The sequence below is a fragment of the Pyrgilauda ruficollis genome, unplaced genomic scaffold, assembly GCF_017590135.1.
Source record: "Pyrgilauda ruficollis isolate IOZ18807 unplaced genomic scaffold, ASM1759013v1 scaffold53, whole genome shotgun sequence".
In the NCBI taxonomy this organism is placed as follows: domain Eukaryota; kingdom Metazoa; phylum Chordata; class Aves; order Passeriformes; family Passeridae; genus Pyrgilauda; species Pyrgilauda ruficollis.
In genome coordinates this window covers 1,378,709-1,450,797 of record NW_024526933.1, presented here as the reverse complement: position 1 = coordinate 1,450,797, position 72,089 = coordinate 1,378,709, and the positions used below count along the sequence as shown (strand labels likewise).

The following is a 72,089-nucleotide window of genomic DNA, read 5'->3' as shown; positions in this document are numbered from 1 at the left end:
AGTAAAAATATGTACTGTCCTGTAGATAAGACAGATTGTTCTTTACAAGGATGGTGAGAGAAGTACCCCAGAGAAGTTGTGGACTCCTTGTCTCTGATAGTATTCAAAGCCAAGCTGAATGGATCTTGGAGCAGCCTTGTGCAGAGGAAGGTTCCCTACCCATGGCAGGGGGCAAAACTGGATGATCTTTAAAGTCCCTTCTAACTCTAACTATTTTATGATTCTATGATAAGAGGCTTTTTCCTTTACATCTGCCTTTCATTGTTGCCTTAGTGTCACAATATCCTGGAGGTATGATAGAATAGCATCATGGAGTGATTCTTCCAACCAGCAAGGACAATACCCTTTTCCTGACCCAGAGATGGGGCAACTGAGAGGCATTTTAAAAACTTTTATTCCAATTACTGTCCAGCAAGGACAGTAATTTGCACCTTGAAAGTAATTTTGCAAGAGGTGGGTTCATCTCCAGTTTCACTACCTGCTCTGTGTTCTCATCCTGATGTTATTTCTCATTAGTTTTGCTTCCTGTTTTGTGTTCTGTAGTTGTTTGTTTGTTTGTTGGTTGGTTGGTTGGTTGGTTTTGTGTGTGTGGTTTTTTGTTTGGTTTGGTTTGTACTTTTGTGTATTTGTTTATTGAGGGGAGATTGGCTATTTGATTTTTTTTCCCTGAAGGGGGAGTTATTACCGTTTCAAATCTTGTCTGAGTTTTGCTTCTTGTCTCCATTTAAAAGTTCAAGATTATTTACCAGACTAAAGGACATCGTAAGTCTGGCTTCAGTATCAGAGTATCAGTCTGTGACTAACTGTTGTTTCAGAACACAGATAATGGAAATGTAATTTAAAATCTACTCAAATAGTTCAGGGATTATAATGACATATGGAGAGAAAATACTTTTCCTGTTAAATCTGATATAGTTAGTTTTGTAAAGCAAACCCTACTGAGACAGCAGTAGTACAAATTTTACTACACAACAAAATAACAGTATTTAGTGAAACATGCACATTTTATTTAATATAGCCTCAAGGCACAAAGAGAACTTTTAATGCATTTCCTAAGAACTCTCTGAATTTGATCTATTTCTGCTTTGCTGCTACCTACTCTTTGTGCTGCAAATGAGAAACAGAGATGACCATCTATGAGTCAAGCATGGTAAATTATTGTGAAGATGCTGTTTATTTAAGTGCCACTGGTTTGAATATTTTTTAAAACAACTGAGAGGTAGCAAAATACTATTGAAATAGATGAGACATGGTCAAAAAGTGAATAAAAGATATGCTACAATCCAGACAGGCCAAACAGAATTGTCTTGTATCTTGTTAGCAATAAGACTCTTAGAAAGTAAGTTAATTATCATTAGTGTAAACCAGATAAGAAGATTAAAAAATAAAGAATGTGAAAAAAAGCAGAGGTGATTTCATAGAGTGTCCAGAGAGAATTAAGCCTTACTTAAGACTGGTGTCTTGTAAGGTAAACAGAAACGTATTGAAAACTTTAGATACTATTCCTTTTTTAACTTCTCCCCTTCTTCCCCCAACCCCCCCCAGTTCATTTTTTGCTTATATGGAAAAGCATGTTGTGAGAAGGTTGTAGTTCCCAGCTACTATTTCTATTTTCTATGTTCATAGAGAGTTAGATGCATGCTTAGCAGTAGGTTCAGTTCAAATGGCTCTTTTGTTTATGACAACATTGATATTTAGCTACAGTTAGGAATTTCCTTCTTGAGACCAGTGGAAAGTATAAAATTTTCGCTGGAGGCTAATAGCTTGTGCTAATTATAGCACACTCTTGAAACAGATCTCATTTATTTCTTGGTATATAATTAAGAGTAGCATCACTTTAGCATCAGACATATCTCTTGAGCCTCTTTGCTAGAGGGATCAATTAGAAACCCAGGCCAGTTCTTATAAAGAGGTAGATTTGATTTTTTCACAAGCTTGCCTGACTGTATCCTAAGGACTACAAATCCATGACCCATGTTCACTCTTCTGCCTTTCAAAATGGCTAAAAATTGTTACCTCTCTTAATATTGACTGACTGAGATGATGTATGTGCCAAACGCTGATGAAGTAAGCCACAGTTTTCATTTAGTGGGTACTTTCTTAAGAAACTATTTAAATTAAGAAAAGGAGTGCGAAGATAAAGTGTCTAATGCCCATGTGAACCCTTAATCAGTAGCTTTAGACATTACAGCTTTCCAGCTGGCTCTCCTAGGAGGGCCTTTAAAATCCTCTCCAGTGGAAATAATGTGTTTGGTTTGTTAACAATGAAAGCTTCTACTACAGCTGGTAAAATTCATGCTGGAGCTGAGGTGGAGGGCCTAGCCCTGAAAGCTTTTTCGGTCTGGTGTTCATGTGGATGCTGGTGTGGATCCTGCGTTTTGCACTTTGAGAGATGATCATTGGCTTAAGGCTCAAAAGTACGGCCCCTTCTGAATCTTCAGTGTTTAAACAAGAAAGCTGGTTTTCCTTCCATTGTTTGCACCGTAATTATGTTACATACTTCAACAAAGATGCCAATCTGCTTCAGATTTTTCTTTCTTAATGAAGCTATTTATTCTTTCCCTATTTTCAATTCCTATTTTCAATTATCTTTTTAATATATTTTTAATACAGTCATTCGTTTATGCACAATGCTAGCAGTAAAAGTGAAGATCAGAATAAAAAGGCAAATATAGATACATGGAAGGTACTTTAGTTGGAGACAATCATAAATTAATATATATTAACATACCAGCTAAACCACAAATTCTTTAACTAAAATGTCTGTAAATGTAAAACAAGTGTATCTTTCTTTGCATATTGGTGAAAGGTCATTTAAATTAATTCAAATTTATGTACTGATGTTTCATTACATCATCATCTTTCATGTTGTAAGTTAGAATGTGCAGTGTCCTTCTGTCTGCAACCTAAGATTTCACATGTAAAAGCTGAAGAATAAAGTGCACAAACCCAAAATCTGTTAAAAAAAAGGAAGAAAATAATGGGAAAGGAATGAAAATTCCCTCTAAGCTCTATTTTTTTTTTTTTATTTTCCTCATTGTTCCTCAATAAAATGTTTGCAACAATTTTACCTTTGTTTTCTTGATGCTGATGTTTATGCATCAATCATTTGTTAAATGCAGCTACTGCCATTTCTGCATAATACATGAGTCAAGTTTTTTTCAAACTGAATTGACTCGTGTTCTCTCCAGAGAATGATCAACAACCCCTGTTTAAAAATTCTCATTAGGCACTGTAGCATTCAAGCTGTGGCCCTGCCATGGTTTCCAATGTCTTGAAAGAGAACCGTAGTGCTATCAGTATCAGTTTGATCATACAAATATATTAGCTAGGTGTCATAACAATCCGTCTGCAAAACATACATGTTTCTGTGCTGCTATCATTAATTCTATGAAGGGAAATCCTTTAAAGAAGTACTAGTTGTTGTTTGAAAATATCAGAAGAGAGAAAATATCTGGCTTACAGTCCAAATGGGATCAACACAACTATGTCTGGAATTGCTGCACCAGCAGGAATTTGTTCTTGCTAATGTAATTTGTTCTTGCTAATGTAATTTACTACCTTTCTGGGTAGTAATTGCTGTGTTGTTTTTATTAAATGAAAAGCCCTTATGACAGAAAAGATTGAATCAGAATTGAAGAATTCTTATTCCTTTCTACTGCTTAGTGGACTGTTAATTGCTAAAGCAGGCGAGTCTAGGCAGGGATTGTTTGTATTAATTTATTTATTTATTTAAACAAATTTGTAACACAAATTTTTATTGTCTTAGTCTATGGAAATATTTATCTTACTCAAAAAATGACTTCAGGAGGTATGGTCCACTTGAAAATACATGTATGACTGTTCTTTTTCTCCATTATACATTTTTCACATGTGTGTGTATCTGCTTTGGAATGCTGCTTCTGTGCAATGCTGCTTCTGTGGCCTGTCCTCTGCCTGTGTCTTGTGGCAGTGACTTTTGCATAAAAGCTTTGATAAAGTACTATGAAAATCATAGTTTTTAGTTATTTTTGCTTGTATATATGTGTAGCTGTATTCTAAACAGGTCATTGTAATTCAGCCTCTGCTTCGGAAGATGTAATAAGGAGATTATTCACACTTGAAAGTTAATTCTGACTAAAGTAGACGTAAATTTAATTTCTGTAGCTATTGCTGGATAAGTCCACTTGTAGTTGTGCTTATTTGAACTCTGTTTATCTGAAATAACTTTCAAATAATGAGACTAAATCAGAATAAGGAATAATTCTCTAGGAAAAGACATGTAAATACATGAGAGTGTTCAGAAGACCTGTAACTCATATTGTAGACAAGCTGTGAGAAGTCTTCAGTGGGACATGCTTGTAGCTTTGTCTGGGAACTTCAGGTGATAAAGTGTCTTGAAGTATCTTTGTTGTTATCTCTGATGTTACTTAGATAAAAGAATTTTTATCTAATTTGAAATTTACCTAAGGATTCTGCTTTTATTGAAGGAAACAAGTGACAATCTTCTGGTGACAAGAGCAAATTATTTACTAGATTCCAGTTCCAGAGAAAAAGAGCATTAAGAACAGGGAGTCAACAGCTGGCTTGACCAGTCTTTACACAAAAAGGTTGACACAGTATGTCTGCAGTTTTCCACACAAATTTAAATAATTTATGTAATCCAAGAAAGATTTCATGCCTTCCTCAAGTTCTTAGAAAGAGGTGTCACACATGAAGTGGAAGAGCTATCTGCTGTGGGTATGAAAATTCCATTTTCCAGGATGCAGTATCTGCTTCTGCACATTTTTGAGACTCTTGTGGGGTCGGAACAGTGGTTTGCTTTTAAGTATAGCATGCCTCAGCACATGCACTGGAAGGCTTGTAGAAGATGTAGGGGATGGGAAAATAGTGTGTCATGCGTGCAGAAATCTCTGTTACTAGTTCTCTTGACTACATCAGAAACACGTCAACATGGAATCACAAGCTTTCATTAGAAAGTTGCTGGTTCTGCTTCTGTAACAAGCAGAAGCTTGAAAATAATGACCATGAATGTAAAAATCCAAATTCTACTTAGAAAGAATCAGCAGTGTGACCTTTGCAGAATCACCTTTGAAAAAATTCTGCATCAAAAGTGACCTTTATTTAAAACTGACAATACTGAAGTAACCACTGGCTACAACTTCTTAATGCTTTCTGTAAATGCTGCAATTTTTGGCCTGTCCCACTTCAAATTAACAGTGCATGACTTATACTTCTAGGGGGAAATGTAGTTGTACCACTCTTCTCAATTCCGAGTGAAATAAAAGCACTTTTCTTATTGAAGCTGTGGCGTGACCTTGTCAAGCACTTCTTGACATATGGGGTTCTAAAAGTGTGCACAACTACATCACAGAAGTTGGCGATAAGAGGCAAAGCAGTGTAGAGTATTTAAACAAAAATGCAGTGGAAAATTTAGTTTGACAGAATGCAATTGCAAAAATGTGATTTAGTCAGAACTCCAGGGAAAACCTTGTTCACAGTGCAGAGGAGTTCTCTGAGGACCATAAATACTTCAGATATAAGTTTAATATTGCTTCTAAAAGACAGTGAAGCCAATAATTCAGCCTGACACCATGCTGGCATATTATTTAATACTACATCATAGAGGTGAGGATACTACCTATGAAGTCATTAGTGTTAATGCTTGCTATCTAACTTAGTAACAGGTACTATTTGACAGTTACTCATTACCTTAAAAAGAAGTCATGCAGGATATATTTCGTGTGACTTGCACATAATAATCTTTCAGATTTAGTAGTCTTTCAGAAGATTAGAGTATATAGTAGCACTTGGGGGAAACAAATATTTGTGAAACTCTTAATTCTAGACCTGAAACAAACCTATTATCTCTGAGTGTGCAGAAAGAGCCAGTGGGGGATCCACCTTTCATGTACCTCTCAAATGATCTCTTCTAAGATTATCTTGAACTGGTGGGGCTCCATTCAGGGACCATTCATAAGCAAAACAGTCACAATCTGGGGAGCTGGAGTTGGGGTTTTACACCTAGTGTTTTCTTTCTGCCAATATTTTCCTCTTGCATTCCTCTGCCCCAGTGTGGTTTATGCATGGTTAGCCATTTCTTTGGGAAGTTTCTGCCCTGGCATGTGTTCTCTGTGAGTCATAGTCCCTTTGGAAATGCCTTGCTACTGGTAGTGATTAGGTATGGCCTGTAGCTCTTCAGGGGTGACCCTGCTCTAGTGTGTGTCACTAGTGGGCCACGGTCCCTTCTGGGCATCCTTACTGTGGGCTGCAGTCCCTTCAGAGCAGCTCCTCTGCGTATGGAGAGCCTCTGAAGAGCACATCTGCATCCATGCCATCAACAATATCCCCTTCATATGCCTTCTCTGTTCATCCTTTACTGGCAGCTGTCACATTTTATAAACATGTCTGAACAGAGGCACCATGCGTTGGTTGAAATTTTGGTGTGGGACATGGGGTGCACAGTGGTTGCAGAGCCAGCTTGAAACAGCTGTGACTACACAGCACAGATGTTGCATTCCTCCCTGCAGGGCACACTTGCAGCTCCTGGGTACAGAAACCCGCACATTTAAGCCCAAAACCAGCTGAGTAGGTCTCTCAGCATAGCATGCTGTACCCCTGCAAGACAAACTTTTACTGAGGGGATTCCACAGACATCTCAGGGTGGTTCAGGTTCTACCTAAATAGTAAATTGTGTTTTCTTTTATTTATTCTGTAGTTGCATCTTGTTACTTGATATCTATGAAATACTTAATACTGTAATAGAAATCACTTTCATTTCTTGTTTGTTAGTAGAAATGTCTCATTGAAAATGGCTCCTCCTTGAGGATGTTAAGTGTCCACTGGACATAACAGTTGAAAACAGGACAAAAATTAAAATAAATGTAATTGGAAGTGAGTCTATTCAGAAATTATATAAGATAATGATATATTCTTGACATTGACTTTCTTTGAAGAAAGAAAGTGCCTTCAATTACCAAAGATGAGTCTTGCAAAGCAGTGGGTTAATATGAAGACTGAGGAAATGCTGATCATCACTGGAGTAAAGCTGTTGTAATGATTTATATCTGAAACTGCCAGTTTTATCTGGTGCAAATGCTGCAGTTAATTTCCTTTTCATAAACAAATACACTACCAGAAGTTGCTGTGTTTTGCATGATTCTACATAGTCTCTTATTTGACTTCTATTATCCATTCAAGAGACTTTAATATTTTAATTTTTTTACATTTACATCTTGATGCAAAAGATCAAGATGTAAATGCTGTAGTTAAAAAGCTCAGGGCAGATGAGAAAGGTTCTTCAATGAAGTCACCTGACTGGGACTTCAAGCTAATGGATGAAAGCTAATGCATGAAATAAACATGAATTTAAGGTGAAATTTGCAATTCTTGCCTGTTAGGAAAATCTTTCTTTGTGTGTATGTTACTGCTGACAGAATTATAATAGAAAGGTTAAAAATTAAAGAAATTAACAAGACGATGAGAATTTGAATATGCTTGATTTAAATGTCCACTGGAGATGCAAGGATTTCAGGGTCCATTGTGAAGCATTCATTGAATGACCTAAAGATTTGAAAATGCATAAGAGCTGTGATGATGGCTGCATTACATGAAGCAGAAATAAACATAATTGTACTCATTTTAATTGTTAATTAGACATAAACATTTCAAAGGAAAGTGGATTTTTTTTTTTCCTGAATGGTGATCATAGTTAATAAGAGCAGTTTTTTTACAGCTGAGAGAGTCTAAACACATCTGGGTCTCAGTAATCATTAAATTTGGGGCACAAATGGTCTCAAAATGATGATCATGCTGTCAATTTATTTTGCAATTCTTCTTGGCTGATTTTTTTTGTTTTCTGGCTTGCTTATCTAATATCAGTATGGGAGGAGTCAAGTCTGTTACATGTTAGGCTTGGGTTTGACTTCTGTTGGGGCTTTTTTGTTGCTGTGAATTAGTTTTTATAATTGTAAGTGTTTCATTTCACAGAATGTGCATATGGTTCCTCTTAGGATCTTTCAAAATGCTTAATCTGACTTCTGAATTGAAAACAATATTGAGTATAAATGAAAGAAAATTAATTTGAAATATAAAGGGCTGGAGTGAAATGAAAATAAAGTTTAGGTGGCATAATGTGGCTCTTTTATGAAAGACCATCCTAGGACGTGTAATACAGCCGAGAGTGGGCTGAGGACCACTGGATTTGAAAACACCTTTTAATACAAGCTTCCTTTGAACAGCTCTTTGAGGGCTGTTCAGTCATTCATGAGAATGCACCTCTACAGATGAACCACATGGTGTCAGGAAAGCACAGCCCAGCACTGCTCAGGTGTTGAAATTTCAGTCAGACTGGATGTGGCTGATGTTGTGTAATCTTATTTTTGTTATGTGGCTTCAGTAAAAGACTGGCTCTTCTGCTTCCTTAGTCTTACTTTTCTTTCTTTCTTGTTTTTCAGTCTTTAGGTTTTCTTGACCCCTCCCCCCCACGCTCCTACAGTCTTTATCTTGCCCTTTAGCTGCATAATTTTTTTGCTAAAATACTTGTATAATGAAGTCCTGCTGGTAAAATAAAATCCTGCTGGAATACATTTGGCAGGAGCTGTGTGCAGGCAACAGAAGCCTTTCCTGGTTTATTTTCTTTGCTCAGAATTTTTTCCCAGAATTGCAGCTTGAAAGAATGAGTCTGGCTGTCTGGCTTTAAAATTATTTGTACAGGGTAGTAAAAAAGCAGGTTATGCATCTGCTCAAAAATTAACAAAAATCCCCATTATTTTAATTAGGGAAGAAGATGATATAAATTGAGTAAACATCAAGGAGAGCTAGGTAACAACCTGATTTACTTAAATTATTTCGATTAGTTGGCTCTCCTTTTCCTCCCTTCCCCAATACTCTGTTTCTAACCTTTGCATATGCATTCAGCATTCTTCCACTCCACGGACATTTTGAAAAGCCGAAGCAGCAACAGTTTTAAAATCACTGCGCTGGAAAAATCACCGTTCTTGTTGCAGCCAGTTTACCTGCCACTGTGCTTCTTTGAGCATGTAAGGATGACAAAGAAAGAAATGAATGGGTCTGATAAGTCAAGATGAGAAAGTCGTATAGAAATGTGAACACATTTCTAGCCAAGAACTTCCTCTCTACAAATATAGTGTGCTGTATTTAATGTATCTCAAATTAAAACATAGAGCCATGTCTAACACCAGGGTGTGAAGGTGTTTTAGAGTATCTAAAATCTAGCTGTGTCCCTAGGTTTAACATCTTGTGTTCGTGTGTGTGTTGGAAAAGTATGTCTTCTTAGAAGCTCTTGCTTCTCCTTCAGACAGAGCAGAACTTACTCTGACATCAAGTAGGTTCTTCTGGGTACTTGGTAGTTGCCAGGTGTGCATGTTTTTGTGTCAATACATTTGGTAAAGAATTCACAGTTCAATTTTGTGCAAGTGCCTGCTATGACAAAAAAAAAGAAATTTAGGTTGTGACTGCCTTTTCAAGGAAGCATTTATCAGAAGATATATTTGTCCAATTATGAGTTAATTTTAGATTGGGCTTTACTGGAGTGGTGATTCGGGGAAGGTGCCCACTAAGAGAATAGAGGCATAAAGCCAGGATGGAGTAGATTCGATTAACTCTAGTTTGCCACAGCCTAAAATGAAGACTGTCTGAATGCTGGTTCTTTCAAGCCACAAGAAACCCTGTCAGAAAAAAAAATCTAACAACTAGAAAGGACAATAATGCACTTTTGAGTTAATAAATGGAAGCTGTAGTGAACTCCAGAAAAAGAAGTCCTCAGACTCTACTTCTGATTGATGTATTAGCTGGGTTATTTTTCAGAACATGGAAAGAAAAAGTGATATATGCTAATGCAGATTGCATATCATGAATGCAGTCTTTCTAGTTATGTAAGCAATTGGATATTTACATCACTTTGCTTCCTATTGCCCAGCTAAAACTTCACTTTGGTGCTGAAATTCTTTGAAATCCTGCAAAGAGATTTAGAGCACAAGTATGAGGTTGCAAAACATTGTGGCTTACATGGAATTTCCATATACCACACTTTTAATGAAGCTTCCTATCCCTTCGCTTTATGATTCAATTGATCTCCCCAGACTTTGACATGGTATTCTAGTACATAGCAGCTTTTCCTTTTTCCTGAATCAAAATTGGCCTATGGATATATCTTAACCATTTTGATGTGGAAACCTCATTTTCTGTCCCCCAAGGCTATCAAAAATAGCCTTTCTTTCAAATTCAGAACGAAAAAGTCCTCATGAAATAAAGAAGGAAAATGAATATATAATGCTGCAGTACAATTTGCACTTATAATATGCTGTATCCCTGTCACTGCCTTGATTATTTACACATCCACTCTGAATTAGTTTAAATAGTCATTAACATTCCACAAAGCGCAGTGTATAATAGAGATTGTGACGGTGATTCTGGGGAGTGGCAGTGTGAACTTCAGGGGATTGTTTAATGTTCATTGTACACACTTTGTAAAAAGTCAGAACAAGTTTTTCAACTTCATTGCATATCTGTGCATTGCTGCGTGTGTACTGCAAGCCCTAGTGGCCACTGAATAAGCTGGGCCAAATTTGTGTTTAGTTATAATGTTAAAAATCTGGATAAATTATAATCTTTTAAAAACAGAGATAATCTCCTTACACCACAGTTGTGCAGGCAGATCAGAGGCCTATTGCTTGTTTTTGGCTGCTGTGATCTGTTGATGGTCTGTGTTTAATGATATTACAGGCCTACAGTGCCAATTCAATTTGTTGTTTTTGAAGACTTATCTGATATTCTCCTTAGGAAGAAAATTTAAAAAAAAAAAAAACAAAAAAACAAAACAAAACAAAAAAAAAACCCAAAAAAAAAAAAAAAAAAACAGAAAAAAAAAAAAAAAAAAAGAATGCCAACATCTTCTGCTTTCAAAAAGAATCTTTTGGCAGAGCCTCCTGGTCTCTATCTTCTATGAGCACCTATTTCCTCCAGGAGCTTTTCTTGTCCTCCAGGTCAAAGCCTTAGATACTCTCAGATGTTCTTGGCTGTAATGCTGGGCTCTAGGTAAAGGTTTTGTATGGTTGTGTATCAATGTACTTTGTCTTAGAAATTACAAGATCACCTCTTACTGTGTATATTCTGCTGTGTATCCTTGCTGAGTGCTAGAAATCAAACCTAGTTCTCAGGTAACAGGACATACCACTGCATACAAATGTGTGACAGGTATGGTTATGTAGTTCTGAGTTATGTAGTTCTGCTTGGTTTTTTTCTAATTTGCTTAGTCTAAGTTGCACAGCAACAACGTGATTGTTCTTGTAGCTATGGAAGTTTCAGTGTTAACTTTATACTGAGCTATATTCAAAGGAAACTGTGATGCACAAGAATGTTACTGGGATGAATTATTTTTGTTTGTTCCTGTATGTCTACTGTCAGCAGAAATTATGCTAGTAAATCATATATGAGGTAAAATTCTCTACTTCATGTTCCATAGTATTTAGAATCGGAGCATTTGTGAACTAGCTGTAATTAGGGAGAAAATTTTAGTGCCAGCTGTCATTGTTAACTAGTTCACTGTATGAGTATAATGCATGGTGGTTGCCAGAGGTGCGTTGTGAATGTGCTGAAGACATATTCTTTTTAGTTACAGCTTTCGGAATTAGGGGAATATAATGAATCACCTTTATACAGTGACTGGGAAAATAACCCAAGATGTTTTTCTAACATTTGCCACCACAGCTTGCAAGAATTGACATTTAAAACACTTCATTCTGAATCACTGACATTATGTGACAGTATATTTATTCTTTCAATGATGCTGGTAACAAAAATACTCAGTTCATAATGTAGGTTGTTGATTGATTCTATCTGCCAACCCAGTCTGTGAGTGGAATTCTGAACATTTTTTCCTAATTTCATTGGGCCCATCCTGCTTGGTAGTAACAATTATTTTAAAGAAGGTGTATAAGGAAAAAACAATTACATGATTTCCTCCTTGGAGCAAAAATTGAGAAAAAAACACTGCAATAAAAATTGGAGTGTAAAGCACTAAATTCATAGAAGTATATAATGCAAGATGTAGTTGATCTGTATGGAACTGCAATCAGTGGGTGTAGTTTTGCCTAGAAGTTTGCTGAAATTTAAATATGCTTGATATATCAAGTACATGTAACTACTAGCATGTTCTTCTGGCATCTCTGTTTATGGTTCCTCTCCTTTCTGCTTATGAAAGCAACTGAATAAACACTCAGTAAGAACTTATTGATTGTAGGTGGTATTAAATGTAGTTTGCAAACTCTTCTTCACAGCCATTGCTCAAGTTCAACTTCATGTCAGTCCAAATCTGTGCTCATTCTGCTTAGTGAACAGTGATATTAATGTTGTTGTTTTTACCAGTATACTGCTGTACACACCTGTAACATCTCTTCCTGACACATCTGATGATATCACCTTGCAGCAAAGAATGACTGTTTTTATTCTTTTCACTGATGGTATCTACAAAAAAGACCACAGCTACCAATTAATCTGTTTAATCTCTAGTCTGAGCAGTGCATACTCTGTGTTGCATTGATTAAAAGTGGGTGTCTTCATCTTTGCCTAAGCTTGAAGGTATCACTGAGTCACCCCAAAGCTATCTTTTGAGGTGCAGTGGATTTATCTTTGCTCCTTTCTTTTCACACTGCAGCCACATCTTCTCGCTCAGCCAAACCATGTTATCTGCCTGGGAATCCATTTGTCTGATTTCCATGTGGGGGATGATATTTGTCCTACCTCACATCCTAGTGTTGACAATAGAGTGGCTGTCCATCATTGTCATTGTTTTTGGGGTTCAGTTTTCATCTGTCTCGATGTGTTTGGGGGTCCTAGGACGAGGGAAGAGATGAATTTGACTCCAAAATTTTTTAGAAGGCTGATATATTATGATATGATATGATATGATATTATAGAAAGCTGTACTAAAGCTATATTAAAAAGAATAGAGAAAGAAATACATCGCAAGCCTAGGAAAGGAATGAATAATAAAAACCCGTGACCGACACAGCTGGACTGGGACTGGTCATTTTAAGTAAAAACAATTTACATTAAACCAATCAAAGGAGCACCTGCCACATTCCAAAGCAGCAGATAATTATTGTTTACATTTCTTTTCTGAAGCTTCTCAGGAGAAAAAATCCTGATGAAGGGATTTTTCATAAAATATCACAGTGACAATCAGCTTTTCTGCAAATTGTTGATCTAAGTATTATGAAACTTCTGTGAGGATAGCCTTTGTCAAAAACAAAGTACAGAAGAATTTCTTGCAATCTCTTGCACTGTTCCTGTCTTTGGCACAGCTGTAGTCTACTGGCTGTCCCAGTTGATACATTTAATAGTAATATTGCTAGAGGGTGTTCTGTGCTTTGTTACTTCACAATAAAAAGGCTTTAGAGCTAACACTAGTTGACTCAGGAGAAAAGAAATTGGGAGTTTGCAGTTTGGAGGTTGTTTAATACTGTATCAGGAGGACAAAAACATTTCTTTATCTCTGAGTTGACTCTATAGGAAAAAAACCCAAAGAAACTAAAATTGAAGTGCAATAGCTGGAAATTACTCTTAATGATGAGAATAAACAGAGACAAAGCAAATAAAAGGCCACCAAAGGAGTAAGAGCCAGAAGAACTATATTTTTTATTTCCTCTGTGTTATGGTAATAGGACTCATATTTCTGTGGATTGCTTTATTTGATATAGATTGATCACTCCACAAAGAACTCCCTGACTCATCTGAGCTTGTTGCTAAATATCTCATTTTTTGAAAGAAGTGTCATGTCTGGAAACTCATCAAGCTGACAAAATTGTATGTCTGTGTCTACAAATTGCTAGTTTTTAACTAGGAGGGCTTTAGATTTTTCCCCATTGTCCCACTGTTCTTCTCCAAACCTGCCCTAAAGGTCTCTGAACACAATAAATGTTCAGTCCCTTTGCTTGTTGAGTGTGGTCTTAAATGTGAAACAGAGCACTTTAGCAGTTATATACTTCTTGTAAAATGGAAGAGACAAGTGTATTTATTTGATTTACTTCTGATTTGAAGCAGTGCTTTAAGAGTGAAAGGTTTTTTGTCTTACTTCCCAACAGAGATTCAGCAGGCCTGAACTGCAGCATTCTGTCTGGCAACACACTCTGTGTATGACTATCTGCTGCTTATGCATCTTAGAAAACTCTTTTATGTTAAACCTCCAGTACTAGCTCCAAACGGAGTGGTTCTCGCGTAAAGCAAACCTTCAGGTTTCTGCAGCATGCTCTGTCAGGGAGAGATCCACAAGATGGCAATGTGTATCCAGAATCTGTTTCCATCTGCTTTAGATACAGAGATCTTCCACATGCATCAGCAGATTTTGCTGGTGGAATAAAATATTTAAAAGTTCCATAAGACAAAACCTCGATTTAATTAAATAGTTTTGATTATTTTGCTTAAATTAAAATCATTGTGCTTTGTTTTAGTGTTGCTGGATTAATGTGCAAAAATAGAATTTCTTTGTGAAATATATGTTTTCTTTCCCTGAGACACTCCATATAATAAAATGTATCTTTGATCAGACAGTATTATTTTATTGAGGTAGATTACTCTATATACAAAATACAAGTAACTATGTCCATCCATAATTCAAATAATACCCTTTTTTAGAGATGAAGTCATTGCAAATTAATTGTCCCTGTCTTTGTATCACTTTCTCTGCTCAACTTAGTTGAAGATTGCTTTTGAGAGTATCCTGACTCATACACATAAATTATGAATGACCAATCAGCCCCTTACAGATTAGGAGTGTCTTTGTGGGGCAGACAAGTGAGCAGGGAGGAAGTTCTCTTGTCAAATGAGGTAGGGAGAGAATACTTTCCTAGTGACGAAAGACAGAGAAAACTCCCTTTCAGCCTGCACGGAAGGTAATCCTTGCTCCTTTATTACTGCTGGGCTCTAGTGCCTTCGTTCTTTGCATGAAGTAATGGATAAGCAGAGGCTGTTCGTCCCAGGGGCTGGGTGCAGTAATGCATGGGGAACAGAAGGGCTCAGAGGCTGCATTTCACCACAGAAGCAAAGTGGAATAGGAGTGACAAGCATGGAGGCTGTTTTAGAAGACTTTTAACAGTTTATCACAGATGCACAAAGAATGAAGCTCATTTTTGAGACAATGAAAGAAGAGCAGCACTGTGAAAGAGAGAGGGAGAGAAAAACAGTTCCTCCAGAAACTACAATGGTATTAAGACCTGGTTCTCAGTGGATGACTGTGCCTTATGGGGTCTAATAGGTATGAGCTCCAATCTAATCTTGGCTGGCAGTTCAAATATTCAGAGACTGCTGGGGAACACCAAGTTTCTCTTTCTGGGGGTATCTCAGGTGATTAATAATGCCAGAATGCATGCCTCAGCCTCTCCATCTTTGAGTCGCTAATGCGGCCTCTCTCTTTTTCTTGCCTGCCTATTTCCAAGAAACTTCCTTTGAGACTCCTTTGTCTTATTTGGCTGAAATTGAACATAAAGTTCAAATATCGCTAAAGGGAAAGAGACTGGCAGAAACAGAGATATGGGTATATAGCAAGTTTTCTTCCTTCATAGTGGTGGTGGTGGTAAAAACACAGTGAAAAAATTAAATTTCTGTTCCTCACTTTCAACTTTTGAGGGAGACACAAGGTCAGTATTGAGGAAATGAGGCCACACATGAAATAATATGATTTTAGCAATGATGCAATTATTTTGGGAGACGGATGTTTACCTGTATTGGGTTCCTCAGGATATATGGAAATGCACTTTCAATGCTGGTGGGCTGCTTGTCTCTCCTTTCACCCTCCTAGTCTCCTAAACTGACAAAAGTCTACTAATTTTCTCCACTAGAGTATCTGAACAGTTCGTACTGTGCATGGTCACTGATTTTCCTGTAATAAAGACAACTCTGTAGAAATGCACATTGCTAAACTAGGACACTGAGGAAAGACAAAATATTTGCTTCTGTGTAACTTAATCTGTGAGTTCTAAGCATATATTTTTAAAAATTTCATTCTGGTATGTTGTTGAATTTCTTTTAATTACTTTAGTCAAGAAACTCTTCACACAACATTGCTGGCCTGTCTCATTATACTCTGTCTTTAGAAAATACCTAGAAATTTTGTAGTATATTGAAACACCTTAATTTTCAATTTGCTGAAAACACTCAGCACTTTCTCAAAAATATTTCAAAAATGTATCTTTTGCTACCATAAATGTGTGAGGTAACACATTGTCTTGTGGAGTTATCTAGAACCACCCAAGTAAAATGCCAATTTATTCATGCTTCTATCTGACTGGTAGCACAAGTGATTTGCATGTTGCTATGAGACTGGCAATATGATTCTCATTTCCTGACATTCTTTGAGTCATGCAAACCTAAGGTGACATTTCTTGATTCTTGCTGTATAAACAGAAGTTGAAATTTTTACTTCAATGAAGTTAAAACAATATTCTTGCATACCTCAATAGAAACCCAATAGTATTGTTTCAGCCCTACTGTCTGAGAAACTTTTTCTGAAGGACTTAAACCTAACTAGGAAAAATTGGGTTGAATTTTTTTTGTTCATTTCTTTGTGGTTTTTTGCGGTATTTTGTTTGGGTCGTTTTTTCAGTCTGAGGGTGGATAAGTGAAATACAAGGAATCTAAGTTTTTTTTTTCTTAAAAAAGTGCGCAGCTGACAAGCAGTGGAACCTGGGAACTATATGAAATATCTGTGTATAACACCTGTTTATCTTCTTTGTCAGTGGTGTGGGCAGTGGGATTGAGTGCAGGCCCAGTAGTTTTGCTGAAGACACGAAGCTGTGCAGTGCAGTGTCCTGATGCTGCAGGGAAGGGATGCCATCCGAATGTGATCCTGAGGGATCACAGCCTTGAAAGGTGGGTCTGTGCAAATCTCATAAAGGTCAACAAGGACAAGTGTTGTGAGGGCCCTGGGAGAAGGAGCTGGGGGTCTTGGTTGATGAGAAACTCTGCATGAACCATCATTGTGAGCCTGCAGCTCAGAAAGCCAAACGTGTCCTGGGCTGCATCCAAAGCAGCGTGGGCAGCAGGGCCAAGGAGGGGATTCTGCCCCTCTGCTCTGCTCTGCTCTGCTGAGAGCCCACCTGGAACCCTGCATCCAGCTCTGGGGTCCCAGCACAGGAAGGACATAGAACCGTTGGTGTGGGTCCAGAGGAGTGCCATGAAGATGATCCAAGGACTGATCAGCTCTTCTTTGCATAAATATCGACCCAAAATTGAAAGGCTGATTTAAAATTGGAGATGTGGTAGATGACTGCATCAGCAACATATGTTGCACAGCATATGAATAAATCAAGTTCTATCGATGGCTAATGAAAGGCTTTTCGATACACTTAACACTAAATTACTTTTGATTAAAAAGCTTACTGGAGAGACAAATGTAAACTATAGCTAGGTGCACTCATGTTAGACAGTTATGTGCTGAATCTCATTTGAAATGGATAAGTCCTAACACATTTAATTTCCTGCACACTCAGTGAGACAATGTTCACTTTTTTTAAACAGTAATTTCGAGTGTTCCTTTCAAAGTGCTTGAGTCAGCACCACAGCAAGAGTGTTTGGAAAGATGATCATGCAAATGGAACTTCAAGTGATTTAATGTACTCACCATCACAGGTAGATAGCTTGATCTATGGCATACTTAGAATGATGGAACAAGCTGTATACATCAGTGGTGTATTTCAAGCTGTTAGCATTCACAGCAAATAATGTTTAATATGGGTTTATCTTTAGTCTGGAAAACTTACCAGAAAGTGTGATGAATAACAAAATTATGGAAGCAGCAAAATAAATGAGAGTGGATATCTGGATGTAATAGCAGAGAGGAGAGAGAAAATAAACTGTCTGGGTTGTACTATAACTAGTTTTGAGCTCTTTATGCTAAATCATGTCAGAACTGTGATTTCTTTTGATTATTCCTCAGACTGGCAACTTGAAATCTAAGAGAAATAGTGTATGTGGTACTAGTGCTCACAGGAGGGAAATCGTATAGCTATGTGGAAAAAGATGCAACACTGAGTTCAGGGTCAATCAAAGAGGAGAAGCAAATACCACACTAATAGGTAAGGAAATGGAAGTACTGGAAATAGGCAACTTTATACTAGGAAAGGGTGTTTCTTAATGGCAACAGCCTTGAGGTGAAGGCAAGAAATGCTGTTTACTGATTAAAGCTTTTGGAAAAGGTAGAGTCTGAAATAATTTTCAAAAATGTAGCCAATACTCTTTGTGATTGTTTTTGCTCAAGGGTTGCAATTAAAACAGATATTGCATTCTAAACAAATTAATAGGCATGTATCCTGTCCTAGCATCCTTTTCAAACTCTGAGAAAGCAATGTCTATGTTCACTTTTTACTCAGCGGCACTCCCACAGTAGATTTTGCCCTTTGTAGCAGTCAGTATAAAAGTGCATTTCAAAAATGAAATGGATGCCTATTTACAAAAAAACGATGTAGTTCTTACAGTTCTGAAAGCCATAATAGGTAGATACTGTTTTTTTTTTTTTTTTTTTTTGGAGACACTTTAAGTGATTTTGAAATATACTGATACTGCTAAATTTTCCAATGCAAATTTGTAGTTTGAACATAGCGGATTTTCTTATTTCTGTTCTGACCAGACTTCAGCCACAGTGTCTGTGGTGGCAGCAATCTGCTATGTGGTTTGGTGTCTGGCCTGTGGCAGAAAAAGAAGCCTCTGGCCTATAGCGAGGCAGGGTAGCAGCTGCACAGACACAGGTCTGTGCTGAACTGGGCAGGAGTAATAGATCTGGACAGCTCCAAACCCACTGGTTTGTTATGCTTTTTGCCCCTGAAATTTTTTGCTTCAGATAATTTTTTTTATAATAGTTTTTCTTTTGTTCTAATCTGGTTACAAGGAAATTAAAAATATAAGTAAATAGATGCATTTTATCCCATGTTACAGAAATTACAGAAAAGTTTACATTGAAAGGAACCCTTGTCCAATTTTCTATTGAAAATGAGACCCTGGATTAGATTATGTAGGGCTGTGTCAAGATGAGTCTTCAGGGAATCAAAGAATGGTTGAGGCAAGATGGGACTTCTGGAGGTCATCTGGCGGAGCCCCCTTGCTCAAACACGTTGCCCAGGACTGTGTCCTTATAAGAAGTATTGTTTTTGCTATATCCAGATGGAATTTCTTCTGAACAACTTGTGTATCTTATGTCTTCTGGCACCTGTGCATTCCTGTGCAGAGAGTAATTTCATCTTCTCTGCACCTGCCTGGTAGCTACTGGAATACTGTCATAAAGTCTCTGCTGAACTCTCCCTCTTCTAGTCTGAACATAAAGCATTTCTTCAGCATTTTTTGTATGTCATATTCATCAGTCCTCTAATCAACTTGGTGCGTCTTTATTGGGCTCTCCCCAGTTCTTCAGTACTCTTCTTGAGCTGAAAAACAGGATGAAGTATTCCAGTTGTGGCTTAACAAGCACCAAGAAGAATAATGGCAGCCCTCAAGCTGTTGAGTTACTCTTGCTGACACAGACCAGGACCGTCCTGGCTTCATTACTGTCAGGGCACTCTGCTCACTTGAGCTTGCTATCCCACAGGGACCTTCCTAGCAAGGTATTAAGTGTCCCCAGCTGAGCAGTTAGGTAAGTCACCAGGCTCATCCATCTGTCTGATCTTTACCCAGGATATCTTCCCAGGTTCTCTTCCACCACTCTTTATTGCCTGTGTGTGGGTGTCATGTGAGAAAGATTTAAAATGTGAGTTAAATGGTTGAATTTTTCTAGTCCAAGGGAAATAAAAAAACAGTGCTCCTGCTAAAGATTTAGGAAAAGGGACAGGTATGTTATGATATAGCAAGACTCCTGTCAGAGAAAAGATATCTCAAGCACAAATTGTGTTTTAGCCTGGCTGTTAATGAGGACTCAACCTGAATACTTAACCATCCCATCTTTTAGGAAGGGATGACATGCTATTCTTTTTTTGTTTTGTGAATTATTTAAATAAAGATAGATATGTGCATTTTATTTATAATTTACCTAACTGCCGAGATTTTTTTTTTAATTTTAAAATAGGAAAGACGAGTAAAATACAAAAGAGATATAACAGAAGGTACAAAAGAGACACAACCAGCTCTCCAACACGTGTCTGTGCATCTATGTTGATTACATTTTACTTCACGTGACTGAAAAATCCCAGTCCTTCATACCAAAATTCATTACATCCCATATCTTCTGTTTCTGATGTTCATGTAGGCTCTTTACCCTACTGAGACAAATGTCTGGTTTTTATGTTTCATCACCATTACTGTACCTGTGGAAAAATGTGTACTTTTATTGTGCTCAACTGAACTTAGTGTTAAAAGTACTGTTTTGTTTAAAATCCATATTGTGGGATAATAATAAATTAATAATACTGTTATTAATGTTATTTTATTACATCTTAGATTAATCCATGCACATAAGCTTTAAACTGCCCTTAACATTTTCTGTAACTGAGAGAACACCTTGTTATCAGGATAATGCAAATAGAAGTGGAAGAAACTATAGTTCATACTCCATTTGCAAAAACCTTTAAAAATTTGAACTCCATATTTAATGAAAATACAAGACAAAAGTTAACATTTGAAAAGGAAAAAGTAAATGCAATACATATTGCATGAACATTCTATAATTGTATAAGTAATATGAAATCAAATACTTTGGAAGAAAATATGCCTAGAATTTGTATCAGTGGCTGGTGTTTCTCAGAGCAACCTCTATTCTCTAGCTGGGTATGAATTCTCAGATAGCTGGATAGTGCTTGACATAATAGGTGCCTTTTCTTAAATAATAATAAAAAAAGACAAATGTGTAAATTGTGTATGCTGCTTTCTGTCATATGCGTATTTATTTAACAAAGCTGCAATGGTAAAAAACACCAACAGATCTGGTACCAGAAAAAAAAGGAAAAAAACCTCATGTAAATAGGTATACATGAGCTGTTATGTCAATGAACTAATACTTGTTAACACTAGTGTTTTCATGTAAACTCTTTTGTTACCTTGCAATACATGGAATAGAATCTGATCAGTAATAATCAGAATCTGATCAGATCTGTTCTTAAAATCACCTCCCACTTTCTGCTTTATTTGTAAACTCCTACAGCCCCCTTTGTGATACAGCTCCCACAGAGTGCATAAAGAACTGCATTATCAATTAATTTGCCTGGCTTAATTTCCCAGCTGTACATCAGTGTCATGCTATGCATTAAAATGTCTGTCTTCTTAGATTTTCCAGTGGGAACTAAAACCGAAATTACAGTTTTGGAAGCCTAACTGAGAACCAATAATATAGGCATACAATATTTTCAGTACTGCAAAGAGAAAACACACATTTCATACCGATAAAAATCCCTTTTGTTCAAAATTATGAACATGCTCCCTGGTAATATTTTCCCAGGAGGCTTTAAAATTTCTGTTTCTTCAGTATTCTCTACTGCAATGCATGTGTTTACAGTATTATTTAATTATTTTATAGTATTGGATGCATTTAAAAGAAAGCTGTTTCTTACCATATGTATATTTCCTCATAAAAATGATTTTATTCCATAAAATGATTCCATATTTGAACCTCTGCATTCTCCTTTTCAAAAGATTTCTCATAGATCTGAATCCTCACTTAAGACAGCAGAGTTATCATTAATCAAGGACCTACAGTCATGTGTGAAACATTGATGCAGGTGGTAAAAACTGATCTACCTAAATCTGGATGGAGGAAGAGCTTGGGGTGAGTGTTGCAAAACTAACTCAAAGGAGCTGGAGATGGCTGGCTGAGGAAAGGTCCTTCTCCAAGGCAGTGCCCTGTATGTCCACTCTCAATTTCCTGGCTTGGGAGACTGACTTCTGCCGAGTGAAAGCTCATGTATGTACAACGCTCGTTTAATCTTTGGCTGACTTGCTGATAGCACTGACAGAAGGGCAAGTTTGAGCCATCTGCAGTGGTCACGTTCTGGTGGACAACTTTGCTGTGGGGTCTGATCTGAGATGGCCAACTCATTTCACACAGATTACCCAACAGCCTCCAGACACAGCAGTGCTGGTTGTTATGGACCTGGGCTGGATTCAAGCTGGCAGTTAAAGCATGAAGGGCTCCATATGCCAGCGTGTCCCCTGAGCCATCAGGTGACATATGGTTTCATTCTCAGAAAAATGATGCTAAGCTGATCTGAAATTATGTATGCAAAGGTTAAAGGCATCTTTTGACATACCTCACGGGAGCTTTTTACAGATATTTATATCACAAGGGAAAGATCCATAGTGTGGAAATTATAAATCCCATAATTCATTTAGTATGCCTATTCAGGTTAAAGTGAATGAGCATTGGTATCCTCAAACAACTGATGAAGCCTTTAGGCTTTACAGTATGTTTTTTTTCAGCTTAAGTTTTTTGGCGTGGTTTTTTTTTTGTGTGTGTTGTTTGTTTTTTGTGGTTTGAGGCTCTTTAGCTTGTTTTCATTTTGTTTCTTTTTTTTTTTTTTTTTTTTTGGTTTGGTCTTGTTTTTTTGTGGCTGGTGAGAGTAAAGATGTTTGCAATTTGTTTTTTTTTTTTTTGGTTTTCATTCAGCTATGTTAATTGCTTATGAAAAATATGTCTATTAATTTAGTTTCTATCTGCAGTTGCCATGTCACCTGTAGAGAATTCTTGTATAACCTAGCCAACAAGTCCTAAATCTACTTTTTTTGCTTTTAGTTGATAGGCACAGCTGAACTCCTGTTTTTGTACTACTCCAAAACACATTCAGAAAATCTTCTGAGCAATTTGTCAGAGGTTGTTGGAATATGCTATCTACAACTGAAGATCATGTTGACATTGCAATTTCTTCCAGACTATGGACAAAATTTAAAATATTCAATTTTCTTTTCCCATTTGTGTGAGTTAGTATCTAAACAACACAGAGATTAGCTTCACTTAACTTACATTTCACACAGTCCAGCAGAAAGAAAATCAGCATACTCTTTTCTCTTCCCTCACCAAATATTTTAGAAACCTACTGAAATTGTGCTTTAAGTATAGGCATAGAATAATGTGACCTCATGGCTAGGTCTTCACTGCCAGTCTGAAAGACACCAAGTGGGGAACAAACCCAGGTTAATCTACACCTATGGCTAGATTTGCAAGAAAAAAATTATGTTGGAAGAAAATAGAAGACTAGGAGGAGCCTAGGATCTGTACTCACAAAAATCTGGTCACAGATAAGACTTCCAAGACTTTTGTTTGCACCAGACAATTGCTGCTGTGCTGACCCTTACTAGTTCTCACATAAAATGCTTATAGCATAGTCATTTAAGTCAGAAATATGGCACAAAACCTGAAGTAGGCCTGGTGAATTCACTGAGAGTTTTATGGTGTTTTTATTCTCCTCACATTTCCCTCTTCTTAGTAAGCAATGTAAGTGCAGATACTACAATGGGCATAGGAGACATGTCATTGTTAAAAGATGTGGGTCTACAGCTGTTGCACCAAAGAAATGTTACTTCTGATGCCCCTAAACTTCTGTTGTAAATATGTACCCAGAAGAATAAAATAAGATTGTTAAAGGAGGGAAGCTACATGTGAGGGCATGCCTCAAGAGGAAGCAGAGAATGATTGAAGTTTCAAGAGAAGCTATAGGAGAAAAAGTCTTTTTAAACCACAGAGAAGCCTGGAGCATACTCTGTGGGATCTGGAGGAAGAGATAAAACCAAGAAATAAAAACATGTTCACTCATAGAATGATGTAAGCTACCAGGAAAGGAAGAAGTGGTTGTAAAGAAGGAAATTATGTATCAGACATCTGCTAGAAATGAAGGCGAGACAGACTAAGAACTGATTTTTGAAAGTGATCCTGTCAATTTATATACTGTCAGTGTGTGTGTGTATATATATATATACACATATACATACATACTCACTGATTTATAAGCAGCATAAATGGAAAAGGTGTTTTTAGCCTTTATTGCAAGTAAGAGTAAAGAGCATGTACTTTAGTAATGAATTTCCATATGCTGTTTCTGTAAACCCATTATGAAATACTACTAAGTCCAAAATTTGGGTTGAAAATTTTATGCCACCATGGACAACTAAGCAAACTGAAATTCTGGCTGCTGGAATAATTCTGAGGATTAAGTATATGAAATAGCCTATACCCAGTGCCTTTTGCTTTACTTTGTTTCTGTGCCATGTCACTCTTTTATTTCTTTCTCTACTCTATGCGAACATGTATAATTAACTGCAGTTGTTTCTGTTTTGTTTTTTTCCTGGAGCAATCTACAAAAGCTACCACTCTGTGTTTATGTAGCTCTCTTAATCATAACCATGAAAAGAGCTGCTACAGAAGCTGTCATGAGCTGGTCAGGGGTCAGTGCTAATTAACAGAAGAACTTGTAAGAGGAATAGTGTGACTCTGAGATTAAGGCTGGGACGTTTGGACAGAAAAGAGCTGGGCAACACTTTGCTTCTTTTAGCATGAAAGCTCATAAAGCCACAGAGGATGAAGCTGCAGTAGTAAAGATGAGGAAATGAAATGGATGTGTTAGGATTTCAGAGTGATGCTCTTCAGGCCATGGCCCTCCCAGTCTGCTGCTTGCTCAGTGATAAGGGAGGAGTGAGGGCGGATGGCTCAAGGATCAAGTTCAAGGTTCAAATCTAGGCCAAATTTTTCAATTACTTTTTGTATTTGAGTAGTTTCTTTTAATTTTAAGTGTAAATCAGCATATTTTCACTTAATAGAAAAGCTGAAGATATTGCACAAGGAAAGCAGAGAGGATAAATCCATACATTTATCTGTTCATTGGAGATGGAGAGAAGTCACTTATGCCATTGCCTGAGTGTCTTCTGAACAGAAATGACAGCTCAAGATCATTTTATTAAAACTGTTTGTATTGTCCCAGACTGATTTGTAAGTTTTCCATGGGAGGTCAGGACTGTTTTGTCTCAAGGTGACAGTTTTCCATAGGGAAAGTTAATAATTTATATTCAGAGACTAAAAAACAGCTGAACTGTGTGAGCCTGAAGATTACATATATATCTGCAGAGTGAAAGCCAGGATCTGATGTGAAACTATTTACAACAGCCATGGATATACAGCTTAGTAAAATGAGTCAGGTTTTAGGCAGGTGATTATTCTTACAAATCTGCTCTGATATTTACTATTTTATAGTCTAGAGCTATAAATCTTTGCACTTTCTAGTGTTTTGCTCCTTAGAGAGGCTGATTTTTTTTTTTTTTTAACAAAACAAGCTGATCTAAATTTAACCATAATTACAAATGGCACATGACTTATAAGCATTTAAAAGCCTCTTAACTTGATCTAGTTAAACCAGCATTTGGGTAATAAATAATTATTTTATGCAGTCAACCAAGGTCTTTTTCATTTGTACATCTATTTCCAATAGATGGCACTCCAACAATTTCTGTAAATGTTATGCTGTTTGAGTCTGAACTCTTGCAAAAGCCAAGGAGTCTGCGCAAATAATGAAAAATTGATTTGTAATTTTTTTTTAGATGTCGTACAAAAATTTTTTGTGTTTACAAATTATATGTTTAAGGGTGTAAACGAGGGAAATACTAGAGGGAGAAGAGAGAGAAATTTCTGAAATTGTTTGTTTATAAAATTCTGTGAAATGTGTTGTGACAATTTTATTTTGTATTCTCCATTTATCTCCCAAAGCTACTACAGTGCTCACCCAGGATATCTGGAGTGCCTGGCATGGAGACCGCTCTACTGCCTGTGATAATCTGGAGTTTGATTCCACAAAGCAATGATTCTTCTGTTCCTTAAAAGAGCTTCTGCCAGTGAGAGAACAAGGGAAAGAATAGAGTTGAAAGAGATCAGCTTACAGGGAAGTACAAGAAGTAATTATGAGTCTGGGTTTACCTAAAAGCACAGTAATGGTAAAATATTCTGAGCCCAATGATGTAGTTGCCCCAGAGCTGAGCTGACTCCCAATTCCCTGCCGTTCTCTGGCTGTTGAATAAAGCTGGGGAGAAATCCTGTCAACACTGAACACAAAGGCAAAGCTCTATTAAATTGATAGAAACTGAGATTTTACTTTGTAGTATTTCCATTCATTGTCATCTCTTGTGATACGGGGAATAGCAGAGCTTTGGGAAAATCCATAACTGGTTCTGAATGCTCTCTAAATCTAGTTTAGCCAAGAAAACAAGTGCATGTTCTTCACTTTACATTAGGTAAATTTGGTGACTCAGTGTGCTGAATAGAGTCACTCACATTTCAAAAGACTGGGGCATCTCACTCCTGAAGACTTGATCTGCCAAGCAGCAGTAGTGTTATGACTGAAAGTTCGTTGTGCTGCTAGTACTATACGTGTTTCATGTGGATCTTTATTTGTATTCAGGATAGTCAGTCTTGCACAGCACACCTTTGGAAAAGTAAAGATTATGTCTTGATGATTTCTTAATTAATGGGTGCTATTTTGGGTATTCTTCCAGTCGTTCTGGGCAACAGCTCATCCTTCATTCTCTCCAAAAGTTGTCAATTTGAATGTAAAATACAATTTTAGTTAACTTATAGTATAGTAACAAACATTTAACTCACTTTCCTGAGGGAATTTGGCATGGTTAATGGAGGTTGAAACCAAAATTCCTGAAGGGTAAAAGTGGGGGTTTTTTTAGGTAAACTGGCTGAAATCTGGCAATGCAATACAAGATGTAGTATTAATTAAAAAGTTTCATCATTGTGTATAGTTAGTTTCATGTTTGAAGTGAATGGCACAGGACTTGCCTTCACTGAAAATTTACCTGGAACACAGAGAGCTTTACTCTATAGTCGATGAATATTTTTTGTTTTGATGTGATGTGGGAACATAGGTATGCAAACCAAATACATAACTACGCATTGTCTTATGGTGAGGAACTGTTTATAAGCACATACTAAAGAACTTTTCTGAACATTAACTACAGTTGAGGAAGACTTCCCTTTTTGTCAGCTGCTCCTTTACCATGCCCTTCAAATCATGTTTGGCCAGAAAACCTCACTGCCTTTTTCTGCTGTCTGTATTTGTTTTGATCAATCTGTCAAAACAAGCGGCAACAATACTGGAGCTGGACTCTGCAATACTCTTTATTTTTAGGTTTCTATAAAAATACATATGTGCTACATAAGAGCTGTGGAGGAAGGGCATCATTAATGAGGAATTCTTGTTGTAAATTGAACCACATAATTTTCTCCACCCCAAATTAGCAATATAAGGTAAGACAGATTGGATTTCAAAAGCTGTGACAGTCTTCCCTCTGTTCTAGTTCACTTGTTCTTGTTTCATCTGGAGAGAAAACAGGCATGTTAAAAGGCAGCATAAAGCAGATAACTTTCAGCATCAGGAAGGTTTAAAAAATCCATCTATTTATCATGTTACATATTTGCTTATTGCCTGGTTTCAGATATCAAAGCAATATGATCATACTTGTCAGATAGAGAAGTGAATTTCTAGTTGTGTCTTCCTGGTGAAGAGTTCAAAGTTTTAGCTCCTCTTTTGCATCCTTTTCCAATCCTTTTGCCATCCTAAAAGGATTAAGATTTGGCTCCTTTGATAATCTACGGGCCTTAATAAATGTGGAAAGTGGCTAACTGGACTGCATAGACTTAGCCTGACTTTTCCTTGTTTCTGATCAGAGTGGTTTGCACAGGCTGGCTCTCTGTGACAGCTTCAGCTGAGGATTTAGGACACCAACATATTAGCTATGTCATATTTAGCTGCAGGAGTTTTGGACATTTCCACCCCCACCTGCCCATTTCTCCTCACCAGCTGCAGGTTAGTGCATTTCCTAGCCAGGATGACAGGATGGAAATTACATCTGTACTTCAGTTCTCTCAGGTCAAGGGCTCACATTTCAGTGTAAAAACTTCACTCTTGGCTTAGGCCGGTTCACCAAATTGTACTTGTACGCTTAGATGGGCTGCGAGCCTGGGAGCCAGGAAAATGGTACTAACAATTAGATGTTGCAGTACCAAATCTGCCAAAACATCTATGTGGGAACCCTAGAAAACACCAAAATTTGAAGCTTCTACCTTCTGTTGCATCAATACAGTAGTTTTTAAACCACAGAGCATTTATTTGTAACTTGAAAAAATAAAAATCATATTTATGCAGGAATTCTGAGTCTTTGCTTTTCTTTTGCTTTGAACTCATCAAAACCCATGTATATTTAGCTTTTAATATGGCTATGAAGAAATGTGTGAAATCTTAAGTGGGCTAAATCTATACACATAATTTATAAAATATTTTTGCTTACAATATGCTTTCTTTAATATTGATGTTTGGTATATTATTTTAATGTAATGAATATACAGATAATATTTTAATCAACTATTGCTCAGCATTTTACTTTGTTCACATGTATTTATATTTTTTATGACATCTAAACAAAGCTAATTTTTAACAGAAAGCATATCTTGCATTTACTCATATTGAAGATTTAATGTTGGGTGTTTTTTCAGATACAGAGTTTTCACAAATACCATTTAACATGAAACTTTAGGATCTCTTTTGGATTTCTTCAAAAAATCGATAGCATACATGCTCTGGGAATTCTGTATTATGACACAACAAATTCTTCTTCAGGGAGTAGGTAAAATAATGTCACTCTGTTTCCTGGCAGATGGGGCAAGATGCCAATTAAAGCATGAATTTAGTTACCTGTTCCTATTAGCCTATCACTAACTAAGAAGGCAACAAGCTCCTGAGTTTTGGGAACTGAACTATATTGTGTTTAACTCTTTTACCCTGTGAGAATAGCAGAGCTGAACCTTTTAATGATGCTTCTTCTCTTTGGAGACAAATAAATGTTACATGTTGTCAGTACCCTCCTTCACAGTTTCTCTTTTAGCTTTGTCTGAATAGCTTTCTGCTTTTTCTTATTCCCTTGGTACAAATTTTATTGAAATCTCAGTTCCTTGTAAATTGGATCTCAAACTATCTTGAATTTTGTCTAGAGGAAACACAAAGCTACTGAGAATAACTGTTCCTCTTTTTTCACACATTCTCGGTAACTGCATAGACAATGAATTATTATTTTACTCGCTTGTGTGGCACCTTTGCTCTTCTAGCTGACAGAGATATTTATGTCTTACAGTATGACTTGGAGGTCATTGATGCTGGACTCTGAGAATCTGACAAAGAACAGAGAATTTTTAAAAGCCAGGGTTCCTTGCTGATTTGTTGGAGAACTTAATCAGCAGAGATTCATTACGAATTTTCTGGATTTCCTTTGCTGCTAGAGGTAGCCAGAGCAAGAGTCAGAGTTTTGAATCCCTGGAAATCAAGGCCTTCCCAGTCAATCTTCAAGGCCTTGCCAGAATTACAGGCAGAAAAGGTTAGCTTCAAGGTGGCTGCTCATCCTCAGGTCACATGAATGAATGAAAGAAGCATGGAGGCAACATTTCATGGTTGCCTGTTCACACTTGGCGGCATAAAGCTGGAATTAGGGAGCTATACATTTTGTGTGTGAATTTATGATGAGTGCGGGGAAATTGCTTGGTGTGGGTGCAGCAGATTGCCCCTGGTGAGGGGTGGCGTTAGCCAATCTGAATGTGAAGGTCAGCACATACCTCTTCTCTGCTGCAATTCCACTCCCAGTTTGACTCATGTGATGTTTCACTATGTTCAGCCAAGAATGCTTGTCCTGGGTAGGCCAGGTCTCCCTAACCTGGCAGAAGTCTCACCCAGGAAACATCTGGCTGGAGTTCTCTGGTATCAGAGGATTGCATTAGTGTCACGTATGTGGTTAACATTTTGACTATTTTACTTAAAATTATCACTGAAAGAACTTGCCTTGAGTTCAGCTTCCATCTTCTATTGCTTAGACATTCCTTCTCTTGTCATGGAGCTGCTAGGGAGCATCGAAGAGAAACATTGACTCATGTGCACTGACCATGGCTCCTCCGGTGACTGTTGTGCTGTTGCAGATGGTTTAATTTGGAACTGACATGAGAGCAGCCAGCAGTTCTCAAGCAGCTTCAGTTAAATACCATTTCAGGGTGACAGAGAAGAGAAAATCAAAGAGCCTCTAAATTCCTGTCCTCGGGCCCTTTCCCATGTTGCCAGTCACAGACCGAGTGGGCGGCTGCTGCTGCTGCTGCTGCTCTCAATAACAGAAGGGCAGCTTCAAGTAGCTCAGGAGGGCTATGAAAAGTGGGGTCAGGAGGTCACTTAGTATTAGCCCTGCTAGCAGAGCCTAGCATGGCCTTGTCGCAGAGATATTTAGCATTTGGAGAAGACGATGGACCACACCCTGCCCTACTCCCCAGTCACCCTCGGTGATACAGAATAGAGGTGTAAAATAGGTCCTGTAGGAAAATGCAGAATCTATTTCCAGACTGAGGGAGCAGAAGCTCAGCTTGCCACTGCCAGGGACTTAAATGTCAGTTCTTTGTCCCTACTCCTCTGACAGACCCCCATACCCTGCACAAATACCCCATTTAAATGAATTTTAAAAAAAACCCAAAAGAATATTTGAAAATATTTGCTCTGTAAGCAGCTTTATTTTGTGTTTAGAGCTTCCTAGAACCTGTGTGCCTGAGATTGCTGGGGATGTGCTCAATCAGTGTTTTACATTCCCTGGCATAGTGTTGCTCTCTGATGTATTCCTCCTATAGTAGGGAAGGTGAAACTAGCAGCCAGGTGAAATTGTTCAGAACACCAAATATTAAGAGACCAGGACATACAGTATGATCATCATGTTGAAATGGGGTGTTAGAAACTGACATTTTCCTAAAATTGAGATTAGAATTGCTGAAGCATTTAAGATAGTATGTCTGCATGTACTTCTCTTTGGAACCAACAGCCTTATCTTTAACTGTAATTCCAGTCCCCTATGTGGAAAGCTCTCATTGTTTCATTCATAACTGTTTTAATGGTGCTACTGGAAAAGCTATGTTTCCTGCAGGCAAAATTCATGTGTTTAATTTGGTTTACATTTTAATCAACATGTTAATCTGGAGTAATTTGGAGCATCAAAAAGCATTATTGATTACTTTTATTTCTATTTGTTTCCAGTGATTAAAAAATAATTTTCTGAATCAAGTTGTCCAAGTAGAATTTTTTTGTTAGGATATATATATATGTGCAAGTCAGGAATTGCTCTGCAGCCTGGGAGACACAGCTTGGAGGACAGGGAGAGATAGAAATTATATGCCAGACCAGAACAAAGCTCCTGAAGCCTGTCTAGAATTCAATAGAGTTGACTAGAATTTATGCTAGAAGGCCATATTTTTCCCAATTCAAATTTTGATTTTGTTTCTTGACAATATAAAAAACCCCAAAGTCCTCTGTTCATAAGTCCTGCAGCCTACCTATGCACTCTTGTTGCCTACTTGCCAGCAGAAACATCAGATTTTCTTAAGGCTAGTTGAGGACTGTCAGCCAGAAGAATTTGCACTTGGATTGTAGCCTTTAAAAGTGAAGTGCCAGCAATTCCAAATAAGAAAGTACCACAAAGAAAAGATAGCACCAATGGAACTAGACAGTGTAGCTGCTCAAATTTACTGCCTTTTGTTGAAAATGATAGTTCAAATCTAGCAGTATTTGGGCTAGTCAGTATTGTATTTTTTAAAACTAGCTTGCTGGAAGAAGTGTTAGTCTTATTGTCAGGACTGGCTGTGTTCTCTGGTGATTCCAGAGTATGTAAAAGCAGTGCTCAAGTTAAACTATAAATATAGCAGCTAAAGTAGTTCAAGGTCTACTTATTTTCTGCATCCTTAATCTTTGTAGTGATACATGAACAGAGTGCTGTCAAAATCTCTGCAGTGAAGCTGTAAGATATGTTTGAACCTACTTTGAGATGTTCTTCAAAGGTGCCCTGCAATAAAAATAAAGCCCTTTTGGTTTTGAGATAAAGGGATGCTTTTAACTGCATCCACCAATTAAAGCAATAAATCATCCCATGGGACAATAGTATTTTGTCCGAACATAGTGGAGTGTTGCATATTAATTACTTCTAGGTGTTGTTCCTCATTAACTGTAGTGGCCAAAAGTAACCAAAATTAAAATAAAGCATGTACAGGAATTGTCTTCACCAAACACATGCTACAGAAGTTTGAAATGGCTTCAAAGGGATTTTTTATAGGTTGGCTGCACTGAAATTTGCCTGTGATTTAGGCAAAAAAAACTTTCAAATGTGTGCACTCTGTTAGTTTGTTGATAGACTCATTCCACAGTCCTCTAGTACATATAATAGAGGGGTCATTAGTTCTGAGAAAATTGAGTATTTTTCATCACTGTAGCAGAAGTGTGTACATATCATAAACGGAGCCTGAAGGGATTTAGTTCCAGGTTATTAAGTGTTCATTTGAGATGGTGGAGAATAACTGCTGTTTCTGATATTTTAGATTAGATGGCCCTTATTGCTTGTAGGGTTTATTTTCAGTGACTGTTAGTCTTATTATTACAAATATATATTTAATGACTGAGGCAGTATCAACAAAATCAGTAAACTCAGGTGCTATCCAAAAGCTGAAAAGTATTGATTCATTAGTTAGGACTTTATCATTAACTGAACTCTAATAGAAACTCTGCTGCAATGATATCCAGTAATTAATGAGACAACATTGTTATTTGAAACTTTTTACATGTAAGAATGAACAATTGTGTCAATTTGTTCACTTACTAGGATACATAAAGGCACTGATAAAAATCTTATGGAAAAATTTTCCCTAAGAGAAGCTGCAGTGTAATCACCATCATGCTGGGAAAAAAAAATAAATAAATAAATAAAAATTAAGACATCAGGGCAAACATAGGTAATTTTTCAAAAGGTTTTTCAGAAACAACACTGTTGACCACCCCAGTATGTTGTGTTTTCCTTGCCTAATTAGATTCACAGCCTGTACTGCAACCTCAAACCCTTAACAAAAATGATTCAGTTGTTAAATTGAATAGCACATCAGAGGGAGAAAAATACCATTCACTATAGCAAACTCTGTTCAAAACCATAATTTTCTTTTGCCTGTTTGTGAAGAGACAATATAGATGAAGCTTTTTGTATCAGTATTTTGCAGATATGGTTCCTTTGATTAGGTATTAAATCTAATAGAATCAAGAACTTTTCAGTATTAATTCAATTTTTTGAACTGTTCCCTAAGACTGAATCATCAACATACATTGTGAATTCACAGTTCTGATTAAATGGCACCAATATTTATGTTGGGCATGTAGTAAGTCATACTGGAAATCTAACACAAAGGGACTATTTTTTTAAGAATTGACCAAATAGCTAAACCAAATATATTACCATTCACACCTGCTACTGCATTTTTTTCTCCTCCTTTGATTCATGTCAGGTTTTTTTTTTTGTTTTTTTTTTTTTTATTAGTACCATAGCTCTCCTTGATGCTGCTGCTGCTTGCTATTGAAAAAAACAGTGACCCTGATTATGAACCACTGAAGTAATACCATTGAGTCTGAACATTGGTGCTGCCTACCAACAGTCACTCACCTTCCATTAAATGTTAGTAGGATATTAGCACCATTTAAGGGATGGTGTTTGAGAAAAGTACAGATAATTATGAAGGTAGCACATGATGATCCACAGTTAAGTTTGGCTTCCATGGTAGTATAATCCCCTTTCAATCTGTTTGTCAACCTGTCATTTTTGGAGCTTGAATTTGCCCTGCTTTCTGTCCATTTTAGCTTGAAATATGTTTAAAACACTGGCTACTAAATAACACACAGATGAATACAGACAGCTGAAAGAGCTGGGAATAATAAGTAGGGTTTCGAATTGTCTGTCCTGCTTATTGAATTTTTTTATTCAATTTTGTCTTAAATGTGTAATGTGGATAGATCCTGTTATTGGTAAGAAATAAATAATATAATAATATAGTAATGCTGAATTAATGAATGGAAGCATTCTCAGGATGTATAAGAGTTTCTAGAGCTACTCTGTGGTTCATTCTTATTTATCTACAGATGTCTTTTTCAATCCAGAAGTATTTGATATGGTTTAGTATTCCTTATTCACACTATGATCCAGTTAAATGCTGTTTATTAGGAGGGTAGAGAACAACATCCCTTAGGACACAGGCAATTTATGATTAGTAGGAATATTTGGTCTACAAAGTTGGTAATTGTCCTTGTATTCCTATAATTTAACTGTAGAAGTGAGCCATACATGCTGTTTAGTGGCATCAGAAGCCAGATCTATTCTGAGTTTTGTGTAGGGAGGCTCTGTTCCATTACATGCAGCTCCAGTGGGTGAGTTGACTAAACTGTGTTTAGTTGTGCATGCTAGCTCATCTACATGGTTAATTAAATTATCATTCCTGAGCTCAGCTGAAGTCCACCTTTAGATTATATGAAATGTGTTATTGTGCTTTGATCCCACTTATATTTTTTTGGTTGGGTTATACTCATCTACATTAGCAGGTGGATGAGCACGTTACCAAGCAGCTCAGTAGATCAAAGTGACTGCTGCTGATGTCCCCACATTAGACTATGCATGGTCCAAGGGCTACATCAGACTCAATTTAATTTGGTTTGTTGGACCAAATAACCCCTTTATGTGGTGTCTCAAAACTGTCTGAAGAGCTAGTGCTTGTCTCAGACCCTTAGAGGTCAGGGTTCTTTCATACACACTTGGAACACAGCTTCTGGTCTGGTTTTGGTTCTTCAGAAAGAAATCTGGTTTGTATACATTAAATTGACTCCAAACCAGTATGTGGTATATGCAGACAGTCAAGGGTTTAGCTTAAAAAATGTCTCTCCTACTCTGAATTTAAGTGCACATTCAAGCAGAGCAGCTGACAGGTGTTGAGTTGTTGCATCCTCCCTCCCTATAACTGATTGTGTGAGTGCTTTACCATGGTGTCCAAATGAAGTCAGACTGCAGATTAACGTGGTGTTTACAGTCACCCTTTAGACTGCCTTGATTTAAGTAAGCCAGGCTTCAACCACTGGCCACAGCTCAGAGTTACTTTAAGAAAGCAAACTGCTGTTTCTCAGACATTAGTCACTGGTTCCTGGATCAGACAGTGCTTAAAGACCAACAATGTGAATGGATATAGATTGTGCACACCGTGTCTGTCATGCACATAAATCTGGGCATGCTAAGTGGGTGCTCCTCAGCTGACATCAGTATGCCAGCTTAAGTGAATGATCCACACCTATTGCATCATATATCATAAACTCCCATGACCAAAATACTAGCCACTGACCTATCCTGTGCAAAATTAGTTGTTTACTGACTTAAGCAAGTGCCAGGGCTGGTTTATGTGCTGATGTGAGGCATGGTAATGTCTTGCTAGTGCAGGGTCAGGGTGGTGCTGATTATGCAGATTATTATTCAATTAATCTCATTATATTCAATATGCATTCAGTTTATTTTCTATTAGACAAATTAATAAACCTTAAGGAAAAAAATATGGGCAATTAGTTTCTCAAATAAGTAGCCCAACTTTCTTAATATGGGTACTGTAATCTAAATTTTTTTTTTTTTTTCCTGTTGGAAAGATGGAGGAACTAGGAACACGGGAGTTAAAAAAATTCAGCTGTAGTCAGCTGAAGTGGCCTACTCTCCTAACAGATTATGCTCACTGAATATCCTATTTTATAAATGGCTTCCACATATACGAATGAGACAGTTTTTTAAAATATAAAAATTCAACTTGAACTGACTTTTGTTGGTTTGTTTTTTATTGACAGCCAGGTTTAATATTTTCAGTTATGTATGAAATGTCTAAGTTCAGGATTGAATGTCACCAATTCAGGGAATAAAGCAAAATGGCGAAACATTATCTGCCACCTTCCTGTCTGCCTTCAGATTTGCAATTTGCAAGCAGCATATCTGACTACATCCAGCTGCTAGACTTTATTATTTCTAGTATCTGATACCTGTCTCAGTCTGGTTGTATGTGCAAGTAGCAGTGAAAATTGGATGAACACCTGCATTTGGGAACAGGAACACCTGATGGTCAATACCACAGAGTTGTTAGGTTACTGCTGTCATGTAAAATGTGTGCTAGAACAGGTAACCATGACTAATGCATATGCACTTGAGCAATGCAAAAAAGAGATGGTTTTTGTTAAGCATGCGAGCATTTTGGTTTTTCACGCTTGTGGTACGTACACTACACTATTTGTTGCATCACAACTGAAATAGGTTCCATGCACTTGTGAAGGTGAACAATGCCCGCAACATTTCATTGGTGTGTTGCTAATATGATACCAACTGCTTGTAGTGGAAGTCATTTCACATATCCCTGGATGCCCTGAGAGCTCCTTATAGAAAAACTACTCAGAGAGCTAAGGTTGTTTTTGGGGGAGTGCTGAAATTTCCTTTGTGTGAATTACATTTACTTGTGTTGTCCTTTTCATATCTTACATAACTTCATAAAACAACCAGAAAGAGCATCATAAAAGTGTTCCTAATAAATAAAACCATTGACATTAAGTGTAAAAGAACAATGAATACTTATTGAGCCAGCTTTTCTTGGATCTTTTCCTGTCACATTGACATGGAATAGGGATAAGCTGCACTGATGTGTGTGGCATTTCAACACCATAAATCACTGGTTAACCTAACAAATCGAACAGATCTGGTTTTCAAAAGTGGAGAATCTGGCATTTCTCCATTTCAATAGCCCATGTCTGTTTCCTTTAGTGATGGCTACAGAAAGGTAAACCACTCCAGTTTTTTGTTAAGTGGCAGCTAATTCAGGTTTTGTTTGATCTACCTCACCAAAGAAATTTAGCTTAGGTGTCATATTTTGGGAATGACATTCCTCAATTTAGTACTCCCACTAAACAGAAAAGCACAAACCTCTGGTGGCAGATGAAAGGCAGAGATTATATCTTGAGATAAGAACAACTTACTGGAAGCAGTAATGAGATGGGAAAACAATACTAATAAGAAAAATACTTAAAGAGAGGGTGATGTACAGGCAAAAATTACTGACTGATATGCCCTACGCCAAGGCACTGAACAGTGGCCGATGAGTTACCCACCCAGACTGTTCCCCCAACCCAAGCCACTCCCACGTTCTTCCCAAAAGCATCCTGGACTTCCTACTCCCAAAGATGGCAAAAGGTGCTATAGAATAACATCCAGACATGGTCATGGAGCTCTAGGTTCCAATCCCTCACAGCTACTGTTAAAAGTTAACTCAGTCCTGGCCCAAACGAGGATACTGGGTTACAGAAAGAACTTCTTAGAGAATAATAGGAAATAAGTGGATGCAGAAGGGAAACACCAGTCTTGCAGGGCAAAAGCGGTTACAACTTTATTATTTTTTCAGCATTGTTTTTCTAATGGAAAATAGCCACTAAAAGAAACAATTACCTACTTTTTGGGTTTGTTTTTATGAAAAGAAACTGATACTAAAATCCCTTCATTTTTCAATAACAGAACAACATTTTGTAAGTTTTTTATTCTTTTAATCTGTCATGGAATAACAACATTTTTGTGACAGCTTTTTTTTTTTTTTCTGTGGCAGAATTTCACATTGTAACAGTGAGAACATCAGTAAAACTTTGTGTTTAATTAAATATTGTTTTAAAAGGATTTTAAAAGCATTTCTGTGAGGTCAAGATGATTTAATTTTTGTTCTGTTTTGAATTCCTATCTACTACTTTAGTATAAATATAGATTCAAAGTAAATTTTTGTCTGGCACAATAATGTTAGACAAAAATAGCTGTTTAGACTTATGAGTCTTCTCTTGTTTTCCAAAGTTTATTTGAAGAGAAAACAAACAAATATTTTAATCCAGAAGGCTAGTATTCAGACACACAGACATACAGGTAAATAGGGCACATTGTTACTACCCTGTGTTTTGTTATTCCTACCTTTGTTTCATCTAGCCCAGAAGAAGATGCAGGAGTTGTTTGGATTAGTGCATGTCAGGTATGACAACTGACACTTTGCAAAGCATTTCCGTGCTGTTATGATTCATTGCCTTCTATTTCAAACTCTCACACTGACTTGCTCTTACTACTCTAACATTTGTCAGACTGGCTCACAATAAAGACTACTGGCTCAGTAGTCTTTTTTTTGCATACCCCAAGAAAGTAAAAGCAATTTTTTTCTGTTTATTCAATTATTAAGATCTGTAAATGTTCTTAAATGTTGATCAGGAAAGCTGGTTTTTTTTCCCCCCTCATTAAAGAATATGTTTCTCCTCCTGGCCAGCTGATCAGGCTAATCCTTAACCGCCTCTGCTACGGCTCATCAAGACAGACAAAACATTTTATGTCTGCATTAAGCCAGACTCCACGAGCTGTGTAAATGTAAATGTGCAATTTTGCATGCAGCTGTCTGAATGTATTATTCTTATTAAGCAAGCTGCCCTCTTTCCTGGGAGTATGTTGTTGTCACTTGGAAATGCAGTTACATAAGAGAGTCCTGATACATCACAGAAATAATATATCATGGAAAAATTAGAATTGTCTGCTTCTCATCTATTCCTTTGCGCTTTTTTCCCCTGTGGCATTATTCTTACACTGAATTTCAATAGGACTTTAATAGTAGCTCTAGTAAATAATTTGGAGAAAGGGCAGAATCTAATCATTTGGTTGGTCAGCAGTGTAACTGCTGGTTTCTAGATGCATGCAGAAGGTCAGAATTAGGCCCAGTGCTTGCTGCGTCTGCACAGCAACTTTAAGCAACAGTTTTATCTGGTGTAGGAAGAGCCTCGATAGACAGTGGTGTCATTTGTTCTTGCCGTGTTTTCATGTGCGCCTGGACCTGCCTTACTCGACCTTCCAGCCGCAGAGTCCATTCCTGGCGAAGTCTGCAAAGAGAGTACAAGTGCTTAGCAGTTATTGAGCCAAATCCTTCAAATGTATCCAGGGCTTTTCAGCAGGGCCGAAGCTTTCCTCTCTTTCATCACCAGAGCACTTGTCCTGTATTTATTTACCAATTACACATCCCTCTAGCTTGCTAGATTGGGAATGCAGGGGAGAAAAGGATAGTGCTGATACTATCAGTGGTTGACATTGCTGGATTCCAAATGAGTCAAACAACTGCTGAAATACTGTCGCTGTGAAGAACTCTGTTTTTCCCTCTGGGGTATTCTCAAAGCCACACAGATGTACTGCCTATGCCGTAAGGTCATTCAATGTGTAAATTAAAAAATACAGTTTTTCCTCCAACCCCTCAAGTTATGCTGTAAAATGCTGTGGAGAAGGGCAGGTTGAACTTAAAATATGTATTTTTTGGTAAAAAACAAAACAAAGACAACTCTGTAGACCCTGTAGGTGTTAAATGAAAGGAATTGATGTCACATGCAAGAGGAGCCACATAGCTCCAAGACACTCGCATAGTAAAAACAGAAGAGAAAATCTCTAGGGACCACTGTAAGATATTGTTGGCTGGGTTGTTTTCAGAAGGAAACGTTATGAAACACCTGACCCAGCAATGCTGTAAGATTAGATATTATATGGTGATGCCAAATGCATCACAGAATATATGGGGTTTTAAATTACCTTTGGTGTGGTGAAAAGAAGAGCAGCCAATGATTTCATCGGAGAATAACTCAGCAGTAGCTCTTTCTCATGGGTGCTTGTGTTATCTGATTCTGAGTTTGATTTTACATTGTGTTTTAAACTACTTAGTCTTCAATATTCTTTTGTGCGTATAGATAAGCCTCAAAAGAGAGGTTCAGTGTCAAAAACTGAGCACTAGCCTTTATGTAAAACCACAACATTCTCCCGAGTACCTCTTACATGAGGTAGTGGATATGTATGTTTTGTATTGATAGTGTCCATTACCCCCTGAAAGTATCACTTTTTTCAAATTTTAGAACACTTCGTGAACACTCTGGACTTTGACTGGGCAAGTGACTTTGAAGGAACTTGCTTGGGTCTATCTCAGTTGTGATGGGTCAGTTAAGGCGTATTGAATATGTAAGTTAACATATATTCAAGGCTCTTTCATGACATTTCTTCTCTTCAGAGCAGAACTTTTAACATTTTAAACTTTGTGAAGTCAAAAATATTATCTAAGCCATGAATTGCATTTTATTTGCACTGTCTTCTCCTAGTAGTCTTTTGTGATCTAAGGTGATAAATGTTTCCAGTGAAGCTGAGCACTTTCATCATATATGTTGTTTCTCCAGCAATTTTGTAATTGGGATTTGAGAATACTACTGACTAGCTGGAATAGAACGCAGGAAGAAAGATTGTCTACATCTGACTTTTTTGAGATACAAGGCCTGCCCAGACCTTAATTTCCAAGTATCTAAATAATGACAGTATTTCCTTCTTGGGCACCGGGGTCAAAGTACCTAGAATTTTTTCCAAGAAACAGCCCTTTAGCAGGACCTTCCAATTTGCTGAAGTCAAATTAGTTTATGTGAATGTCCCAGTTTTGAGAAAAGTTTATGCAGGTAAACATTTGTTAACTTCAGGAGGAAAGTACAAAAGAAAACCACATGAGACATGGTATTTCTTGTCCTCTATTTCTGCCCATTAATAATTAGGGGATTCACTTATTGTGCAGGAGACCCTGGTTCAAAGTTCTGAGTTTTCACAAGTTAAACAAATATTTGAAGTCCACCACACTTGTGCAGAGTTATCTGTACCACAATACAGCTATATAGCTCTCTCTGTAGGAAATCCTTGTTGTTTTATACTGCTTTGTAAAGCTCCCCCCCTCCCCAAACTAAAACAAACAATAAACCCTCAAAACAACAAAAATCCCACAACATTTTCCATTGAATGGGAAAATCTCATTGTTTCATTTTTACCTTTGGGTTTATATGATGTGAAGGGCTGTTAAACATGACAAAGGTGCCATGGGTTTTTTATTCTACAGAGTAGGTGGGTGGTTGTCCCTTTAATGTAATACTGTTTTGTTTATTTGTGTAGCTTTACCAGTTCCAGGTAAAATTCCTTCTATCTTCTGGCTGTCACAAGCCATAATTCCAAAGTGCTTTATTTTTTCATGGCTATGCTCCAAGGCCTTTGAAGAATGCTCATGAGGTTTAGGGGTGAGGGGTGTCTGAGTTTCCATGCAGAAGAGCCATGGTAATATGAGACAAGCAGCTGTGAGAGGAAAAGTGCCAAAGATCCAGAACACAATCTGTGCTATGAATAAAGCAGTACAATAACAGGTTACCTTATTTTAAAACACGTGATGACATGCCTTGCTGTCTTGTGGAAAAGAAAAAATGCCACTTACTTGTTCAGGGCACTTTTGCTTAGCCTAGACTCTTCAGCCTCTTGTTGCTTAGTTTGCTCTTGGATGACCTTTTCCCAGAAGTTCTTCAGCTCTTCCGCATCATGACCACCCATCCTGTGGCATCTAAAGTTCGTATGCTTGCTCATTTTCTGAAAAGCAATTTGGAGGTCAGAGCAGTCAAAAGTCTGACCTGAGGCAGATACTCTGTTACTTATCCTCTTGAAATTTCATTCTCAGGAAGTGCTATTAAAATAAATTATGTCACCCGAAAAGAATAGGTAACTGGTGTATAGTCTGCCTTGAACCAAAATATAAGGCATTGAAATAGGCCTTGGGTGACAGTTGAATGGCATAACAATATTTTTGCTACTGAGTAATGACTGTGCATGGTGCAGTTCACTGAAATATTGTGGATGCCTCAGTATGTGTGATATTTTAAGTAATTTTAGAAGAACTTGTGAAAAATGCTTTCAAATATAGTGCCATTGTCACTGCAGTTCAGACTAGATATGAAGGACTTTCCTATTTTCTATTGTCCATATTCTTAAAACAGATCATAGATGTTTTATCTCAGGGAAATGCATTGCTCCTAAATGATTCCTTTTGCTACTTCAAATGACGTCATGGACAAAATATGCAAGGGAATTATGAATCTGAATTGAAACACACAGAGTGCAAAGCCCTGGGGAGCTTGTTATGGTCTTGTTCTATATTTTATCAAAAGTCAGTCTTAAATACTGTTAAAAGTAGCGCTCATTGAATTACAGGGATCAGTTCCAATAAATGATAAGAATGAAAGAAAATAGGTGACTTTGTCCCTGCTAAATGCATGTTATTGAAACATTAAAATTCATTAAAATTCTCATCACGTCTGATGTCCTTGCTGATATTACTGTATTGTGTTGGTTATCAGATTGTAATGGTACTTTGAAAAGTTAAGCTCTGTTGCCTATTTCCTGAATCAGCCTCCTCCACTAAGTCCCACCAGGAAGTAGGAGGATACAAGAAAGAAAAACCCCAAAAACCTAAACTACAGGGTTTTCCATGACTAGATCAGCACTTAATTTGAGGGTTACTATAAAATAAATCCCTTTGCTTCCTTGTGTTTACCTGTATTCTGCTATCATTAGATACTTTTGCCAACACTCCACTCTGTAATGGTGATGAACTAATGCCTCATAGACCCTGATAGGGACTTGTGAATCTTCTTCCTTGATGATTTCATAGCTTAGGAGCTATTCTTGATAAATACAACAACGGCTATGCTATGCTAATGTAGGCCAATCTGAAGAAACTTTTGCTTTGTACAATGCTGTAAAGTGGAAGATCAGAGTAAACGTAAAGGACAGTCAGATGTAATACAATTAATGCAGATTTCTGGAAGGTTACTATCAAATACAGTATTTGAAACTCCTGGCACCTTAAAGGTAAGTTTTAAGCTAAGTTCTGGGCATCTTCCTAAATTGAATATTTTAGATTTGTCACAACATTAATTAATAATTTTTTTTAAAAAGACCTGTAATAACAAATAATTTATCCAAACTTGGTGCAAAGTCTGGCTGGAATGGAAAAACTGTTTAACAAAAAGAAAAACCTTTTTGAGATACATTCTTTTTCCATTGAAAAGTCCAGTTGCTTAAAGAACAGTACAGTCCAACTGGAGTGATAAGCATGATCATGTAATATAACCTCCTGTGTGATGGAGTACCTTGAGTTGTTGGAACACTGGTCCTCTTCACAGCAAGGACAGCAAGAGCTGCACTATCATGAAAACAACCAGATACTTTTCTCTGACACAAACAGCATTTTTCTAGTATTTCCCTTGATGTGGACTGGTCATGCTGTAGATGTAGCACAGCGTGATACAGCAGAAATTGTTGCATTGGTGCGGGTAGAGCAGTTCTACTAACACCTTTTGCTAAACCTGTTGTGTTTGGCAATGAATATGGTCTAAATGGGAATATGGGTAATCTTAATAAAGTTTTGTCTCACTCTTGCACTCCAAAATAATAGTATTATTTAAGGCTTCATCTTGCAAGTAAATATGCATGTCACGGATGCACTGGAACATGCCCTATCTGTGTCCTAATTCCAAAGGCCTTGAGCAGTGTTAAAATAAACGCTCTGGTAATAGCTTGTTACAGCGAGTGATGGAATCTGATTATTTCATCATTCCTGGATCAGCAGGTCACACAGGTCTTCACACCATTTAGAGGCTCTTCTATCACTAGCAGCTGCCCACTTGACACTCTATAGATAATTATCCCATTGCCTTAGAAGCCAAGTGCAAGTTGCTGACAAACTGAATCAGTGTGCCCTCCAAACCCTATTATACTTTGCCTCATATAAGAATCTGCCATAACACATTAACCTTTAATTAAAGATTAAATTTTTATGATTATTAAACTTTTAGTTGATGTTCTCCAAATGGCAAAAAGAGGGTCTCCAGTCTTTATCTGCGATTTAAATTGGTTAGATTTTGAGGGGGTGCATGAGGGTTTTGACTGCCTTAAGCTTTGTCTGCTCCACTTAAAAGAACACACTGTGATCAGAGAGGTGCCCAAAAGATGGAGGTAGTTCTTCACGGTCTGCTAGGTTTGTGGGTCTTTTTGCAAGAACATTTGCTACTCATTCCGAGGAATGTCAGTGACAGTTAATATTTCATATGGTGTTGCTGTGGTCCTTGCTAAGACAGATTCTTGAGGTAAAACTTTTGAAGATGGTACCGTCTGCATTGCTGGCCAACCTCTTTCATGGTATGATGTGTGAAAGCATCATATTTTTCAGCCTGGCATTACAACATCTAGGTGCAGAGACTAGAGTTCATGTGTACTGGTATTAACCTGCTTTTCTTTATGCTAATTGAAAGATCTTAGGAGCTTGGTTTGAATTTCTGAGTAACCCTTTGTATTAAAAAAAAAAAAATCTTTATTATTGCTCTAGATAACATGTTTTGTTGATGTGTGATTTTTTCTTTTATAGATGTCCCAATAACATAAATTTGATTTACACTGACAACTGGACTTAATGCCATCAAAGTTATTCTTGATTCCTTCACTCAGATGACTCAGGGCTCATTAACAAGTAGAACAATTAGATTTTCCCTGTAAATAAAAAACATACTTTCTTGCAGTCACTTGGCCAGTTTTGTCTGGATGGACAGTGGGAAAAGAAAATAAGTTCATCATTCCAGAAATATTAAAGGAAAGCCAGGGAGGTGTCTTTCTGACTCCTAATGGAAGGTTGTTTTACCATGTTAATCTACTGATAGGAACGTAAAATAACCAAGAGCGAGCACTTCTATTCATTTAAAATTATTCATTCAGAAGACCTGAAATATCGTAAGCATCATTTATGAACAGAAAATTTATACTATAAAACTTTCTGCAGTATATTTTCTACCAAGGGTTACTAAAATGTGCATAACACTGGTGCAAGATAGAGTCCCTTATTAAATATTCAACTAAGATAGTTAAAGAGGAACTATGATTATATGGGCTTTGCAGTCTTACCTGCCCATATGAAGTATAGTTTACTGCTTTTTTAGAGAGCCAAGCTGATAAAAAACCATTTAAATTAGGATGAAATTAGAGCTTGGTTAAAGTGGCTTATGCATCTGGTAGCTGTGATCTCAACTGTCAAAAACATGTAAGTATGTACGAAAGAGTTTTTACAGCATTCATCATTTACAGAAATTAATTTATATGCTAACATATTATTAATTTATGGAGAATGTCTACAAGAAGAAGTAATTGTAAAAACAAAATTAATGGCACAGTAAAAGAAAAATCTCCTACATTTATAATCAAACCATAAATCAGAGGGCCATGCAGCAAACTGTAAGACAGCAAATCACTCATGAAACACAGCACCTACATATAATACAATGTTTTAAACTCATAAAATCATAGAGACACAGAATATGCTGAATTGAAAGGGACCCAAAAAGATCACTGAGTCCAGCTCCTGGCCCAGGGCAGCACCTTCCCTGAGTCACACCATGTGCCTGAGAGCATTGTTCAAATTGTTCTTGAACTCTGTCAGGCTGTGACCGCTTCTCTGGGGATCCTGTTCCAGTGTCCAACCACCCTCTGGACGAAGAACCTTCTCCTGATAATCCAGCCTAAACCTCCCCTGATCCAGCCATTTCCTTGAGTCCTCTCACTGGTCACAAGAGTGAGGAGGTCATTACCTGCCCCTCTGCTTCTCCTTGTGAGGTCATGTCCCAGAAACAGTTTAAAGGAAGTTTGAATTGTGAATGATGAGCAGCTTTCCCTCTACAGATTTAGCCCATACAAGGGGGAGGAAATTTTGCTTCTAGCTGTAAGTCATATGCACAACTTTTTTTCACTGGCACAAAATTAGTATAGGAAAAGCGAGTGGTACAATGTTCTCTTATTTAATCTGATCTGCATTTGAGTGTGCTTTGGTAAGGCATTAAATTAGCAGGTTCCCAAATGCTCTGAGCTTAGCCCCTGCCTCGTCAGAATATATTGAAATAATGTAATCTTAGTCTACCTCTGCTGAAGTACAAAAAGGAGTTTTAAAAAATATCCAATACTAGCAATTTCTCCTCTGCACACTTTGTAATTTCTGCTTTGGACTCTTTCTTGAGAAATTTTAAGAACCAGAAATGGCTCTTGCTGTTTTGAACAAAATTGTTATTTTGAGTTATCTTTATGTGAAATAAAAAGTCGGAGGAGAAAAAAATTTCTAAAGTCTCAGGAGCCATTTTTTACCTTTTTTCAATCTTTCTATTTAACATGTGTCTTAAGATAGCCATAGTCTTAAAAATTCAGTGTTTTATACAGACAGACTTGTAGGCAAAATATTTGTGCTTTTGTTTTTTAGTGAGAAGTATTTCAATATATTCAGTAAAACTGTTAGTTAAACATATTTGAAGAGAAATATCAATGTGATTTTTAGTCTGAATTATGCATAATTTAAAGAATAATTGGTTTGGCTAACAAAAAGAAAATAAAACTTTATGCTTTTTCCTTACTGGAAAATAGTTTAGCTAGTAATGTAAACTAATATTTGAATATTTCCAAAGTTTATTTCCAAAATTTTTGCTGAAAGACAGTCTTTAACAATAATTATATTTTCTATATGTATATATACATATCTTAAAAATATTTCCTTTCTAAAAGTTGGAGATAAGTCTAATTTTAACTCTTTTCATGAATTTGATGATTCTGCCAATTTTAATATGGAACACAAGCATATTCCTGGAAGAATTTCCACAGTAACTTCAGAGGTTTTTTGGTGACCATTGTAAACAAAGGAAAGATTATCTTTGACTTTAACTAGACTCAGTCCCTTGGGTCATATCATGACCATGCGCTGGTTTATCTTTGTCAGTACACTAATTAATATCCTATTCCTTTTGCCCTTCACCAGGGTTTGTTTGCCTAAGCATGGAAAGTTTTCCAGCATTAAATATCTACTACAGTACAGTTCAAAGCATTTATAATGCTCCTTTAAAAATTAAAAAAAACCAAACAAACCTCAGAGCTCTGAAAAGTTTTAAATTACACGTAAAGAATGCATAATTTTGATGGGTATCACGTTACATGTTCCTTTTATGGTGGTTTTCCTTTCAGTTGAAGTGTGAGTAATTCAGAAGTTCTAGTAATACCAAAAAAGATAGTAACAAATAATAGCTTAATAACTGAAGTTATGACTAGAGTGAAATGAAACAGTGGTAGGATACCTCTTATGTTTTATAAATCACATAGGATCAGAATAATTTTCATAAAGGTAGGCTGAAATATACAGAATTCCAGGTCATGGAGGGAACAAGAAGAAAACATTGTTCAAATTTGCATGATTTAACAAAACATAAAATTAATGTATACCCATGTATATCTAGGCAGTTTTAATAATCAAGACAGGAAGGGAAAATCGTATTTTGGCCAAAATACAAGAATATAAATGCTTACTTTGATTGTATAGTAGCTTCCTCTTCTGTCAAAGTATGGTTTTCTTGAGTGATTACTGAATCATGTCAGTTTTACCCCTGGGCTCCCCTTTTCAAGAGAACTCCAACTGCCAGGAATAACTGATTAAATCTATTCATCCGTCACTCATTTTTATTTGGGAGTGATGACATCTGCTATTATGAATTAGCGTAATGGCAGGGGGAAAAAAACCCCAAACCCACAGTCTCATTTTGTGAAGCCTGCAACACACCACGAGGAATGACCAGACAGTTACAGGGCACAAACTCTGAATGCCACGTTTGATCTGTGCTATAAATTTTGGCAGGTGCCACTGATGTCATAACTTGGCTCCGGAGAAACCGTTACTCAAGTAAGATCCCACAAGTGTGGATCACTGTAGCATAACTTCCATATGACTTGCAAGAATTCAGCACCATCCCCTCCAAGAAAAAGGATAGATCTGAAAAGAACATGTTGAATAGCACATCTTGTCTCACGTTTGTGCTTCTGAGTGACCGACAGATAAACAGATTTCTTTTTCACCTCTTTTGGAGTGTTGGTCTGTAAAAGCACCTGGTAGACTACATGACAGGATACCAGCTAAGCTGTTAATACACTCAATACTGCAGGAATCTGACCAGCTGCAAGCTGAAACATAGCATATATAATTTGCTACAGAACTTAGCACTTCCACTTCTTGGACAGATTATTCCTCCCTCCACTGGTACTCCTGAGGGAAGAGAAAAACACAAGCAAGTAAGGTGCTACTTACCCTGACAAAGGGAGAGCAGATAGTGATACACTTTCTGCTCTCAGCTTTTATTGGCAACATGACTGCACAACCTTTTGGTAGTCTGTCAAGTTCCACCTTGAAGTTAATTATGTTTCTTACTCCAGGTATTTCTAGTGAAAACTTGCTTCAGACTTTTCTGTGCCAAGTACTGTAAGTTTTCTTTTAATGTAAAATCTGAATGTATTCAAGAGACAAGTTACCCTTCTCATGTCTTCAAGCTATGTAGGGCAGAAATCTCTTTCCCTCTCCTTCTTTGTTTTGATATTATAGCATTTAAGGACTTTGGAGTCTTCTCATACTCATTCTATGGATGGAGAGATTGGTATTATGACCCTTTTCTGTGGTCTCATTAAACACAAGCAATGAGAACTGTATGCCACATTCCAGCTGAGTATTAGTCCCTTGTATGCTGCCTTATTTTGTTTGGATGGGACAACTGGAATCTAGAATCACTTTCATCTTTTCCAGAGAAGTACAATGCTCATTACAACTTTCTAATTGATTCATGCACTCATCTAGTTTTCCTCTTATTTTTTGCAACTTACAAGGTTCAACTTACGATAGAAATTTTAATTAGATCTCAAATTCACAAACTGCCTCTTGTGCCATTTTCTCTATTTCAATCCTTCCAGTAATTTATTTCTTTTAATTTTGAAATTCAGTTGCCTATGCTTATGACAACCTTTCTGTTCTCCAGAAAATTTCTTTAACTCACTGCATCATTTTGTGCCAAATGCTGCTGCTCAAAACATTGTTTCTGAGAGAGCTCTGGATGAATTTCTTTTTTAAACTTCTTGCAGTTAGGGAGCTTTCACTAAAAGATGTTAGCTCATTTTAAAAACTTCTAAGTTTAAATAGATACACCCCGGTGAGATCATAAGAAATAAAAGCTGGTTCCTCCATAGGGAAGAGAAGAAGACTAAAGAGGAGGCATGAAGTCCACCTTATCTCCTGACAAAGAGTAATAGGTTATTTATTGTCTGCTGGATGCGGTTAATAGACAGTGAGAAGAGAAGAGAGAAGGAGATTGCAATGTACCACTAAGTATCCTTATAGAACCCAGAATTAGTTCAGATGAACAGCTAAATTAATTTTTTTACTAATCAATCAGTAAAACCTGAGGATTGCTACTGTTAGTGTAGGTGAGCCATGAAATGTAACATGAAGCTGGTAAATTACCATTCCAGGACAGACTGCTCTGACTGATGGCTGATCCTGAACCCTAGACAAGTGCCCAAATTGCTGATGATGGTGTCAGACTCTTACAGTTTCCCATCTTAGAGCTGCTCCTCTTCATATAAATAATGCAGAACTCTGGGCTTGAGAGGCAGTACCAACAGCATGCCTGTTTGATCTCCTGTATGTCTCAGAGGTGCATTTTGCACTTTCCCAGACTATCAAATATATTGCTCACATTTTGTCTACTAGGAATCCTAAGGCACACTTTTTCATGGCAAGCAAGTTATGGAATTTTTTTTGAAAAATCTGAATTTAACTACAGCTCAGACATGAAACAGATATTGAAATCCCGCTTATATTCTTGTGTTGAAACTGCCCAAATTCAGCCTCTCTGAGAGCTCACAAACAGTTCCACTGTGCAATGTCAGTGGTGCCTAGTGGTAAAAAAGCATAAGAAACACTAAGCAGAGGATGAGGATGCAACAAGGCGCACAGAAATAATCAGAGATTTTTCATCATTGTAAATAAAGTGACTGAGACATGGGAAACAAGACTGATCACTGTAGTTTCAGTCTGATACCACGTAGAGATCTGCAGTATAGTCTACTCCAGCCTTCTTGTTGCTCAGAGTCAGTTGAAACAATGTTATGTGATTTTAGAAGTAGCATAGATTTTCTCTATAGACTTGTCAGACAAATCAATATTTTGAGTAAATTATTTCAAGTTTATAAAGCACATAGACACCACTATATGTTTGAAATTTTACAGCCTAACTTGACAGTTTCACCTAAGAATTTGACAAGTCTGCAGTGCAGCTCTCACAGTAAGGCTCTGACAGTCGCTTCTGCTTATTTGTAATGATTTAAATCTATAGGTCTCAGATAATATTGTCTTGCACTGACACAGCCTTTGTTATAAATGACTGTGTTTTGGATGTTGTATTACAATAATTCACTTTGCTACCCTTTCACCACCTTGTATTTTTTTGCCAGTTGGTGCAGACATAGCCATTTATATGGAACTTTCTTTTGCTTTATGTGACCTATTGATACTGTCAGTAAAATGCTTGTTTGCATTAGGTAACCAAAACTTATCCTTCATTAAAAGGAAGAGAATTAATTTGTTAAAGTCCATGAAGATTTCAGTGGGCACTTAACTACAGTGATGTCCATATAGTCTAACACTCTACAAGACATGTATTTCTTTCTCCCTGTTTTGCTTGGTCATATACACTTAACTACCAGAAAAGGAGGTGTCCTAGTCTCAGATTTTTTTGACTTCCATTTCCTTATCAGGACAGTTTGTATTTTGTCTATTGCACATTATTTTCAAGAATGAGGGGAAGCAGACATCAAAAGAAATGAAGGTTAAATTGTGCTATGGCAATAGATTCCTGATTTTCACTGACGTAAAGCTACTGCTAGCTTGCAGATCCTGTAGCACATGATGTAGGCTCCCTTGTGGAAGGGCTCCGTAACTGATTCAAGGTGCATGAAACTGGACAAAGTGGGAGGTCATGATGAAGTGTAGATGGTACTGCAGTTTTTGTAGGCTCTGGGCAAGAGTTCTTCCTGTGTTATGAACTGGCTTAACACAGAAGGTTTAAGACAGAAGACTAAAGAAAGCTAAGCCTCTGTGAATGAAATGGATTAGACCCAGAAAAGCTTGAAATATACTTGAAAAATGTGGCTAAAATCAAACGAGGTTAGATGTTGCTGCAAAAAAAAAATTACAAGTTTTATTTAATAGTAAAAGAGGCAAAGAGAAAGAAAAAGAAGACAGAAACAGAGAAATAAGGGAGAATGAGGGGCTGGTGGGACAGGGAAAGGGTGACAGGGGTTAGGTAGAAACCCTTCAGAGGGTCCCAATGACTTCTCGTTGCTCCCCTCCATCCGGCTCCCCTGCGGCTGCCGTGCCACCACGCCCCGCTGGGATGTATGGAATCCCGTGGATGACTGTCCCTGTGGGCAGGTGGGGACGCCCAGGTGCCTCCCTTGCAGGGACCCAGCCTGGCCCCGTCCCTTGCAGCACTGCGGGTCTGTCGCACCGCGCTGCCGTGCCCCGGAGCGGGGCCGGGACCCCTCGGGGATCCTGCGGCAGGCCGTGGCTCCCCCGTGTCCTTCGTGCGGCTGCAGCTCCTCCGGGGCGAAGGGGCCCCTCAGCTGAGCCCTCTGCACAGCCAGGATGGGGGCACTGCCTCTCTCCAGAGGCCTTTTCCCCACAGCCCGAGGCCTCTCCCCCTCGGTGTGAGGCCGGCGCGGGCCTGGCAGCTGAAAGCCCTGGGGCTGCGGTCTGCCCTCCCAAGGTGCTGAGCTTGTGCGCTGTGAATTTACTCTTCTCCCCCAGCCCGGAGCTGTTACTTTATTTATCTTCATCAGTGAGCGGTGTAGGGCCTCAGTCAGGGCTCCATTTAGGGTGGGGGGTCTTCTCTGCAGCTTTTGTAACACAGTTTTGCTATAATAGGAAAAAGTCCTTCATGAAGATGTTTAAGTCATAAACTATAATATTTTCGTATTTAATGTACTGTCTCAATATTTTTCTTCTATCTTTACTACTCAGCAAATGCAGCCACCAATTACACATTCAGGAAATTTCTGTAGTGGTCACTTGCTGAATCTTGTCTTCCACACTTTCATCTGTGCTGTGCTTTTTTTTTTTTTGCCTTTAGTTGTCCTACGTTAACCTGAAGGGTCAAGCTTCTTTAAGCTTGAAAATCAGGATGATCTTCAACTAGACAGAAAAACAACCCACAAGAGTTTAAGGGTTCTTATTAGACATTGTCTAGGGACAATGCTGCTAATGGTAGGGTTTATTTGAATGCTCTCTGTCTGCACCAGATAGGGAGACGTGGTATGAATAATTTGTGGGATAACATGCCAGAAACACTGAAAAGGTAGGGGGTGTCAAGGTGAAAGCACTGCAGCTGGCCCTGTGAGTGATATCACTAAGCTCATGTAAACAGACATCATGCTAGAAGACGTGATATTATTTCACCTGTATCACTTCAAGCTGGTAAGTATTTCTCTCTAATGAAGTCAGTTGTATTATGTCACAGGTCCTATATTACATCACATTTCCTACAGAAATGTAAAATTGAACACAACAAGCCACTGGAGAAGCCTGTTATCTTGAACACTAGGGCTGTATGGTGTAATACTACTTGATCTAAAGCTTAAAGAAAGGCTTGTCTGTGAATTGTGCAGCAAAAGTTTAGGAACAGAAAAAGTCCAGAATGGAAGACAATGCAGTGGTCCTATGAGAGGGAGGTTAGAGGGTCGAGAGGGGAGTGAAAAAGATGTAATACCATAAAATTGATATTTGTGACAAAGCTAGTTGAAATTTGGCATGAACAAACATTAGGGGACCAATATAAAATCTACTTGGGGTAGGAAATTAACCTGTAAAATTCCTTCAAATTAGTTTGATTTTGCATTCTGAGTTTACAGCTGGTCAGTGCTATGCACTGTGGAATTGTAGTACTGGAACTAAAAAGTTTACTTCACTATTCTAAGAAAAAAGAATTTGGAAATGCTTTGCCCAAGAGGTTGTACCAGTTTGTTCAAGATTCACTCTTACTAACTCTCCAAAGTAAAGAATTGGGTTATTATACCCATAAAGTGTAGAAAAAGAGCTGGTGTATTTCAGCTGACAATGAGAAAGGATTTGTATAAGAAGCTGATGTTTTATTCATATTAACATGTTCAGATCTACTAGTGACATTGCAACGTGCTAAGGAAGTAGTGCAGTGTTTTCCTTGTATTTTTAATTAATTAGTTAATTAAAAAAATCTGTTAGTACTTTATGGAACTTTAACACAACTTTTCTTCACGGTATTTGCAACCTTTTAATGTTCTGATAGCATGATAGACACTTCATGGACTTGAACATTTAAATTTTAAATATTTTCTAATAAATAACTGAGGTATTGCCAACTCCATATGACTTATTGTACTGAGCTCTTACTTTGATTTTTTCTTCTAATGATTTATCATATCCTACCTATATTATCAGGGCACCAAGTTGTTCAGGACTCAAGCTATCTTGTAAATCAGAAAATGTAGCAAAATCTGTCCTTAGTCCTAATAGGTTGCTTGGTGCTTGATAGTGTAATAAGCAATATTTCTGTTTAAAAACTTTATTTTCTTTCAATAGTACTTGAATATTAACCTGGCTAAATCACTGACTGTTGTTGAGAAATATCTTGGAGTTTAAATACAGACAAATCACCCATGATCTCTAGTAATTTTTTCTACTTGTTATTTTAATCTGCTGCAAGAGTGAAGAGCCACAATGCTGCTTAATGAGCAGAAGGCAGTCTAAGTCAATTTATACTGTAACAAGGAATGCATAACACAAGAACGGCATTAAGGGAAAGCAGTTGGTGGTGAGGCCCTGAAGTTCAGTCTGTGCATTTCAGGGTCTTTAGCAGGCTTGTATCTCTATGACAGACTAGTTCTGTTCTGGTCTGAAATTCTCTCAGCACTTGTTTGATGTGTACTGCATGGGTTCTTAGAGTATGCCTTTTATTTTCTCTTACCTGAAAGTAAGTTCTTCATAAGTGCCCTTTCATTTCAAGCTCCAGTGCTGAAGTATAAGCAACCTGAGTGTATTTGAATTACTGTTTGTTGTGGGCTAAAAAAGGGGACTCATACAACATGAACGAGAAGATGTATGGTAAATTTCAGCCCGTAGCAGTAGGTTTATGTATCCAAGGTGTTGAAACATTTTCTTCCTCTTATTCAATAGTAAACTGGGTTAAAAAATATATAAGAACACAAATTATGCAAGAATATAGTCCTATGACTTACAATCAATGTTTACTTTTCCTGGGAATTATTTCTTTTCTTATGGGAACCTAGGATCAAAACCTCATTGCCTCAGACGTTTTAAGTTAGACTGGACAAAGCATTACCAAGTGAACTGAGGAATCAGAGTAAAATGGCAGAAAAATGTATTAAATTACCCAATTATTCTTTTCCATTTATCATTTTTATGCTTCTGTACCCCTATATTTGCTTCCTTTTGCCTTTTATTTAATAACAGGCTCATGTGAAAGAGACAAAAGCCATTCCATGAGGCACAAAACTCAGTAATGGAAGGATCAGCAGCCTAGGTGTTCTACCAAGTACAGTATTTCACAACTGGGCAGATGAGAAAATTTTTAGATGCTTTTGATCTTGAATCTTGGTGCAAGATTTGATGAAGGAAATCTCTGACCTGAAATAGTGGCAACAGTAAGACTGAAAACAAACTATTCAAGACTCTGAAATTGTGGGGAAAATGTACTACTTTCAAAAAGCAGGCCTCCTGGGTGAAGCTGCTGTACTTTCTATAACTGTATTGCACAGCTGTACAGTTACACTGCCAGTTGCCATAATTTGCATAGTTTATTTATGAGGCCTAATTAATATTTCTTCTTGCAAATAAGACTCATCTCACTGAACATTGTCTGGGTACCTGGGTCCTAATTATTTTAAAAACAGATACTGGCAATGTTGAAATTTCTGGTGGAAACAAAGCTCATTTTCTCACCTTTTATCAGGGACCGGAATCCCTTCTTCCTCTGTAGCAACACCATAAAGAGAGGCATGTCACAGTCAGGACTCTTGCTTTTGGCTGCCATGCAAGTATCAAAATATACCAGAATAGCTTTCTATCTCTTTCTAAATAAGCATTAGATGTCTCAAGTTAGGAGGCATTTTGCTGCCAGCAGAGGATTAAATTCTCTGCCATGCCTTTGTTTTGGCTCACTTTAAAATCTTAGAATGTTTCATTCCAGAGCTTCCTCCTAACATATTCAATAGCTCCTAGGCTTCATTTTTACTGTATTGCTCCTTTCTGATTTGATTTAACGTTATCCATCAATGTCAGAGGTCCTTCTGACATGCCTTTATGAACATTCATCACTTCCACGCCCTGGAGGCAGCTGCACAGGTTGAGGCAGTGGCCAGCACCTCTTGCCTCAGCTAATTGTCACCTCTGCCATGCCAGCAGCTACCTGCTGCTCCTCTGCTCTGCCAGACCCAATGCTGAAGGAATTTCCTGAGCTCTGCATCTGATGCACCCCAGAGGTTTAAAGAGTCAGAAGAGTAAGTCCCTGCTTATACAGATGTTTTGGTGAAAATGGTTTGGGGAGAGATTTCCTGTGAAACTTGGGTGGAAGGTTGACAAGAGGAATGCTGAGGACTCTCACGGCTCACTGTAGCCAAAACATACCAGTTTTATCCTGTGTTATCTTGGACATGAAGGAAAGCCTAGCTTTCACTAATGCTCTCATTTCCTGTCTCTCGTTACACTGATGAAGTACATGCCATGTTTTTCTATTCAAATATTTGTCTTTTGTCCCAGTTGAAATTTATTTTAGAAAATATTTAACTCCAGATATCTAGACAAAATGGTAAAAGTGGCAAATATTTTTTAAATTAGAAAAGCAACATCTGAAGGGGGTAGAAATAAAACTGTTCACAAACATTTAGAAACAAGATATGTCCACCATGGTGATGGACATTTCTAGGTGGGAAAAAGGCTATGGGTTAGAGCATTTACTTCAGTGGTGTTTGTGCACACTGATCTCAGATGATGGTGACCATCCTATTGCCAAACTGTCTTTAGTTTGAAAGGAGCAATAGCCTAAAGGCTGATAATAAAGATGAAATCACGCAGTTGAGCGTGCTTTTCGAAAGTACGGATGCTGCCTAACAATGTATTTAAGTGTTACCATCCATTAATTCTCTTTCAAGGCACAAATTGCTGGAAAGAAATTATGTCTTCATGAGTATAGGAGAGATGATTTGGAAAAGTAAGGACTTTTTTTGAGAAATAAAAATGTTTTGGTAATTACAGAAATAAAAATCAATGTTGACCTTAGACTTGGGAAAATCCAGGGTCCTGAACAGACAGTCCGATGAACTGCCTTCAGTCTGCCAGCAGATAATTGAAAATTGATTCAACTTTACTAGTCTTATGAAATGGCTCCTGGATTTTAAAGCCAGTGTTTTGTTTTGGGTACCCTATGGCTATTATAAAGAATCTTTTTCCTTAAGTTTTTGTTGTGAGGAAAAAAAGTTTCTGCAAAAGAGGACAAACAATTGTTTAGAAGAGATTTTCTAAAAAATATGTTGTCCACAAAACAGGTAATTTTAACTTTTGGTCTTTTCTTCATTCATCTTACTTTTGATGCTTTTCCACATCTTTGGAATATGGGTGCAAGGTTGCAGGCAGGGGTGTGGATTTCGGGACTCCTGTTTGCAGCAAAAGAGCTCATCAAGTGCCAGTGGCTGTCAGTTTTTCTAACTAATTTCCATAGAGGTAGTCAAGTAATTAGTAGACTGCTCTAGAAGGGAAAGCTTACAGGTATATTGGGAAGCACAGTTAAGAGAAAAAACTGCATTAAAAAATCAAAGGAAATTACATTAGTAGAAATGTGGTGGAAAAGAGGAAAATAAATAAAATCTCACATTCTTATAATTAAGTTCAATTTTGGGTGGGTAAGAAATATATTTGTGTTGAGATGTTACATCCAGGTTAATTTAAAATTAGGTCTGACTCTAGTTATGTTCTGCCCAGCCTACTTTAAATGCAATAATTGCCCTTTATAATCAAGCTATTAGAATGACATTAAAATGTAATCCTCAGAAACAACATAGTAATTTATCAAATATTACGTTAGTTTCCTTGACATTTTAATTTACAAGCTCTTTATTATTAGTTTGGTCTCTCAGCTATTAATTACTTGAAAAACATGTAATTTTTCATGTCTTATATAAACAAATACAAGAACAGGGTCAAATTTTAATCTTCATGAAATCAGCATAAATCAAAGTGTACCAAATTAGTGAAAAGTGTATGACAAAGACACGTTTTCTCTCAAATCTAAGCAGACACAAAGGAAAGTTTATTTTAAGTATTATGTGGAATATGCATAATTTGTTTACAGTAAAAGAGATGTTTTTCCCCTTTCAGTTTTCAACTTCTTCAGTAGTAAACTCTAAAGAACCAATCAATTTCTCAGCTGTTTTGTTCCTTTCAGTTGTTATGACTTGAAATGTTTTCTGTAAGGTCTTGGATATCAGTAGCTGAAGCCTATAAATAAGGGATTTCTCAAGCATGAAAAAAAAAGGAGAAAAAAAAAAAGGAAAAAGAAAAAAAAAAAAGTAAATCATATTTTGCTTCTATTGGAAAAGCACTGTACCTATGCTTGTTTATGAGCCTGTATTTATGGCATGTATATTTATTTTATTGAAAAATGGTAATTTTGAGTTTTAGCTAAGAAAACCTGTAATTGACATAACTCTTACTGTCATTTTATTCCATTGCTAGGACTGTGATTACTAGACTACTTAATAATTGCAAGCTGAATGTGACTAAATTCACCAAGACCATTCTGTGAAATTACCAGTGTTGAAAGAATGTTGAGCATATATAGCCAGATGACCTGGAAAGCACAGTACTGTACATCAAGTCAAAACTTGCCCTTTACATTCATAACTCGTGCAATAAAGCTAAGAAAAGAGATAAGTTAACACTGCTGAGGTGATACCAGAAAAGATCTGGCTTTTTTCCAGAAATTTGCAGGAGACAAGGCTGATCAGTAGTGAAAGCATAAGGAATGCTTTTTACTTACAAATCTAGCAGCATTTTGTGTGGAATGTAAGTGTTGATGTTTTCATCTTACAGATGGAAAGAACGAGACTTTGAGGAGTAAAGTAATTTGTTCAAAGCAGCTCTATAGCTGATCCAGGAATCCATTTATTATATAGCTGCAGTGAGCCTGCATTATCCTATGCTTATATTGGAGATTGAGGTAAACTTTTTCTGAGTTGCATCTTCTTTTTCATCTTAATGTTCTTTCTCTGAGCCACTATTGGGCATGAACGAATACTGGGATAAGATATGTTGTTGTGATATTCTAACGAAGGAGAAATCAGGAAACATCAGAGATCTTTGATGTTCTGCTTTTGCCATAGATGCTCAGTATCCCTGTAAAAAAAGGCTAATGTGGTTGTGTCACTAGTGAGTAACGATATTTTTCTCTATTTTTTTCCTTCATTTTTTAATCTTATTCAGTCTACTATTTTATGAATTGCCATAATTAGATGTTGATAATCTGTTTTAGAGAGAACAAAACCACAAACCCTGTCAACATAATATCTGACTGCCTCCAACGACTATTGCCTTTACTACTTTCAATGTGTATTTACAGAATGGTCATGTGTATTTTAAAGCAACCTTATTCTGCTCTGCCAACAAAAGTCAGGACATGGAAGAACTAACATATTATTGTCACTCTATATCTTCTACAAACATAGCATGAGAAGTTACTGGTTTCTTCTGTAGTTTTTTCTTAATGTGCTCTTATGTTCTTACGTTCTTACATTCTTACTCTCCTTATTTTTTCTCCTTTCCTTTATCTCTAGGCAGTCTTAATGACCTTAATCGAAATAACCCAGTGAAAGAAATTCACTTAACCTTTTAAATATTCCTGATGGCACCTGGCTTAATTCCAGATGAAATCTGCACATTTTGTATTTGTTATGTGACAGTTTTTTATCTGTCTGATGTCCACAAATCTGCAATTCTTTTCTACATTTTTTTGCTTGGTTTTCATGGTAAATAAATCTCCACCATACCTCTCCTGAGCAAACAAGGACTTCTTAAAGACCCAGCTTTAAAACTCTAGAAGTAGGTGAATCCAACAATGTATTATAATTAAAATTCATTGTTCAATCCAGATTCAATGCACAGTACATGTGAAAGAATTTGGTCTGAATGTTTTAGAAATGGGAAACTATCTCTTATGGATTTCCTGGACCAGTCCAAATCCTGTATCACTTCCCACCACAGGCAGGAGATACTCATTCTCCTTTTCTTTCTTTAGAAGAGGCATTTCTAGGGTTAGAAACAAGGTTAGAAAGCCATACATAATGGAAGGTATTTGAGCAGTGGGAATGGAAGGGAATGGGACACAGAGATGGAAGCAAACAAAACTATGAGGTGGAAAAAGTGAAGAGAGTATTTTATTTATATACCCTGAGTAGTATGTGAGGCTTGGAAAGTGTACATTCCCAGCTCCTCTGTTTTGAGGTGGGTTTTCAGGCTTACTATAAATGACTGAACAGGCAGTTTTAATTATAGCAAAACATGACAACAGAAATGAATCCTCATGGTTAACAGATCATAAGACTGCATTGCTGTCCTCAGGGACTGAGCTGGCAAGGACTCAAATGCTTGTAAATAGTGCAGGTGTTGAAAACCAATATGAGGTTATATAATTTCTTGACCAGAGAAATGCCAACACATGTCTTATAGCATTGTGGTTTGTGACAGTACATTTATGGTGGCAATTTACAGGCAGGGAAAGAGATCTTTGATCTCACTACAGCTGGCAACCTTCACATTTCATAATCACTCATCACCATCTCAGAACGTGCTAATTTTCACACAGAAATAATAACTATGAAAAAGTGTCCAGCTGTGTTACCAATTTCTTAAGAACAGATCTAAACCATTTATGTGAATAATTTTAAACCCTTTATATATGAAATATTACTGCTATTAGTTTTAATTTTTTAATTGCTCTCGTGTAATTAGGGATCTAATTCCCCAAATTCTTTATCTATTCCTTGATGAAATGACCAAACCTTGACAGAGAAACAGAAAAATGATGAATGGCTTAAAGACTAACAGTCAAAGATAATTGGTGTAAAAATAGTAGTATTTCTGTGATTGAGAAATAATCCATTGTTCTATGTCCATGAAGAAAAAGTTTCTTCATGGGTGGCAAAAAACTGCATTCCAGTAACGTAGGTTATTACCCTTTCTCTGAAGAGACTATTGTACTACATTTTGTGATTTCTGCCACTGTAATTTCTTGTCCTTGCTTAAAGCTGAGATAGTTTTCTCATCTAGTCCAACTTGATATATCATTTAAGGTGATCTTTGGGACTCAGTTCAGCCATAAGAAACAGCAGATTTTATGAGGTGATTGAATACTTCCAGGGCAAGATTTTCAGGAAAATTGTCCTGGTTTTTAGTTTTAGTTTTCTGTAAGTAGTTGTGTTTCTGTAGTGTTGCAGATATATTTCTTCTATAATTGCTCACTCAAGCCTCCAAAATGTTACAATAATGTAATTTCAAGTCAAATTATAAGACATTTCATTTAAACTACATTGTTGCTGTAAGCTGTCCTCATTTTCCTCTGTAATCCAGATTTATTGCCCTCCTTACACTCAGCAAGCATGAGCAAACATGAAATAGTTTTCTATAATTATATAAAAAAGAAATATAAGCAGTGTTACAAAACCTTCTATGAGATGACAAGGTCAGCCATATGCCAGTGAATAATATCCTGAGCATCTGTTCATTCTGGCTATCGCAGTGTCCAATAGGGCAGATATAGTATAAATAATACTGATAGTACCATTTATTGAGGTCTAAACCTACAACTGTATGTTTTGCAAAAGTCCTGCTGAAGGACATGAAAAGTCCTGCTGAAGGACATGGAGTTTTGAACAGGGAAATTTTGTGCAGCTGGGCTGTGCCTTTAGACCTATAATAAAATCAGTATCCTGCTTGACCTTCACTGCAACAATATGCAAGTACAGCGTGAAATCAGACGTGCAGATATACAAAGAGAAATACAGAGAGTTAGTATATCCTGGTACAGGGAATTAGCTGTCCTCTTCAAAGATGGGCATTTCAAAAGACGGGGGTTTGAAATGCAATGTCTGCAACACTTGGCATCTGTCAACTGCAAAATAAATATTTGATAGTAGACCTCAGTCCTAAGGGTGGCTTCTCAAATAACTTTCACAGATTGTTTTAAATGTTCATAAAGGACATTAAGAAACCCAAGTCCTGTTAGTTCATGACCCCATTTCAGAAGAAATGTCCTGGATTTCTTCATGTGATGACACTAATTTTTTTGTTGAAATTTCTGCTGTTCCTGATATGTCAGGTAAGAGAGATATTCTCTCAACAGCTTTTCTGATGGGAGGTCCAATCTCTGTTCTCTTACAAATCTATATTTTTACAAGATTAAGAGAAGAGCATGAGTCAGACAGAAACACTGGGTCCCCATTCAGGATTTCTTAGCTGCCAGGCAGCCATTCCTGTGTCTGTCCAGGAGGTGGACATGCTCTACACACATCAGCAGCACACAGATCTTGGGTACCACTGCCCACACTGCCTTCCTAACCACAGACTGTGCCTCTGATGCTGTTTTAGCAGACAACACTGAGCAGGGCTACTTGGTGTCTTCTAAATGCTGTAAAATTACAGACTATTTTATTGATGTGTCTGTTCCAGGCTCACTGAGCAAACCAAGAACTTTGGGATACCTTTGTGGCCAAATATTATGGTAACATTATCCGCTGGAGAATGCAGGAGCTGGGATAAGTCTGTGTGGTTGGCAAGACACACACAGATGTTTCCGTGGTCTAAACCCAGATCTGAACCTGTTAGTTTTCTAACCTTGTGCAGGAGAATGATAAGCTGCACAGGCAAAATGGGCTCTGTGCTTCTCTGAGAGAAAAAGAGGATGGGTTTCCTGCTGAGGACATAAGCCTTTGATTGTAGTTGTAGTGAAATTTGCCTTTTCTCACAGTCCAGAGAGATACAGAGAAAAAAAATTAAGAATAATATACATTGAAAAATGTTTCATTATTTCAATATAACTTATACTTAAAGTAAGGTAATGAATAGAAAAATAAGTGTCTTTCAAAGGAATAAGAAAACTGACCTTGGTAACAGAAATGTGAAGGAATACCAGTTGTAATGAATAGATTTCATGAGAAAAGTCAAAGTACATTATTTGCTGTCTTTTGACTAACACTTCCCTAATCTTGTGAACTTCTGTCCCATCCCCTTCTCTTGTCTAATAAAAAGTAATGATCACTTCCATGTGGAACAGTGTATTATGTACCATGTGGAAATTAATTTAATTGTGACTAAGTTAAGCAACACTTTTTCTCTCTGATAACTCTGATTCTCTCTTTGTGATGAGAAAAAATATCAGAGACTGCATTCTATTCTACTGCCCTTCCACATTTACATCTAATGAACACTGGGTGCAGAATTAAGTGTTCTAGTTCCTTTCACATTTTGGCTTATTTATACAACTATATACATAAAAATATACATAAAATATAACCCTTTCAGAACTTAAACCTTACTAGAAAAAACAGGGGGAAAAGGGTGGAAAAAGGGTTAATGCAACTTTCTGCTGTTATATTAAGTACATATCAGTGTTTGCTATCTTATAACATGGTAAGACATGGATGGACAGCTGGGGTTTTATGGGATGCTTCATGGGGTGCTGACTTGTTTTGTTTAGCCTTAAGCAATGTAAATCAGTTATTAGGTTAGTAAGATTGGGAATATTGCTACATGTTTGTGTGGCTGGGGATGGGGAGTGTAGAGCCAGAAACTGTCAGCAAAATTAGTTGAGTGGAACTGTATACGTGTGTTTGAAAATCTAGCTTAAAACAGAACTTGTCTCGCACAAACATAGAACTCATTCTACATTAGGCTGGGTTGGAGAGTGCAGAATCAATTTCCAAGTCCATTGCCTTAATGGAGGAAAAGACAAAAACTCTTAAGCCCTATGGGGAGGCAGAAAATATTTGACAAAAATGCTGGTTGAGACATTTGTGACCTCATTTCTTTACATGAGCTCCATCAAGATCATCTAACATGTTCTTAAATAAGATTTCTACAGTCCACATTTGGAACAAAATTGCTCTTGCTGTGCTTGATAGAACTGTGCATGAATCCATTTTCCCAACTGTGGGCAACATTTGTGTTACTGGTGGTCTGTACAAGGGCATGTAAACTTCCCCATGTAGGGAAGACTTTTGGAAGAGAAACCATTGCTTATGCAGCAATCCTTCCTGAGCAGGAGCATAACCTGCTTTTCATACACGTCCCTCACTGACTGTGAGGCTGTCAAACATGGACCTCTATTTTGTGTAGAAGTTGTATTGAGGGATATGGTACTGTGTAAGGTACGTTGAACTATCTGTGTTAGGATTGGCAAAGATATCTTATTGTTTCTTTGATTGCTTTCTGGGAAAAAAAAAAGGAAAAAAAAAAAAACCACCAAAGCAACAAACCCCAACCCCCAAAAAAGCCTGCTCTTGGGAGTAAATAAATCAGTCACTGAATATGTTGAGAAGTAATGAAACAACCAGGACTCAAGGATATTGTGTGTGCTCTAGATAAATATTAGTACTATGAATCCTCCATACTAACTATGTGTCAACAAGGACACCTTCCTAAGATTTATGGAAAGATCAGGTTTTCATTCAACTGGTGCCAGTTTTGAACATATCAGACTTAATAAATAAATGATAATAGACTGTCATTGGGCATATATTTTAGCATTTGGCATCAATCAAATTCTTGTGTGATGGGCACGGGTATAAATCTACTCTGCAATAAATCCAGACTCTTCCCTAGAGGAAAAAAAATTCAAAAAGTGGAAATAAGATTTAATTTTGTGATTCTTCCTATCTTATTTTTAGTTTAAAATGAAACTCTTTAAGGTAGAAGGTAAACAATTTGATCATTTAATTACTTACCAGCACTGAAAAGCCTCTGAGTGTGCACAGTAAGAATAAATGCATCTTTATCTAAGGTGTAAGTAAGTACTTTTGTGGATTTTCTAGCTCTGAAGAAATAAAATAAGTGCTACTGAGAAGAGACCCCAAGAGAGAAAAGTTCAAGGCAAGAAAATCAATAATGTTATTTTTGTTTTTGAAAGAAAGTTCTGGTAGCTCAGAAGCTCTCTATTCTGAATTTTCTAGTTAAACAAACTGGGTTTTTACATGAGCCACATTTTGAAAATGCATTTTAAATATTCTGACAAGTACATGATGCTTTTAATTTTTAAGAAATAGAATATGCTGAATCTTAGAATTAGTTTTGAAATAAAAATTTATTTGCACATGTCAAAAGTAATGAGAAAGGTGAAATACAGACCTAAAACCCTGATAAATATTTAAGATACAAACTTTAAAAGCCATGACTCAATTTTCAGAGGCTGAAATAGGCAACAATTAAAGCTAAATTATAAAAATAAATAGTGAAATTTTTTTAGTATGTGAAATCTTTTTAGTATGTGAAACAGTATGTGAAATTTTTTTCTTCCACTGGAAGAGCTGATCTTTCAATACCTAACACTGTGCCAGTTGCTGGATGCAATAAGGCCATTTCAAGGTGCATAGAACTGTGTGTGTGGTGGTGGTGGTGGTGGTGGTGGGGGGGTGTTGGCTGCAGTTTGCACCTTTCTTTCAGTTTCCAGGGAACATGATCTCCGCTATTGCAGCCCTGCCATTAGTGCGAAGATGGACTGGAGTGGTCCTGCAATCCTCCCACCACAGGCAGATAATCAGTCGGGTTTGGACGTGCCAACTCTCTGACGCTTCGTATACAAAGTGTTCAGCAGGTCAAGGGCCACGGTCCTGTTTCTGTCTGTCCCTCCTTAGAGGGGCTGCCAAAGCTCTGGGAGTTGGCAGGGCAGGAGACAGACTTTCTGCTGAAGGCTCAGTCCTTCAGAGTTGTTTCCAACCTGCATCCAGTCAAGAGGATTCTTTTTGAGACCTGAACAAACAAAAAACCCCTCAATTTAAATAGCTTAAATTAAGCAGAAACAAGAATGATTTGCCTGTGTTGTTTCAAGTTCTTCATTGCTCTAAACTACTTCCTTTCAGCCCTTACAAAACATACTTCAGCAGAACAGGCAGTGATGGAGGGTCCTTAAACACAGTGTTCACAATTTTGAAAGAGCAGCAAACAGCAGCACTTAGAACGTTTTAGAAATGACTGATGAGATTTTATGGTGCTTAGGAGAGAAAATATCTGAGTATTCATATGTAAATCTCAGATATTCACTAGAATGTTGCATTTTAATACTGCCATATTTTTCTCTGCAAGTGCATACTGAGTAAGTAGCTGGAGGTAATGTTCCCTCTAGAGACTCTGAAATTTGTTTTAATGTGAAACAAAAATGTCAGAGTACTAAAGCTCTCAGGCTTTTTTTCTTCTTTTGCAAGGAAAATTCTCAAGGGAATGTGGATAGAAAAATTAATTCTAGAGAGATTAACAAAATACAATTAACCTGGTAAAACCATTATGAAAATTAGCAAATTTAGTAAATAGAATGTGGTTGGGTTTTTTTGTTTGCTTAATTCTTGCATTAATAGCTTAATATGGTACATGTTCAACAATGAAGAGATCTCTTTGTCACACTTAAATAAGTTCATGCATTTAGAAGACTTTTGTTTAAATTGAAGAGCCTCTGAAAGAAGCTCACCATGCTGGTCATGAATCAAATTTGTTCAACATCACTCTGTTGGGAGATAGTAAATCAGTATTTTTGTATTTCAGTATATTGTGTATATATATACTATCTACTGAAGTAAATACCAACTAACTTTGTATGCATGTCTCTGCATATGTATGTATTTTTCTTTTCATATTTATATGTGTTTGTATGAACACAAACATGTATTCATCAGATCTCATTCTCAAATTTCTGGTAGGCCAGATAAATTAGAATTATTCACTAATGAAGATGGGAAAATAGAAAGTTTCAAACTTTGGACAAAGCTACAAGCTCCTGATATGGTTTACCCAAACCTTTCAAACTTCACAGTGAATTTAATGTGGAAACAACCCACTGAAAATCCCCCAAATCTCTACTTCTTTTGAAATTGCCACAATAAATAGGAACTATGTAATCAATATCCCACATGTGCCCCAAATCTGGGTCTAAAGAGGTCACTGTAGGGCAGAAGAGACTGCATTTTTTTTCAGAGTCTCAACAATACTGTGATGGTTCAAATTGGCCTATTGTAGAAAAGTTTTGGCAACTTGGAAAAGCTAAAGTAACTAGTGACAAGCTGGTCTTTAATGGGGCTGATGCTGGCTAGTAGAACCTCCTCACACTCCTGAGGAGCTCTCTGCCACCCACACTCAAAAGCCCCAAACCCCATCTGCCCTGCTCTAATTTGCCCCAAGCCACATCCACACTCTTTTGTGGAGAGAAGTGCCACTTTTGTAGGAATTATAACTTTCCCTCATTTTGGTACTCAGTGTCAGGGACACCTGGGTATGGGGCTGGGGGTAGAAGGAATTTAAATTCATTTAATGCTTTGATGTGAAGGAATCTCCACAAACAGTCTGTCATTGTTTTAGGCAGGTGAATTGACTCAGAGGTACTCAGTCATGAATAATATGAATGGACTGCTGCGTGCTGGTTTAAGCATTTTCATTATACTCGGGTGTTCTGTGTCTCTCACCACAGCCATCTCTCAGACCATGAAGAAAACAGAAAATACCCCTTGGGCACACTGACAGAGGAGGCAGCTGCCCTTGGTCTACTCCCCAAGCCCCACCATGCCAGAATCTACAGAGTTAGGAAATTAGAGCAATAACAAAAATAATGAAGATGAGAATGATAATAATAGCCTAGAAAGTGGAAGCACATGTGTCAAAAGTAAGCTTGTTACTATTTCTGAGGAAAGAAAAACCTCCACATTTTGCTCACTTCAAATCATGTTTATCATGTTCCCAATGACTACCAGTAAAATACCTTGGACGTATGCTAAAGGTCCCCAGGAAACTGGTTCCTTCATTTTGGCAGCAGTCCTTGCTTAAGGACTACAGCCAAAAATCAGAAGTTATTGCAGAAAATTTGCTGAGCAAATAAGGTACCCACTTTAGCTACAGAGAGACATGCCAGCAATTTAAGCTTGATGCTTTTACACTTTGTTTTGGTTGTATATTGCAAATATCCTACACAGTTATTCTGACTTGTTAGCACATTCAAAAGGCCAAAGACTAAATTAACCAGCATTGTGATAAGTTTTAATTAGTCTTTCAGTAAGAAATACAATTGCCTTCAGGCTTTTGTTGTTCCTGTGCTTAATCAGAGATTAAAGCTTGTAGAGGCACTCATTCAAGGACCTGACCTTTCATATGTTCTCTAAAAACACAGAAGGAGTTACTTTCTTTGATCTAATTTTCTGGCTACCAAGTCTGGAAAAGACATGCAAGCCCTGGTGTCTGAACAGATGGCTACAGCACTCAACTATATCCATTCTGGGCTGGCGGGAAAGTCACAACTTTACTCTCTTTACTAGTGTGTCTTTTCAAAAATATTTTGGAAGATGCTTCCAGATAGTGAAGAGAGACAAAAGTCATATGTGTTTAGGGAGCAGGCACTGCACATACGTCTGCAGCTGAAGCTGGTAACACACATCTTGCTTCAGGTATAAAAGCATCAGTTCTTTACACTCTCCATAGGAGCTGGGGGAAATGTTAGGAAAAATGAAATTAAATAGCTCTCTCTGAAGCAGGGCAACAGCTTTCAGCATAGATCCTTTCATAGTACAATGGCAAATAAAGGGCTCAGTTACAGTAATAGCACAGAGAGCAGACATGAGAGAATCTCTATTACTGCAATTATATTTTTTACTCTGGAAATTTAGAATAAAAAACTTAGAATTTTAGAAATTGTCTTCTCTCTAGGTGAGGGGAAGAAGAGATTTTATAGGTGGTGACAATCAATGCTGCTGGCACATGTACCAAGGCAATTGGCAGGAAGTTCCTGAGACTGGCATTTTGGGTCCTGTGTATGAAACACAAACAATCGTTCCTTAGCAGCTTCTAGGGTCTGAAGCTACGCTCACATCTCAAAACAGAAGCACGAGGTTAAAAGTATTGTTTTTTTTTTTTTTTTTTTTAATCAGGTACATATTTTTTTGATCAGGTTCTGTTGGCCGTACAACCTGAAGCTCTTACATCACCTGTGAAGTGGGGAGCATTTGGCACAAGTTTCAGTACCCTGCTTTTGCTTCCTGTTTTTTAAGAAAATCGTCAGCCCTTTCTAACTTTCTTCACCAATTTTCAAAAATAAGAAAATCATGATGTTTCATCTCCCATCTTTTCCGTAGGACCAACATATTGCAAGTAATTCCGTGGATGTTTTAGCCGGCACCAGCAATGACATCGGGGGCGCAGAAGAATGCCTTCTGTTCATGAAAGGACTTGCTAACTGTGATTCCGATGGCTGCTTGCACTCTTATCAGGCTTCAAGGACTCTGCTATTTGCTGAAAAAGCCGCACTGTGGTGTCAAGGTCCTTTGCTTTTCTTTGTCTACTGGGTTTTGGCTAATGTAGCAGCGCCAGCCTATCGTGGCCTTCAAGCCCTTTTTCCCTGCTAGAAACATTTTCACAGTGGACGTGAAAAATCAACTTATATATTCATATGATGAACAATTTACTATGGTTAACTCAATAAAATGTAAGATGTCAGAAGGATTTCTTCTTTTCCGCTTGGAACAGAGGAATTTTCCTTAAGATTGTTTAAAGGTGTGCTCTGATTTTCTTGGTTTGGGGAATTATTACAGTTTTCCCCTTTACATCCTTTAAACACATAAAGTAAAAGAGTACAGCAGCGTTCTTGGGAACAACTAAGACTCAAAATTCACATACGACCTACTTAGAAAAACGGACAACATAAAATTATTTCTAAAAAGTAATGAGCATCAAAGCTGAAATTTTAGAAAGTGATAGAAAAGCTTATATCTGTTTATGTCTCATATTAGCTTTTTTCTTTCTACTTCACTGTTCAAACCAGCACTGTTATATTGGTTCAGAAGATAGAATGGTAAAATAAAAAACACTGAAATGTCTAGATTCTTACCTTTTTTTTTTTTTTTTATTTGCAAGAAGAGTCACAAGGAATCAAGACACACACTGTTACTCCTAAACAGGCAACAGAGAGATACCATAACCAGATTCTGCTCACTCTGAATCTTAATGTGGAAATCCTGCATCCTTCTCCATGTAAAGGAGCCTGGCTCCCTGAAAAAGCCAAAGAGAGCAACATTAGAGAAAATACTAACCCTATGAACATGAGGGTGATGCCACTCATAAAAGTAACTCCATTAATGCATGCAAGTATCTGAAAGTTGAGGCTATAAGACGGTAGTGAATTTAATGCTCGGTATTAAGAGGAGGTGAGGGAACAGTCTTCAGTTTTTTCTTCTCTTGAAAGAACTATCACCTGTAAAAAACCATAACAAAACCCAGCAACAAACAAAAGAAACGATTCCCCTCCCCAGCCAAATAAAGAAATAAATATTATGTCTCACTAGTTTCAAATTGGTGCACTTGAAAAGATATTGGTGTACTTTATAAAACTCTGCACTGCAAAGATAAAGTTACCGGAAAAATGAATTCACAAAAAAATTATGAAATTACCTTATGAAGTTAGTAAAAGATAATTATAATTATGGCTTTGGAGCACGTGGAGAAGGGAAGTAAACCATTCTCTATAGATGGCATAAGTATTATGGGAAAAGTGATTCCCTCCCTCAATTTTAAGGTACTGCTAGGAAAAGAAATGTGAAGGCACAATATACAAGAATTTACTAAAGAGAATTACCAGAGTTTTTTTTTTCCTCTCCTGTAAACAGTATCAAACATTTTTAAAACTGCACTTTCATTATTTTAGAAAAGTATTTTCTTACCTAAAAAGCTTCATATGATTTCTCTCTGATCTACCTGTATTTCACTCCTTTTTTGCACATGAAATTCCTCTGGCATAACCTTACACTGCTAGACACACAAAAATGAATTAGTTTGACGGGGAAGTTTTGGTGAAATATAGTAATGAAAGTGAAGTAAATCCTCTGGTTATCGTCTAAGAAAAAATGGTGTGTTTCACTCTCTGAGCTTTAACATCGTACGCCCTGCAGCAAGTAATTTACAGATGATCGGCACCTTGCTACTCTCGCCTCTCATTTCCCTACTTGAACTCCCTTCATTAACCCAGCAATTTGCAATGGCATTGGGTCGTGGATTTATCACAGGACCTGCTTCAAATTGGTCTCTGGTGGCAACAGAGCCTAAAGTAAATTGAATTTCTCTTGTGAAAGTCTCTTTTTCTTTCTTCCCTTTTTTGTGCTCTTTTGTCTTAAAATGTAATATCATTGTCATGACTCAGATCTGGTTAATGACATCGCGGGATGGTAAACGTACTATGATATCTAGAATAAATAATGAATCGATTTGAAAGGTAATATTGTATATTAGGCTCTATTTTGAAAATTTCTGTTTCCCATATGGCTCCTTGGTTTAGAGTATATTTTTAATGTTACTGTAGTATTTTTAAGATTCATTTGTTTTTTGCTTGATAATATTATGGTCTACATATTAGTGTCTCGGGAAGTTTGAAAAGGAATTTTGAACCTAGTCTATTGTGATCTAATCTAAATAAAAATTACATTATTATGTCCCAGGACTTGCTATGCTTTTGCTTAACAAATGTCTCTAAGCCGGTTAACGTTTTTGTGGAAAGGAACACAATGAAAACTGTTACCTTCCTGGATAGCTGCATGCCCCAAAGTGCATATCTTTCACGTATCACCTGCAGTAATGAAAAATCTCCACTTTCTGAAGCCAAAATCTTCAAACAGCTGAGATAGGCCTGAGTGTCCATCTTTGTTTGAATTCTGATTCTTGATACTGCTTTTTCTTCTTTTTTTTTTTTTTTTCCACTTTTCCAAATATTACTCCGTAGTCACAGAGAAAACCATTCACTGAGTTATTACTCAGTGCAGAACAGGATTGTTATTTCACCGTGTGATACCAGGAGTTTAGATTAACAGCCGATTGACATACCCAGGAAGAAGGCCCATGGGCTTTATGTACAGGTTTTTTTTTTTTTAATAGGTAAAAAAGACTCTTTTTCGGATGGACTCTGGAAACTTGATCAGAGAGGGAACTAGGATAACAGCCCTACTGGTTGGTTTTGCCGTTGGAGCTCAATAGGGAAAGAGCGCCTATTTAAGACACATAATGAGCACAGACTATTTTTGCTCTACTGGAATAATCTCCCTGAGCAATTCCTTCTTCCTCTAAGGGTTTACTCCCCAAAACTGATGCTATCTCTTCTCACCATACCTTCTGCATACACACATACAAAGGACTTTGAAGCAATTACCATCCTTAACATCCTGAAACAATTCAAGGAGAATAAGGCTTGCAAATTGAAATAGTGGTCATTTCTATCAACTTTGATTTAGTTCAATGATTGCAAATAACAATTAGTAGTTGGTATTTGAACGCATTATCATTGAAAACTCCCCAGTGATTACAGTACATCTAGGTCGTTTAGATGAACAGTGTCACCTATTCCAAGGCAAATGAGCAGGATTTGTGGCTGAAATCCAGGGCCTTTTGCATACTTTGAATAATCCCTGGAAGTGTTTCAGTGCCCTCTTATCACATTTCTCTTGTGTGAATTACTGTTTCACCATTTCACCTCTCAAGATAAAAATTCTGGCAGCATATTTGATAGGCGAATAATTTCAAACCCTTAAATTTCCTTTTTTGAAGCTTTGCAACATCTGTCTATTTTTAATATTTAATTAAAAGTTAGGATAAATATGCATTTGCTGCAGTGAGCCCTGAGGAGTTTATGGTTACCACAGGAATACTAAGTGCAAAATGAGTTTGTGTAGTTACCAGCCATTATGAAGAAGTTCAAAGCCCTTGATACACTAATTGAATTAAATTTTTCTCTAAATATCTCTATCTATAATTTCTTTGATTTTTGCTGAGGTCTGTTAGTAAAAAAATTGACCAGCTATTTTCTTAGAAAACTTCATGTAAAATCAGGATATTGAACACTGTTTTGAATTAACCACTGTCTTAAAGTCTCCTTTTTCTTTTTTTTTTTTTTTTTTTTTTTTTTTTTTTTTTTTTTAGATAAACAAATGTAGCAGGAAATCTCAAAGATAAATTTGGGGTTTTTTTTTTTCCTGATTTCATGTTAAAATAAAAACAATTATTTCCTATTCACTCTTTTGATTGTTTTTTATTTTTCTGCGAGAGAAAACAGAAAGACTATGCTTTTGGAGAGGTGCAATTAAGATTTATTTTGAAACAAAGTTTATTTTTAAGCTTTATCAGCATGGTTTCTCAGGACCACAGATTAAATATCAAGAACTTTAGAACACAAAGTAAACACATTTATTTTATTCCC

The 72,089-nt window shown here is 37.2% G+C and overlaps 1 protein-coding gene across 1 annotated transcript; it reads right to left on the bottom strand.

The window, feature by feature from the left end:
* Nucleotides 1-37,471: 37,471 nt before the first annotated feature.
* On the bottom strand, nucleotides 37,472-47,116 carry LOC121360716 (protein FAM240B-like). Its single transcript, XM_041480773.1, has 3 exons — nucleotides 47,062-47,116; nucleotides 41,120-41,268; nucleotides 37,472-38,729 (listed from the first exon to the last, which is right to left on the bottom strand). The coding sequence occupies exons 2-3, from the start codon at nucleotides 41,263-41,265 to the stop codon at nucleotides 38,597-38,599; spliced, it is 279 nt and encodes a 92-aa protein (XP_041336707.1). The 5' UTR covers nucleotides 41,266-41,268; nucleotides 47,062-47,116; the 3' UTR covers nucleotides 37,472-38,596.
* Nucleotides 47,117-72,089: the final 24,973 nt, after the last annotated feature.

Coding starts and splice junctions, on each gene's coding strand:
- LOC121360716 (XM_041480773.1), bottom strand. CDS start 41,265: ATGAGCAAGCATACGAACTTTAGATGCCACAGGATGGGTGGTCATGAT. Junction 38,730..41,119: donor AGCAAAAGTGCCCTGAACAA/GTAAGTGGCATT, acceptor CTCTCTTTGCAG/ACTTCGCCAGGAATGGACTC.